The following is a 71573-nucleotide window of genomic DNA, read 5'->3' on the forward strand; positions in this document are numbered from 1 at the left end:
TAATTCATCCCCAACACGAAGGCATTGGAACGGTATCAAACATATTTTGCGATATCTGAAGGGTACTGTTGATATGTGTTTGTTTTATACTAACAAAGGTTGCGTAGACCTTATTGGTTATGCAGATGCAGATTATTTATCAGACCCACATAAAGCTCGATCTCAGACAGGCTATCTATTTACACACGGAGGAACTGTTATATCATGGCAATCTACAAAACAGTCTATTGTTGCTATTTTTTCAAATCATGCTCGCAATTTATGAAGCAAGTAGAGAATGTGTGTGGTTGAGATCGATGATACAATTCATTAAAGAAAGATGTGGTCTAGAAAATGATGTCAAAGTACCCACAATTATATTCGAAGACAATGTCGCGTGCATAGCTCAATTGAAAGGTGACTTCATAAAAGGAGACAGAATGATGATATTGATGTACAATAAAGTTTGTTCTAGTGATAATCTTGCATATTTATTCACAAAGGCATTACCAACATCAACTTTTGAGAAGCTAAGATATAAGATTGGAATGCGTCGTCTCCACAATATCGAATGAAGCTTTCATCAGGGGGAGTAAAATACGCGCTGCACTCTTTTTCCCTTAACCAATGTTTTGTCCCACTGGGTTTTCCTGGTAAGGTTTTTAATGAGGCAGCACTCAAGGCATATTACCAGATATGTGTATTTTTATTTTTTTAGGCTTTTCCCACTGGGTTTTTTCCTATTAAGATTTTTAATGAGGCAGCACTCAAAGCGTATTACCAGATATGTATATTATTTCTTATAAAGTTTTTATAGAGGCACATTATACATAGACATCCAAGGGGGAGTATTATGTATTGGATGTTGATTTTCAAGTGGACATGTTAGGTATTGAATGTGGATGTCCCTATCCTAGTAACACCCACCCACTTGGACAATTGTACAAATTGCCTACAAAATTTGAGTTTTGTGTGCCTATATAAGTTGCACTCATTTGTGCAACTTCAGTAAGAGAAGAACACAGATATTGAAAACATACAATTTCTCCTCTGTTTTTCTCCTTTCTTTACCTTACTTTCTCCGCCTTATTTTGCTAAATTTAGTTTATTTTTATAACATGTTCATTCTATTTCACGTGCCAAAATAATCTTTAGAGCATTTTATTATTAATAGTGGATAATCTTATATTTTGGCTGAATTACTTGATATTTTTTGAAAGGATGATCTAAAGTCTTTTTAACTTATTATCAAGATATTATTAATATTCTTGTTTATTCTATTTCACATGCCAAAATAATTTTTAGAGCGTTTTATTATTAATAGTGGATAATCTTATATTTTGGCTGAAGTACTTAATGTAAAAGTCAAAAAAGGGGGCAAAAGTTGCTGTGAATGTAAAAGTCAAAAAAAGGGGGCAAGGTTGGCAGCAACTTTGTTTGACAAAGTTGGCAGCAATTTTGTTTGACAAAGTTGGCAGCAATTTTGTTTGACATTTCTCTTATAAATAGAGGGTCTCTTGCCCTCATTTAAATCATCCCAAAAAGAGAGAGTAAGAATACAAAGAGAGTTATACACCAAGATAAATATTGTAGTCTTGAGTGTCCTTTTTAGTAGTTGTTCTTTTTACAAGAGAGAAGTGTTAATTGTTGTTTTCTCCTTGTATTTGAGAGCAGTGTACTCCATATTAAAATAGAGAGATCCTTCTACCCCATGGTTTTTCCCTTCTATCATTTAGAGGGGTTTCCACGTAAAATTCTCGTGTCTAATTTATTTTCATTATTTTCATCATATCAAACTTTAGTTGTGGTGCTTCCTCCCCCCAACAGTGGTATCAGAGCCCTCGGTTATTCTATCTATTTTATGCGAAGGTACTATTTGTAAATAGTAACTTTTCGTGAATAGTAAAATTTGGTGAACAGTACTATTCATGTGAATAGTAAATTTCGGTGATGGTACAGTTTGTCACGATTGTTCGCAAAAATATTCAGAAACGATCTAGAAGGGTGTGAAGCAAATAACAATGTCGAGTAAAACAAAGTTTGATGTTGAAAAATTCAATGAGACTAATTTCTCATTGTGGAAAATAAAAATAAAAGCGATATTGAGAAAAGACAATTGCTTAGCTGCAATTGAAGGCAGGCCCACAGACTTTGTTGATGACAGCAAGTGGAACGACATAGACAGCAATGCAGTTCCTGATCTACACTTGGCACTAGCTGATCAAGTGTTGTCTAGTGTGGCGGAAAAGCGGACGGCGAAAAAAATATGGGATACTCTTACAGGGTTGTATGAGGCCAAGTCTTTGCATAATAAAATCTTTTTAAAAAGAAGATTGTATACTCTTCGAATGGCAGAGTCCATGTAAGTTACTGAACACATCAATACTTTGAATACTCTATTTTCACAACTTACAACAATGGGTTGCAAAATAGAGGGGACTGAACGTGCGGAGCTTCTACTTCAAAGTCTGCCTGACTCGTTTGATCAACTCATCATCAACCTGACGAACAATACAGACAGTCTAGTTTTCGATGAAATTGCAGCCGCTATCTTGGAAGAAGAAAATCGGCGCAAAAATAAGGAAGACAGACAAGCAAGTTCGCAGCAAGCTGAAGCCTTGATGATGGTGAGAGGAAGACCAACAGAACGTGGCCCTAGTGGGAGTCACAATCATGGCAGATCTCAATCAAGAAGTAAGAAGAATATCAAGTGCTACAACTGTGGCAAGAAAGGGCACTTCAAGAAAGATTGTCGGTTCAAGAAGAAGAGTGAAAACCCTGAGCCATCAAATGCTCAAGGGAATGTTGCATGTACCTCGGATGATGGCGATATTTTATGTAGTGAGGCAATATCAAATAATGAAGGCAGAAAACGTTTCGCTGATGTCTGGATTATGGACACAAGAGCAACATGGCACATGACTTCTAAGAGAGAATGGTTCCATCAATATAATCCTATCTCAAGAGGGTCTGTGTTCATGGGAAATGATCATGCCTTGGATGTTATTGGTATTGGGTCCATCAAAATAAAGATGTATGATGGCACGGTTCGCACCATCCAGGAGGTACGACATGTAAAAGACTTGAAGAAGAATCTATTGTCTTTAGGACAACTAGATGATAATGGATGTTCATATAAGACTCATGGTGGAGTCATGAGAATATCCAAAGGAGCGCTTGTAGTGATGAAAGCGAAAAAACTTGCGGCAAACTTATATGTGCTTAAAGGTAAAACACACCAAGAAGGAGAAGCATCAACCACGTCAGAAGTTCATTTGAAGAATCAACGATGATGTGGCATCGTAAACTTGGTCATATGTCGGAACGAGGTTTGAAGATTCTTGCCGAGCAAAAACTTCTTCCAGGGCTCAAAAAGGTTTCACTACCCTTTTGTGAGCATTGTGTTACCAGTAAGCAAAATAGACTGAAGTTTAGCAGTTCCTTTGCTAAAAGCAAGGAAATACTAGATCTGGTTCACTCTGATGTCTGGCAAGCACCGGTGGAGTCTCTAGGAGGAGCGAAATATTTTGTGTCATTTATCGACAATTACTCCAGGAGAAGTTGGGTGTATCCAATCAAGAGGAAGGCAGATGTTTTTTCAGTTTTCAAAGAATTCAAAGCGCGGATGAAACTTGAATCCGAGAAAAAGATCAAGTGTTTGAGGACAAATAATGGAGGAGAATACACTGGTGATGAATTTAATAACTTTTGTAAGCAAGAAGGTATTAAACGGCAGTTCACGGTGGCATATACTCCACAACAAAATGGAGTAGCAGAGCGGATGAACAGAACCTTGTTGGAACGGACAAGAGCTATGTTGGCAACTACAGGATTGGAAAAACCATTCTGGGCAGAAGCAGTCAAAACCGCCTGTTATGTGATCAATCGGTCACCATCAACCGCAATTAATCTGAAAACACCAATGGAGATGTGGACAGGAAAATCAGCTGATTATTCTCGCTTACATATATTCGGAAGTCATGCTTATGTTATGTACAACACCCAAGAAAAATCGAAGTTAGATCTAAAATCCAGAGAATGCATTTTCTTAGGGTATGCTGATGGAGTCCAGGGGTATCGCTTGTGGGATCCCACAGCCCGCAAGGTGGTAATCAGCAGGGATGTTGTATTTGTTGAAAACAAGATACAAGCAAAAGAAGGTAGCACTTCAAAAGAAAAATCAGAGACTGCTACAGTTGAAGTTGAAGAAATAAAAGAAGTTCCAGTTTCTTCTGAAGTAGCACCAGAGCACGAAGAACAAGAGCAAGCTGAGATCGAAACTCCAGAAGTTCGATGGTCAACTAGGGAGAGAAGAGAACCAGCTTGGCACTCAGATTATTCTATGGAGAGTAATATTGCATACTATCTATTAACAGAAGATGGAGAGCCTTCAACCTTTCAAGAAGCTATGAAAGGCCAAGAATTATCTCTGTGGGTGGCAGCAATGCAAGAAGAAATTGAAGCTCTTCATAAAAATAAAACATGGGATCTTGTTCAATTACCACAAGGAAGGAAGGCCATTGGAAATAAATGGGTCTACAAGATCAAACGCAATGGTAATGATCAAGTGGAGAAGTATCGTGCAAGATTGGTGGTGAAAGGATTCGCTCAAAAAGAAGGTATAGACTTCAATGAGATATTTTCTCCGGTGGTTCGACTCACAACAATTCGAGTGGTCCTAGCGATGTGTGCTACATTTGACTTGTACTTGGAGCAGTTAGATGTTGAAACTGCATTTCTTCATGGAGAACTTGAAGAAGAAATTTATATGCTCCAACCAGAAGATTTTGAAGAACAGGGAAAAGAGAACTTGGTTTGCAGGTTGAACAAATCTCTATACGGTCTCAAACAGGCACCGAGATGTTGGTATAAGAGATTTGATTCCTTCATTATAAGCCTTGGATACAACAGACATAGTTCAGATCCTTGTGTTTATTACAAGAGATTTGGTGATGAAGATTTTGTTATTTTGCTGTTGTATGTTGACGACATATTGGTAGCAGGCCCCAACAAAGATCGACTCACAAATTTAAAGGCACAGTTGGCTAGGGAGTTTGAAATGAAGGACTTGGGACCAGCAAACAAGATTCTAGGGATGCAAATTCACCGAGACAGAGATAATAGGAAGATTTGGCTTTCTCAAAAGAACTACTTGAAGAAAATCTTGAGACGCTTCAAGATGCAAGACTGTAAGTCAATTTCTACCCCACTTCCTATTAATTTCAAGTTATCCTCAAGTATGTGTCCTAGCAATGAAGCAGAGAGGATGGAGATGTCTCGAGTACCGTATGCATCAGCAGTGGGAAGTTTAATGTTCGCTATGGTATGTACAAGACCTGACATTGCACAAGCAGTGGAAGTGGTTAGTCGGTACATGGCTAATCCTGGTAGAGAGCATTGGAATACTGTTAAGAGGATCCTGAGATACATCAAGGGTACCTTAGATGTTACAATGTGTTATGGAGGATCAGACTTTACTGTTAAAGGTTATGTTGATTCAGATTATGCAGGTGATCTTGATAAAAGCAAGTCCACCACAGGTTATGTGTTTACTCTTGCTGGAGGAGCTGTAAGCTGGGTTTCAAAACTGCAGTCTATCGTGGCTACATCTACGACGGAAGCAGAATATGTAGCAGCTACACAAGCTAGCAAAGAGGCAATATGGATACAGATGTTATTGGAGGAGCTCGGGCACAAACAAGAGAAGATTGCTCTATTTTGTGACAGTCAGAGCGCTTTGCATCTTGCAAAGAATTCGGCATTTCATTCAAGGACAAAGCACATACGAGTTCAGTATCACTTTGTCCGTGAGAAGGTGGAAGAAGGCAGTGTGGATATTCAGAAAATTCACACTAATGACAACCTAGCAGATATGTTTACGAAGCCGATCAACAGTGACAAGTTCATATGGTGTCGATCTTCTATTGGCCTAGCAGAAACGTAACATCGCAGTAATTGGGTAGAAAGGATGGTGTGAAGACTTAATTGATTCTCAATTAAATCTTCAAGTGGGAGAATGTAAAAGTCAAAAAAGGAGGCAAAAGTTGCTGTGAATGTAAAAGTCAAAAAAAGGGGGCAAGGTTGGCAGCAACTTTGTTTGACAAAGTTGGCAGCAATTTTGTTTGACACGGTATACGCGTTTTCTTTCTCCTATAAATAGAGGGCCTCTTGCCCTCATTTAAATCATCTCAAAAAGAGAGAGTAAGAATACAAAGAGAGTTATACACCAAGATAAATATTGTAGTCTTGAGTGTCCTCTTTAGTAGTTGTTCCTTTTACAAGAGAGAAGTGTTAATTGTTGTTTTCTCCTTGTATTTGAGAGTTGTGTACTCCATATTAAAATAGTGAGATCCTTCTACCCCGTGATTTTTCCCTTCTATCATTTAGAGGGGTTTCCACGTAAAATTCTCGTGTCCAATTTTTTTTCATTATTTTTATCATATCAAACTTTAGTTGTGGTGCTTCCTCCCCCAACACTTAATATTTTTTGAAAGGATGATATAAAGTCTTTTTAACTTATTATCAAGATATTTTTATTTGTTATATCTTCTTTTCCGATGTTTGATGCTGCTTGATCATTATCTGAGAACTAAAAATTCCAATTACATTCTGTTTGACCGGAATATGCTGTAAATTATGCAGGCCCAAGTACCATTGAACTGGATATAAAAAACTTGTTATTCCGAGTTATTGTATTTGTGAAACTTCCATCATGAATGGCAATTAACAAATCTCATTTAGTTTTCCACCCCTATCACTTAGCCTAGAAGGCAAAAGAAACAGAAAAATGAAGTATGGAACTATAATCTATATTTCCATGAACAATAGCTGCTATCATCTGCAAAATGAAGAGATTAGGAGTAACTCGGGTAAGCGTCCAAATCCTTGATAACAATTGAATTAGCAGTAAAACTTCAGATTAACAACCTATTCCATAAACAAATAAGAATATAACTAAAGATCATATTCGACAACTTATACAGCAGTACAATCAATTAGACACCATTTCACTTTACCTGACCAGTTTGTCAACCCTAGTTAGTGATGATTCAAAGTTATACAGACGCACCCAGTAGCAAAGGCTAAGGCTTTCTTGTTGATATCCAAGATTTTGATTGAGATAACCATCTTCTTAAAAAATGAGACAGCTTTGGTTTAGGAATTGCATCCTCGTATTGAAACTCACTAATCTTTTTGCCCTTCTCTTGGTGGTCAATGTTGGCATTAGCTTCAACGTTCACTTCATGAGCATTTGAACTGGAAGAAAAATGGTTAGGGGGGTGCCACTTAAGTTCTGTTCTGTGACAAATGAAAAGTGTATGCATACAAACATGCAGTGAATACATACTAAAATTCTGTTATGTAACAGATAAGCAAGTGTAAACTTAAGATATGCAGTGATACATGTATTAGCCCAACACATGTACTCTCAGCAATTGAGACATCGGTTATTTGCTGGTTATCTGGTTGCAACTTAGCTCTGACTATCGCGACATATCTATCTCTTATGTTTAGCAGTGAAGACAAAATATCAGCCTCTTTTTCATGGATTAGTCTTCCTAAAATTCAGGAATCATGTTACCCTTTTAGAGGATGGAATTTTGGGAGACTAAGTAGCAGAAGATGGTCCACTAGCATCCAAGCAAAAGAAAAAAAGGGAAAGAAACCGGACTTGTCTTGACTAATAGTTAACTTTATATTAAAATGTCTGATTATGGTGGAGTAGGGTGGCATTGGAGCATCAAAATAACATACATATGAACTATGAAGGGGTATCAACTATGTGTTGAAGTCCGTCAAATTTTCCATCAACATAAAAGAAAGGTCACAAATCTTAGGAATACCCTTACAACATAGAGCCATTGGTTTTTTGTTGATGAAGTAAATGAGATTTCATTAAAGCATCCAATAGATGCAAAGATACAAAAGGGGACATACATAGAGCATTGTTTGGACTGTTCATATTGGCTATCCAGTCTTTGTTTAGCTGGCCTGTACTCCAACGTGACATGCTGTGCAAATTGAAGCTGCAGACTCCAAGCAAAAAAGAAGATAAGGTAAGAAGCATAAAATGTTCAAGTGTATTAGGAAATCATTCTTGAAGTTCACAGGAGCATTATAATTAACAAGAGCTTGATTATGAAGCATTCAAATCATATGTGTGTATTTGACTGTTTATGTGTGTGACTATATGTGTGTGTGTGTGTGTGTGTATGTGTTAAACACAGAGGCAGATACTGGGTACAGAATGTTCACTGCTTGTTCTAGTAAACCGTAACTGGCAACATTTATCAATTCAGTGCACATCGAAAACAGATCTATATTGAAAAGTAGGGGTGAGGTTGCTATGCCTCAAGTCCACATATAATCTCACTAGGAAAATAGCCACCATTTCTCTCAATACTAGATGTCAGTACCTTATCTGAGATTCCACTCATATCAGTGTATCATTAAATTGTCTTTCACCCAACACTTGAGAATATTTAACTTTCTACCCTAATTCTACTTCGGATGGATAGTACACAACAATCTTAGTTAGGTTACATATTCTAGCTTAGTTTTGTCATATGAACCAACTAGAGATATGCACAGAACCTTAGTTGGTTGCTCATTAATTGGTTCTAGTTAGACAAATTCTTTGCTTTGGTCCAGAAAATGCATATGGTTCTTCAAGCACTGACTGCATTAGAGCCCCACATGGCTATCCATCTGCAGAACTCATCACATAGAATAGTTCCTTTTCCCCGTGTCAGTCAATTCAAATTGCAAAGACAAGTTGTTAGTCTACCACAAGCCACTAATATATTATGCATAGATTTGTTACCTGGTGAATTGTGATGATGGAAAAAAGAGGTATCAGAAGTTAGAAACGAGCTCTATTTAGATTCCCAATCAGTAACAATATAGACTACTGACCTGATCACCATCTTTCATGCCAAAACAGTTAATAAAAGCTTTGTCATTCACAAGTTTTTGACTTCCGTAGCACAAACAGAAGTGGCTCCATACTAGTGACCTGCATCAATAGGCAATACAATTTTAAGACCTACCATATTCACAGCAAGGCAGAAGATCAACAATATCCTCAAATTTCAATTTATTCCTTTTATTTTCTGTCATTCTGCGTTCAACATGATTACAATCACTGACATTGACACGGGAAACTTCAAACACCAATAATTGGCAAGCAGCTGAAGTGGCGAGAACTACTAAATAAGCAATTCTAGAACTTAACTATTGCAGCAACAAATTGTAGAATTTGAACTCATCCCCATAATCATATTATCACAGCACATCTAAGGAGTTCTTATTCACTTTTACTTGTTAACATAGTGCAACACAATATAGTGATTGATACCTTCTCGTCAAAGGCGGATCTTATATTTTAAAATCAATGGATTCACAATTTGCGAAGTCTATTACATAAGCATTTCCCCCCTTTTTCATGCATGTGTAACTGAATCAAATTAAAAGCAATAAGCTACAAGTTGCGATGGCTAGATACGCCTCTTTTTCACGTGGTGTCAACCATTGTAGAAATAATTAGCTTTCATTCATTACCATAGAATCTTGCCTTCATCCTCCCGCGAGAAATTAAAAGCTTCCTGAACTGCTTGTTTAAGGTCTGCTACTGTAGCATTCCTCCCTACATGGATAACTATTCAAAATTCCAGCCAAACAACCAGCATTAGCCATAATTATACCACAACAAAATGCAAGAAAAAATATACTACTACTCCAGCATTCATCTAAGTTTACCGAATGAAGAGCCATCCAATTTGAGGACGGAGAGATTGAGTAACTGTTTAGGAAGTTTACGGTAACCAAAACGTCTTTTGCTTAGCGGAAATGGAGTCCAAGCCTTAGAACTCCGATTTTGAAGCTGTAAGCACGCTATGATCTTCACCATTATCAGCTCGTGTTGGCAAACCCCTACAGTTTTGGGGGCTTAAACAGGGGAAACGAGTGATATTGAAAACAGAAACTGAGAGGCATTCGGTTTTGTAAAGAGATGACCGTTAGCAGGGTCACGTTTTTTAAGTAAGAGAACGAATTTACTTCCACACGCGCTGTCAGTTAATTCACTTCTATGAAACAGCGAGGCGGATATTAAGGAGTTTGGATTAATTTATAAGTTGCTTATAAGTCAAAAATAAATAAATTGGTCTGCATTTATTTTTTTCTTAACTTATAAATAGTTTTTAATTTATAAATTACTTAAAAATAAATCAATTCAAACAGACTAATTATTGATAAAAAATATACTACTGTTTTAATTATTCACCACTAATGTTACTTTTATTTCTAATGATTATGGTTAATTAATATACTATAGTCTTAATCTTTATTAACTACTATAATAAATCAATAGTGATTTGATGCAACACTGACAGTTGAAGCGTTGAAGGTGACAAAAAGAAATGATAGATCTATGGTTACAGAAAAAGTTAGTAGAGGGAAACGGGCATTTGGCTGTTTATGAAGTGTTTGGATGTGACTTGATAGAACATTTTGAGAAAATTACTACTAAAGCAAACGTTTTAAAAAAAATTGTTTTGCAATCATGCTCAATGAAATTTTATTGAATTTAAATTCCATGAAAAAATTGGATGATATTAAATTTATGATATAATAATTTATATAAATATGATGAATTAATATAATTTAATTAATTATTTAAATATAATCATAATTGAAATTCAATTTTATTGGATTAGTCCATCAATTTGGGTTACAAATAATGGACCCATTTGTTAAACTCAAAATTTCATCCTATTCTAAAAGTCTAGTTTGGCGTCACATATCAAATACAATAGAAGGAGCTAATAAAATCATGTTACATGTCAAGATGACATAGCATGTCAAGTCAAATCAAAGACAAATAAAAATGGGTCTTGTGAACAAGTGTCATGTTCTCACCTATCAAATATGATCATGTAGCTTTAATTTGATTCCTCTTCCTATGTTGCTCCATTGATCTCCTCACAAGATGAATGTCTTATGTGGTTGATTAGTGAACATGAATCCTATTTGATTGGTTCTACATTTTCATGTCGAGTCCTCAACCACAGAAGTCATTCATCTTGTGAGGAGATCAGTAGAGTAATAGAGAGAGAGGAAAAAGGACTTAAAGCCTATTTGGATTGACTTTTGCTTTTGACTTCTAAGCCAAAAGTCATAAGTTTAAAATTCTAATTTATGACTTTTGGCTTATTTTTAACATTTTCCCTTAAAATCAAGTACTTGTAAGCACTTTTATAATTTATCCAAACACTTCAAAAGTGCTTAAAAGTTATTTTGGCTTTAAAACACTTAAAATAAGCAAATTCAAACAGGCTATTATACATGGTGTTCAGTGAGAGGCTTATGACAAAGTCTAAAGAAAGGTTTTATACAGGGAAGTTCGAAGGTCGGAGGTGTATATGTGGCGTATACTAGGCGATCAAAAACATGTACAATAGAACCAAGACTTGATAAGGACAATGAGAGATGACTCGGAGCTTTACTTAGTTGCAATGGGTTTGTACTAGGGATCAACTCTTAAGTCATTTTTATTTGTCTTGGTAATAAATGCATTGGCTCGACAAGTCCAATGAGAGATGTCTTGGTGTATGTTATTTACGGATGACATAGTTCTGATTGAAGAGACTTGCAGTCATTCAAAATAGAGATAGTTTCAAGTATCTTTGATCAATTATTTAAGAAAATGAGGAGATTAATAATGATGTCACACATAGCATTGGTGCATGGTAAATGACATGGAGTCTCGCATCCGGAGTATTGTGTGATAAGAAGGTACCTCCAAAACTTAAATGCAAGTTCTACATGCTGGTGGTTACACTAACTATTTTGTATGATCTGGGGTATTGGATAGTCAAGAGCTCTCACATTCAAAATATGAAAATTGTAGAAATGAGGATATTGACATGAATGTGTTGTCATACTATGAGAGATAAGATTAGAAGTAAAGATATTGAGAATAATGTGTGTGTTGGTTCGGTGGAGGTAAGATGCGGGAATCAAGATTAAGATGGTTTAAGCATATGAAGAGGAGATGCATAAATGTCCCAATTCGAAGGTGTAAGAGGTTAACTGTAAATAATTTTATGGGAGGTAGAGGTAGGCCAAAAAATTATTAGGGAGGGGTGATTACATATGACATGACGTAATTTCGACTTACCTAGGAGCATGACCTTATATAGGAGGTTGTGGATGACACGAATTAAGGTGAGAAGTGGTGGAGTATGATCCCGCTTATCTTTCCCTACTAGTAATCATTAGGAGTGTTCACAGGTCGATTTGAATCGGTTATTGATTAAAACTAAAATCAAACTAATTTAATCAGTTTTAAAATTATTAATACCAAACCAAATAAAATAAAATAAAATATATATCAATCGATTTAGTTGTTATTGGTTTCAATTTGGTTTGGTTTGGTTCAATTATTCGGTTATTAATCATACACAAAAATAAAAGAAACGTTTCATTCCAAAGAGAAAAAAAGACATTCATTCAAAAAAAATTATCTTCATGTCATTTTAGATCTTATAATGCTTATACCAAAACTTTAATTATGCTTAATTTCTTGCTTATATTAGCTAATCCAATATACTAAACAATATAAACTTACTGAATATGCATAAGCTAATGATATGGTTGTACAAATAAAAGAGGCATCATATCTTACTATTTTTAAATTAGTGTGTTGTATTTTTTAATTAAAAAAATATTCATAAAATATAATATATTATGTATGTATATATATATAATTTATCGATTGAGTTCAGTTATTTCTTCTATTTTTTTTAACAAAATCAAAATCAAACCAAATATTATCGATTTTTAAATATGTAAAATCCAACCAAACTAAACCAAATAAAAATTGGTTTATGCGATCAATTTAATTTGATTTTTTTTGTTTGAATTCATTTTTACCCAAATCGTGAACACCCCTAATAATTATAGTATTACTCATGTAGTTTTTTCTTATTCCTCTATTTTCTGTTATTATTTATGATTTCGTATACTTCGATTATCATTTTTTTTTAGTTGTTATTGTTCAATATATTTTTTCATGCTTTCTATAATATCTTTTTATTTCTGTTATTTCCCGGCACAAACTATTTTGATTTCTTTTTCATCAAATCCAGAATCTATTGAAAACATCTTCATTTCTCCAATAGAAAAACTTTTAAAAAACAGATCCCACAGATCCTGATGTGTAACGTCCCCACCATGAATGTATTGGAAGATATTCAAAAGCGCGACATTAGGCGCGTGTTTGCTATCCCTCTTACCCGCCGTCCATCCCAATCTCTCTAAAAGAAAGGGGCCAAAAAGAAGGGATATACAAAGCAAAGTAGCGAAAAAGAAAAGCTTCGAATCTCAATAACCTATCCCCTTATCTCTTCGCATGGTATCTTTCAAAACCCTAATTCCTATATCTCGATCACAGAATCAGATGAATTTATTTGATTGAATAATTGAAGGTCTTGCTGTAAAAGTTTATTTTGATTGGGAGATTATACAATGTCTGCGATTGTTTGCGGCAAGAGATCATTCTTCGAAGATGTACAATCGTCGTCGCCGACTTCACCATCGACGCCTGTTTCAAAGAAGCTCCGGTGTTCCTCCACCTCTCCGACACGATTCTCTCCGCCGCCGCTAGTGGAAGCTCCTATCGATCAGCTGAGAGCCTTGTTTCCCGATATAGACAGTCAGGTGTGATCCTCTTCCTTTATCCGGCACTAGAATTTTGTTGCTGCAAAATGTTCGTTAATTGCAGAAGTTGTGTATAGTGTGTTAATACTCTTCTTTTTTTTAAATGTCATTTGGTTATTGTAACTAAATTACTCTCTGGTGTCGGAATAAATTGCTACGAATAGAGTGGGATGAATGTAGATGCCTTTGTAAGTGTTTATCTGCAATAGTAAAGGAGCTCCGAATAGAGTGGGACGAATGTAGATGATTTGTATGTGTTTAACTGCAACAGTAAAGGATACCCGTCTGGAGGGGATGGGGGTTGGTTAAGCCTAAAGAACGGGTTCAAGCTCCATCAATTTATAAGACATTATTTTCATCACGGAACATTTCATTTCTAAACTACTTTCACAACTCTTAGCAATTCAAATATATTAAAGGCTATTCAACTTTTAAACTCGAGGGGATGCTTCTTTGTCAGACTGACTTTTCAACGTTTATTCTAATATTTTTCTCCGCTGTCACTTATACATATTTAAAGCAAAGTAGCTTCTTAAACTTTGTGCCTAGACAAATGTTGTGGTGTACAATGAAACAGAGAGTGTTGGTTAGTTCTTTCACATGATCTGATTGCAACTTTAATATTCTTTTCCTATAATATCAAGCAACCCTCAATGATTTCAATTAAATTTCTTGGTGGACTTTTCTACAATAAGAATCTCAAAAGATGCAATCAATTATCACTTTAAAAGGTGCAAAGATTCGATTGTTTATGTATTCTGTATTTCTGTTGAGAACTCTGTTGTTGCTTTTGTTTAACGAGTTTCTGGGTACTAAGTGTTTTATTAAATACTTTTCAGTTTCTTGAGAAAGCCTTGGAGGAATGTGGCAATGATTTGGATGTTGCTATTAAGAGACTGCATGAACTTCATCTTAGTCATGCACAAGGAAAGTCAGTTACTGCCTCAGAAGCTGATGGAAAGATGGACGGTGGTATGTATAAATGTTATGTTCGATATTTGAGTGCTGATTAAGGAGTTGCTAGTTTTTTCTCATTTTTATTACTCCATATGTGTCAAAAATGATTCCTAAATCTGTGAGGTTGGAGTGTATACATATCCACAAAAATGTATTGACTATCTCACTAATTGCATGGTATTGCAAAATTGCTCCAGGAAAAGGTCAACCATATCCCGTCCATCAGAAAAAAAGTGACTGGTTGATCAACCTAAGTACTCCTAAATAGGGTTTAGTTGTCAGTGATATGACAGTGGTTTCTATGGTTTTTACTGGTCACTGACATGGACATTTTTTCTGGAAATTTCTGGTCCCTATCTGTTCCTCATAATTGGTACTCGTTTTAATTTATTGCTACTTCTCCAACATGATTTTTTAGGGTATAGGACCCTGCTGATATGAACAGAATTGTAAATAGATTAACTAAAAACACAATATGGAGTTATAAAGTAGAATATGAATTAGATTGTTATTTATTGCTTACCATCGATAAATAAGAAGTTGTACCGGATTGTGCATGACATTTCAGTCTTGAACACTGTCAGATACTTTGATACTTGTAAACATAGGAGAAAAAGAATTTTACACGTCAAATATATACAATTATGCAAATGTGTAGTTGATATCATTAGAGATACACTGGCTTCTTTTTTTGGCTCCTTTTCTTAGCTTAGTAATTACTCCCTCTGTATTAATTTGTTTGTCTTACTTTTCTTTTTAGTCTGTTTCAAAAAGAATGCCGCTTTCCTTTTTTGACACTCTTTAATTCTAACTTTACACATGACATGTTTAAGACCACAAAATTATAAGACATTTTGGTACATTCCACATATTTTTAGTTTTAGACCAAAAGATTCAAAAGTCTTTTTTACTTTGTTAAACTCCGTGCCAGGGCAAAATCTGACAAACAAATTGAAACAGAGAGAGTATAAAGAAGGAAAAGCTTAGTAATTAACTATATGACTATATGTATTGCTGATATATCACAGTTAGAGGAACATGTATGTGATATATGAAAATGTCTAATGTTAAAAGATAAGCATCCAATTGTGCAAAGAAGTTTCAAAATGTTTGTGTGACAAGTTCTTTCAGTGGAACTTATAGATGTGCCCACTTAGCAGCTCATTCGCATCTTTATCTGAATCTGTAATCTGTAGGAATCATTAGTGGGAATAAGAAAATGATTTTGTTGATACATTTGAATGATTAAACGTTTGATGTAGAATGTTATGAGACTATTTAGTATTCAGGTGCATTCCTTTTAATTTAATATTTAGCCTTCTCTCTGATAAATACAGGTTCTTGTTGATATACAGATACCATGCCATTTCTCTTATTTACGATGGATATTCATTGGATTAACTGAATGATGGTTCCATTTTGAAACTTCATTCACCAAAAACTTAGTTAACCAAGTCTAGATTTTCATCAATTGTGGAGGGAAGGAATCTTATTTGCATGCAAAATTTGCAGGTATAGAGAACACTGCTTTTGTCCGAAATAATCTTCCAGCTGATGGCACAGAATGGGTGGAGTTGTTTGTGAGGGAAATGATGAGTGCTACAAGCACAGATGATGCTAGGGCTCGTGCAACAAGAGTGTTGGAGAGCTTGGAGAAATCCATTAGTGCTAGTGCAAGTGCAGAAGCAGCTCAAAATTTTCAGAAGGTTGGTATTGTACATTTATGTATATTGTAGTCTATAGATTTACCAGACAACAAATTCCCTGCTAAGGAGTTGTGGGTGATATTTGACTTTTATCGAACATACTTTTCTGGTGCATTTACTATTTTACTGAGAGGAGTTAAGCTAGAAAACTATTTTGGTGATGCCTATATTTTCAGCTCTTCAATGCATTCTAAGATTTCTTTGCTTTGCTTTATGAACAAATTGCTGGCTACTGTAGTGCTTCACTGGTAAGAGAACAGCAACTTTAGTCGTGTTTGCAAAATTTACCTTTTCGACATTCTAGTTTATTGACCTTTGCCTATCATTTTTCGATATTCACCCTTTTTTCCCAGGAAAATATGATGCTGAAGGAGCAAATAGAAATGATTCTTCGAGACAATGCCATTCTGAAACGTTTAGTGGCCTTCCAACATGAACGACAAAAGGAGCACAATGATAGGATCCAGGAAGTGCAGCAGCTGAAGCAGCTGATTAGTCAATATCAAGAACAATTGAGAACTCTCGAGGTAAAAGCTGCAGCTTCATATATAATTTTTATTGCTTCAACGCACTATAAGTGGAGATGTGTTCTAACTACAACAATAACAAGACATCAGAATTATTTTTATTTACTGATAGTAGTGCCATTAATGCAAGTCTTATTCAGATCTTGCATCTGAGGACAAGCTTTTAAAGGATATCGTGGTAAAACTAAAGATTTAGAAAAATAAAGAAATATTTCATTGTGAGATGGGAGATGTAATTTTTGAAAGGTAAAGACTCCTACAGAAGATATATAGCACCTTGAGAAATGCTAGCATACACTTCACATGGGCTAAGAAGAAAGATGGAAGCTAATCAGAATGCTCTTAACAGAAAATTTAGAAGAGAGAGAGAGATGAAGGTTCTTGCAACTAATGTTTAAATTCTAAACCTCTCTACTGAATGCCATTTGATCCTTCATGAAGACACTTCAACATTTGCAAAATCAAATTCCAAAAAAATGCTAAACCTTTGAACTACTGAAGCTGAGTGTGGACTCTCTCTTAGAAAACACTGGAGATTATTTTTTTTCGGTTGAAAATACTACTTTATCACAAGGTATTGCTTTAAGATTTTAGTTAATATAATAGTGTTATTACTCGTTACTCACAATGGATAAAAGGTATCGAGATAAACTTTGGGTAATGCACTCTAGTATTGTTTGGTGAAACATGCTTACACCAATTCAAACTAGTAGCCATATAGTTTCCAGTAAAAAAATTGTGACACAACAAACTCAACTATTTGCATTAGTGTTACTGCTGCTTGCATGCGTACAGCCTAGTATAATACATAGCAACTGTTCTCCCCATCATAAGTATTCATCTTCAGTTTCTAAGTGAGCGAGATACAAGTTTCTCCAGTCTTTAACTTTATTGATTTCATGGTCATCTTTGCAGGTCAACAATTATTCTTTGAAAATGCATTTGCAACAGGCTCAGCAATGGAACTCTATCCCTGGACACTTCCATCCAGACGTCTTCTAATATTGAAATGTTTTCAAATAAGGAAAAGGAACCTAGAAAGAGATCAAGCCGGCTGGCGTCATGTTAGTGGTGATATAGGATGTCCAAGTGAGTTTGTATTATATCTGTTGGTCTCTGAATTATAGGTTATGTTGAGTTGAGCCCACTGGCGTTGATAGTCAACAAAGTATCATGGGGCGTTGATAATATGGCCTAAAACGAAGTTGTTTGAGTTGTGTTTCAAAGCTGTTTTTCATTTTCAGATGCGTCACCTTTTCCCTGTGCAAAATCAATCAGTTCATAGCCTCTTCTTTATTAATAGCCTGAGTCCTTTTACTCTGATTTTGCGCAATATTATGAGTTACATTCTATGTCTGTAAATTGTTCAACCAAATTTCAGAGATTTGTTTCTTGGTGCGACCTCAGGGGGTGCTAAGGAGTCGTGCTATTAGTCTGTTACACCTGCCAAGGTTTGCATTACAACAGGTTTTTGGTCACCCAAAGTCGAAAGATCGGTTTTGTTCGTTCATAGGGTACAAATTTTACCTCTACATGGTACCCATTAATTGTTCCCTCTCCAATTACGGGTTAAGTTACAATGTTCTTTGAAAGATCATACGATTCGGAACTGTTTTATATGTTGGAGGTTCAAATATTTCCCTAATTTTGTCATTCCTACTATTTTTATGCCAATGTTGGTGACCTGAGATAACTCTCTTCAATTATTCCTGGGATGGGAGGGAGTAATTGCTTTCTCTAAAAGGAAGGCCTTGGTTTGGCTTGTTTAATTGATTCGTACGAAATTCGAGAGCTTCATATGTGGGATTTTTTTGGCAAAGGAAAGTCGAGAAAAGGTGGTAGCTAATGTCAACAAACAATTTGAAAAAACTCAGTTTTTTGAAGAGGTCCGAATCAAAATAGCAATAATTCAAGGAAAATTTCCTAGAACAGGTCCAGGTTAAATAGCAATAAGCACTCTTTTTACACTACTTCAGAAATCCAACCCAACTCTAGGGAAACGAATACTTTAAATGTGAGGAAACGAATACTTCAAATGTGAGTAAACAGAATTCCATCAATCTCCTCGCCTAGATTTAAGTAAAAAAGAAGAATCTCCATAGCGACGTCATCTTCTCGCCTAGATTCTAACCTTAAGAGGGCAAATCTGTGAAGGTCAGTGTAAAACAGAATTAATAGTCGATCTCCATTGATGCGTAACTAATGTAGAGTATAAATGTTCTCAAATAGCAAATGACCAAACAAGATTTGTACGACATTGCACACCAGAGTATTGGGCCAAAGCATGGATGGGCTCATACAGCAAAAACCTAAAAGAATGAACTTGATTTGGAGGGGTGCGCCAGGCCCATGCAGTAGTGCAACGCATGGGCGACGGTTGACAGCCCAGGTAGCAAGCTACTTTAGTGGGCTTTCCCCCTTGATAATTTGAGTTATATCGTGAACTTATTGAGTTATTGTCCACATATCAAATATTAAACTAATAAGAGCAGATTCTACACTTGATCTTAGCCAAAAGTCCGAGAAAAGTTTGATATGCTTTGTAGGCCTCGGGTTTTATACCAGTTCTCCGTTGTCTTCTTATTAGCTTCTTCCGATGTGGGACAATTTGGAAACTACAAAACCGACGTTTTTTTGGCTCTTTCAAGTGTTAAACGTAAACAAGTCTAAATTTAGTTTTATCTTTCCTCTATACCTTTTCCATAAATCATTTTCATATCCAAGTCCGAAGACATGAAAGTTACTCGTACCCAAGAGCTTAATCTATAATTAAGGTCAAGGAAAAAAGGATCCTAAAAGAAGTGGAAGAGAATCAAAATATCACCAGTGAGTGTGTTTTTCGTTCAGTTTTACTACTATGTTCCAATTTTTAAAGAAAATCATATACTTGATATCTTTACATTTTATAAGTTGCACACTCCTCGTTCAGATGAAGCTTTATCTGCAATATACTCTCTGCAAATAAGTGAGCAGAAAATAAAGATAGATCGTTTGTACATATCTACTTTACAAGTGTACATTCAGTGTGCCTACATCCATAAACATGGGAAACCATGCCTACATTCACATATTATCCTATTTTACATATTTCACAGCTCTTCTTAAGAAGCTAAAGAGTGTTATGATCTTGCAAACTAACTCTGTTCAATATCTCCCCCAACGCTTCTAAGGTGAACTTGTATCGTTCATGTGATTTTCTCCCCTCTTCCACCAACTTCACAGCACATTTGTACAAATTATCATACCTGTGGACTGGATTCTTGGTGTCGATAAAATTGCAACCATAGTCAAGAACATAGCTACGGTGAATATCCTTTCTCCAGCGTGAAAGAATGTACTGAGCTGGGATCTCTTCGAAACCATCCTGACTTAGAACACATAATGCGTGCCTGCACAGGAATCCCTCCAGGTTGAATAAACCACAGGCACAGAGAACCTCGGCAACAGTTGTATTAAACGCAACCTCATAATCTCTTGCTTCATTCACATTCTCAACTTCACGTTCCTTAACGAGGTATGTTATGATCTCCCCATCAATACCTACTTGTCTTGTGCTTAAACATGAAAATATTCCCTCTATTTCGATTTGAAATTTATCAAATATGTGATTGGTGTAGATTTTAGACAGCTGCATTTCAAAATAAAATCTTGATTTCAACATACAACTTGGATTACTCGATTCTGAATCAGCCAGTGCTTCTCTTTGATAGATTTCCTTCACACATTGGTCATAGCCGTCAAGGAACTCTTTCAGGGGAGTACGATTAGACAAATACTCATCAAAAGGAGAAGAAGCCTCTCTCTCCCTGAGTGTCACAGAAAACATCCCCGCTAGAAATGTATCCTTTAAATAGACAGGGACCCAGTGTTTACGATCTTCGTGGAGTGTCTGGAGCCATTTATGGTCCCTAATTCCATAGCATAGCATCATGTTCTCCCAAGCTGCTTCAAACTCATCTGTTCTTGATGATTGGTAAATTGATTTAGTAAATGTTTTTTTGATAACTTCATATTCATCCAACCCACCCAATTCCTCCGGAACTTTTTTCATGATATGCGACAAAGAAATACAATGAGATGCCCACGGAAGAACATCAGCGATAGCAGTTTGCATAGCTCTAGATTGGTCAATAATGATGGTCTGCGGAGGGCGGCCAACCATGTATGTCAGCCATGCCCTCAACAACCATATAAATGACTCTACAGTCTCTCCTGCAACCAAACCACAGCCTAGTGGCACAGATTGTCCATGGTGGTTGACTCCAGCAAATATCACAAGTGGAACCTCATATTTTGAGATCAAACAAGCAGTGTCAATTCTAACCACGTCACCAAAATAACCATATGTGGCCTTAAATCTTGCTTCTGCCCAAAACACATTCCGCAGACATCCTTTCTCATTTAGGTCCAGTACATAAAAGAAGTCAGGATTTACCAACTGCAGATCAGTGAAGAAACTGAGAATTGCTTGAGCATCTCCAGGTTTAAGAATCAAATGGTTGTTGGACTGGTCAATTGTGTTCCTGAGTTCACCTTCATCTATGTTTAATTTTCTATCATCATCTGGATCAATAATGACAGTTCTGAATAACCTAATTTTCTGAGCTTCTTGATTGCCATTCATCTTCAAGGGCCTTTTACTCCCAGAACTGTTGTTTCTGTGAGATTTATAGAACTTTTCAGTTGACGGATGAATGAGGTGGTTGTGTTCAAGTTCAACTTCAATTATTCTCCACCTTCTGTTCTCCATCAATCTGAATTTGATCATTGCTGGACAGCCAGTTCTTGTCTCAGGTCTGGGCCGATTTGCTTCACTTTTCTTTTTAAATCCTGCACTACTGCAGCTTAGTTTTCCTCTATACCTTTCCCTACTCTTCCTATACCATGTATTACTCACTCTAACCCCGAATCCATGCACTTTAGCATAACAGTTGTAAAAGTAGTACACATCCTCATATGTCTCAAACTCCATTCCAACATCCGGAGGAACAGGATTTTTGCCTTCAAGAACACCAGATTGACCAACATATTCCGACATCCCACACTCTCCATCAATATCGAATTCCTCAGTTTCATCATCAAAGATGGTGGCATTGAGTGAAAGACCATCCATTTGGAGTGTTGCAGAAGCATCAACGTCCAGCTCTGTAATATATTAAGAAGAGGATTCGTCAAAAGGTGGTCAGAAACAACCCTAGAGTGGAGGGTGGGAAAAAGAAAGTGAAAATATAGGGCCAAAACACCTATTTCAGATATTGATGTCAATACAGAAAAACTCCAAATGTATTTCTCCCCCAACTGTGGATCTAACGACAAGTCCAGGGTTATTGGGAGAATAGTTACTGTATAATATTGGCATATTGCAGTGCGTCTTTCAATCCAGGAAATAAGTATGTTTTTCCATGGGAGTTCTCCTACACAAGAGTTTGAATTCTGCTTATACTGGTCTAGGTTTCAACTTCAATGATGGCCTGAAGTATGAGAAAGCCATACAGTTGTAAAAGAAGAGTATATAGCTCCTATTTATCCATTTGAACATTATATTTACTTCTTAGTGTATCCGCAGGAAAATTTCCCTTGTTTCTACTTTTTGGTACAGAGGCAAACACCCGAAGAAAGAAATATATCTAATTTTGTGAAATACTGAACAAGACTTAAAAAAAAAAAAGGGCAGCCCGGTGCACTAAAACTCCCGCTATGCGCGGGGTCCGGGGAAGGGCCTGACCACAAGGGTCTATTGTACGTAGGGCTGTTCACAGTTTTGGTTAAAACCAAAACCAAATCGAAAATTTAACCAAACCGAATAAAAAAACCGACATTTGATTTGGTTTTAAATTTGAATAATCGATAATATTTGGTTTGGTTATGGTTATAGGAAAAAATAACCGAATAAATAACCGAACCAAACCAATAATTATATACATAAAATTTATAATTATTTATATGTACTGGTAAAGTTGCTGCCATGTGACCAGGAGGTCACGGGTTCAAGCCTTGGAAACAGCCTCTGGCAGAAATGCAAGGTAAGGCTGCGTACAACAGACCCTTGTGGTTGGGCCCTTCCCCGGACCCTGCGCATAGCGGGAGCTTAAGTGCACCGGGCTGCCCTTTTTTATATGTATAATATTAGTTTTTCATAAATAATTAAAGATATTTTATACCTTTTAATTATTAATTTAATATTAATCTACTTATTTTTAAGGTCCAACAATCCAAGCCCAACTCTCAAGCCCAATTCTAAATCCTAAATTTCTAATAAGCACTAAGCACTTAAGCAGCAGGCAGCAACATAAGGTAAAAGTTAAAACTTTAAAACCCTAGTATCTATTTTTCTTTTACATTTCTGTTCCTCTCACGTTGGTTTCTCACAAAGTCACAGACCCACAGTCATAGACTAACTGTGAAGGCTCAAAAGCAACCTCAACTTCTCAACTCTAAGTACAAGATTGTCAAATTTTGAGAAGGTTTATAAGAAGTTTTTCAAATTTTAAATTGATTTTAAGTTGTTTTCTTTTTTGTTTAGAATGTTTAAGTTGTTTTCTTTTCTGTTTCGAATCTCTGTGGGCCGTGAGGAAAAAAGAGCTTCGTAAGAATTTGAAGAATGTAGAGAGAGAATATTTGAATTGTCTCGGCTAGTCATAAACCGAATAACCGAACCAAACCGACAATAACCAAACCCGTGGTTATTATTTTACTTGATTTGGTTATGGTTTTAGACATTTAATAACCGATTAAATTGGTTTGGTTATGGTTTTAATCAATAACCGACCCAAACCGAACCATGAACACCCCTAATTGTACGTAGCCTTACCTTGCATTTCTGCCAGAGGCTGTTTCCAAGGCTTGAACCCGTGACCTCCTGGTCACATGGCAGCAACTTTACCAGTTACTCCAAGGCTCCCCTTCTGATTTTCCCATACTGAACAAGACTGATTAACAATTATTATTGCTATTGTGTAGGCTAAATTTTCTCCTTATAAGTGATAATTTTCACTCAAGAAAAACAAACTTCTACGGGAAAAGGTATCAATGTGACGTTTCTTTACTTTGACAGTTAGAAGAACAGCTCCACAACGAGAGACTATAGAAGATAGAACCAGTCATTCGGCCTACAGGAAAATGAGATAGTCCACCGCATTCTATCATTAAGTCATCCATGTTGCTTGACATACATAAACGTAAAACTCGTCTGCCGGCATGTCTTCTTAATCTCACATCCATTAGAGCATTGTTTTTATTATCCCTGTGGCCCTAATATTATTAGTTAAACTTTGAAAATGAACTGTGTCGTTCCATGGAAAGTCCACTGGATGGGACTCCGACTCACTATTACTAAAGTAATTTGATCTCTATGTTTATTCCTTTGCATGCTTACTTTATCTTCTTCCACACTGGGATATACGAACATAAATCTTTTTTTATATATAACAAGGGAAACCCGCAGCTGCTACCCTTTAGGTGCACACAGGGTAAAAACCCCGCTCCTATTCAATAGCTTGCAAACCATCCATGTATAAGATGCCTTGCTTTTGGTTCTTTGTTTTTTGCCTTGTGTACATTCCTTTGGGGGAACGGGGTGAGGGTTGGAAGGTGGGGAGTTTAATCTTTACGTGAATGGTTATCTCAATGACAATATGGTAGCTTAGAATAACACTTCCAAATATTTCAATTGTAAACTTTTATCAGTCAGTAATGAGAGTGAAAAAGGAAATAGGCAAGCAACTATGGCAATACATGTTTATTAAAGTGCTTCTTTCTCATCCTGTTACTATATGCAAGAAGCATCAGGGTATTTACTACTGCAGATACAAGCACTTGCATTACCCATAGTTAAATCTCCCAATAACTCACATACTATTCGAAATCTAATTTATCTCCAGCCCAACCCAAAAGATAAAAACAGTTGTTAGAATCCGTCTCAGTATAAAAAGTACTTGATAACCTTTAAGTTGATTCTGCCCATTAAAGGAAATCAATAGGCTAATTTATCATCTGCTGATAAAGAAACTATGCTGATTTTGAACAATTGGTCTAAATAGATATGAATTGAACAGAACTACAAGACCATATTCCTACTCCTATTCCAGAATTAAAAAGAGGATATCAAAATCCCCGGGCACAAAAAAAGGTTCAAATTTGAAGAATGAACTTCAGGTCATAACAGAAAAAAGCATCGTCTTCTCAAAATTAACTATGACTACAACAACAACATATCCAGTGCAATCCCACAAAGTGAAGTCTGTGAAGGTAGTGTGTACACAAATCTGACCTCTACTTCAGAGATAGAGCTGTTATTTTCGATACACCCTCCGCTCAAAATTAACTATGACTATAAGATAAAACTTCCCACCTGAGCTACTGTTGGACGTTATCTCCGACTCTCTGGTGATCGGCTGGGCTTCCTGTTGTCTTTCAGCAAGGAATGGAGATCGTCGTTTTAAGCTTCTAAGCTGCCGCCAGGAAACAACAACTGAATTGAAAAATAGTCTTTGCTGCTGATACTTAACAATATTTATATATTCAAAAAGAATTAAAGTACTAATTTTAAGTGCGTGAATTTTTTTTTATTAGTTCTCTTTTAATTTTGTAAATTACTAACAAATAATTTAAAATAACTATTTTTAATAACTTGGACAACTAATATAATCCGGAGGGATGAGTACTCATTTTAACTGGTTTAGCGTTTGGTGATTTGTCCAAAAAAAAAGGAAAATAATTTTAGAAAAAGGTCCATATTGAAGTACTTATTGGTAATCAATTGATGGTGTTTGAACTCATTAATTATTATTTTCAAATAGAAATTCAACGATGTTTCCTTGCAGAGTTAAAAATCTATCCTATTGTGAGGGTCATTTGTTGCAACCTATGTTTTACAAGACAGAAAAGGGAAAGATCTTTGCAAAGTGGATAAGGGTTTTGGATAACATTTATATTATTTTTTTGTTAAAACTTGAGTTTATTTTGGAAGCCTGAAATAAAAAAAAACTAACTTTCTCTTTAAGCAAGACTGTTTGATTTGACTTTAAGAAGGCTTTTAAATTCAGTAATGCACTCACTATACATAATGATGTGTTGAAGACTGTTAATAAATTATAGTACAAAAAAGTTCAGAAGCTACAACATGATAAACCTCAAATCAGTTTTATGATACATGTTTGCCCGCTGCAAGACGAACCTTATTCAAGGACTCCTTAAATGCCTGCCAAGCAACCATATAGTGATCTTGAGATATCATCCCTTCGTCAACTACTTGCATGGCACGTCTGTGCAAATGATCAAACAGTTGAACAGGGTTACTTACATCGATGTTGCTCGAGCCAAGTTCTGGTGCATACAAGCGTTTAAAGTCCTTTCTCCAGCGGGTCAATATATAATGATTTGGGATTTCCTCTATACCATTGTAGTTGAGCACAGATAAAGCATGTCTGCATAGATAGCCTTTGAAGTTGAAACAACTACACATGCATCGAACTTCTACACCTATTTTATCATAAGTAACTTCAAAATCTCTTGCATTACTCGTGTCTCCCTGAACCCCTTGTTCTTTAACAATATATGTGATGACAGGTCCATTGGCATGAATTTGTGCTATACCTGAACAATTAGACATCAACGCCATCTCATCTTGGAACTTCAAAAATATTCCTTTAGTATACAATTTAGAGAGCTGTAACTCATAATTGCACCTTGTTCTCAAGACAGGGCTAAATTCTCTTGAATCAAGATCACAAAGAACTTCCTTCTGATGATTTTTTTGCAGTACAAAATCATATATTTCAAAAAATTCTCTCAAATTTGTTTGTTTATGTACAAATCCATCAAAGAAGGGGCACATGAACTCACCACGCTGATCAATAGATATTCCAGCCAGAAATGTATCTTTCATATAAATGGGAGCCCATCGTTCTCGATCCTCATACAAACTTTGAAGACATCCATTGCCCCTACATCCAAATTGCTGAGCCATCTCCTCCCACGCAACTTCAAATTCATCAATTCTACGAGAGTTATACACCGTATTATACAGTACCTCATGGAATACTTCTGATTCCCCCACTTCCCCTACTGAATCGACAATGCTGTCCAAAATAATTGACAAATTAAGCCTATGTTGAGCCCGAGGAAATACCTCAGATATTGCATTTTGCAAGGCTTTGCAATGATCTGTGATGATAGTTTGTGGAGGGCGTCCTGACATACACGATAGCCATGCTCTCAGTAACCAAATATATGTCTCAAAACTTTCATCAGCAAGCAAGCTACAGCCCAACAAAAGAGTCTCCTTATGGTGGTTTAGTCCAAAGAATGCTAGAAGCGGGATGTCATATTTTTTTGACAAGCATGTTGTGTCGACCACAACCACATCACCAAAATAAGCATATGCCGCTCTGGATCTGGAATCAATCCAAAACACATTCTTTAGATACCCTCCATCATTTAAATCCATAATGTAGAAAAAGTTTGGCTTCGTAAGCTGAACCCGACAGAAGAAGTTGTATATGACTTGGGTATGACCTTCTTTGAGTTTTAAATGTGTGGAGCCATCAATCTGGCTGCTGACTGCTCTTTCATCTGAGCTTCCATCGCCTGGTGTCTCAACAGCAGGAGTTCTGTACAACTTAATCGTTCGCACTTCCACATCAACTGCTGGCTCTAACTTCCTTTTAACCCCTGCATCCATCTTTTTGTGTGACTTGGAGTTTTGCACTCTTTCAGGATCAAAGAGATGGTTATGTTCAAGCTTAACCTCATCCACCCTCCATCTATTGGACTCCACCAATCTCAACCTTATCATCGCTAAGCAACCTGTCCTTGTTTCTTTTCTTCGGCTATTTGCTTCTTTCATTGTCTTGAAACCCTCACAATTGCAACAGAGAATAGCACCGCGCTTTTCTTTACTGTTGCGTTTTGTCCATGAAGACTTCACCCTGATGGCAAAACCAAGCTCCTTCGCATAGCAGTTGTAATAATTATAAGCATCCTCGTAAGATTCAAATTCCATGCCGACAACCGGAGGGGGATAAGACTTTCCCAGGGATGAACCAGTGTGACCATCAATAATTGTTGCATCCCCACGTCTTGGATCCTCAAGGCCATTGCTATTAAACTCAGGTAATTGGTGACTGTTGTCCCTTGGGTCACTGCTTTCAAAATTAAGCACATGCTCACATTTTCTCTCAGCTTCATGGCTTTCAAACTCAAGAATTTGCCCAGCAGTAGTTTCAAGCTCATTAGCCTCAACGTTTAGCACTTGGTCACCATCGCTCTCAATGCCATTGCATGTAATATTGAAGACTTCCTCACTGGCAGCCTCATTATCACTTCCCTCGTCCTCAGGAAGTTGTTCACTGGTTCCCAAACCTTCCTCCATCTGAAGCCTTCCAGTAGAGCAAGATGAATGGGAAAAGGTCAGCAACAATTAGATACATGTATCAAGAACTCTAGCCAGCTTTTCACGTGGAACAGATCTGTTCCTTTGACTTGAAATCTAGACCTTTGCATTTCAATGAGTCTCAATTCTTTCTTTATAACATCTAGATGTCATGGGAGAAGCTAAGAATTTACACTTATCATAGTATCCTTCTTTCTGGTGAAGCATAATCTAGCTAGGAAAGTCACTGTTGTGTCTCCTGCTTTCCCAAACCACCATACTTATTCTATCCCTAAGCAGGAATTACCTGTCGAGAAATTGAAAAATAAATAAATAAAGACGAGTATTCCTGATCAGATCAGTTTGACAAATCCAGCTTACAAAACAAAGGTGCCCATCCAACTCAGAGTACATGTGGAAAGAAAAACTGTCAAAAGTCAGAAAGTAATAAAGTGAGAAGAAGAAGATAAGATGTTCAAGTGTCAAGTATATTTCACCATTTGGTTTAAGCAAACAAAAATCCATGTAAGGCACCCTACTATTTTCGTAACTGTATATTACCTATTGAAAATAGATATATTAAATTAGCCAATTCCAAAATTGTTTGTCATCTTAGATAGTAAATGCAAATAATACTATGAACACCAAATCAGCAGAAAAGAGATTACAATGTTGTAAATTTAGAAGTACATACATAGTAAACCTTGAAACTCGGGATTTTATTCAACAAATGATATTTTACTGTGGCTTGACAGGTATATGCTATTAGCTCATATATTCTTCCTTATTTATAACAACACAAAATAGTAAAGCAACAGGAGTTAATTTACTAGCTCTATTAGTCGCTGCTAAGTAAATCATTTACGCAATATAGACCACCTTAATGGTCTATTCTTTTGTAGAACCTGATTAAGCGTGTTTCAACTTCCTCCCTAAGTGCTCAATAAGGCAACTGCAGGTCAAGTGACAGTTGAGAAGACAAATGGTGGGATCATAAGTCCTGTAAACCTACACACATGCTCAATTCCCGGTGAGGATGAGATTTTTTATTGACACGATTACGCTCTGATTATCCATGAATCAATATGAGAAAAGCCACTCATCCAACTCATACACTCGATTCAAAATAAATAAAGAGCTTCAATATTCCAATGAGTAATGCTAAACTAAGCAAAATAAAAATAAAAATCTTTTCCTGATCGAAATTTTACCCAGAAGATTTAATGAGTCCTGTCTAGTTTCTATAAAAGCTGATTCTTTATTAATAGGTTTCATCTCAGAAATACAGTCAACCAAAATCGTAGAGACTACGACTACCAAATTTTCTTATTCAATAACGACAATAACCAGAAAAATCCAAATAAAACTAAAAGCGTTACGAAAAAATTGAACAAAAGAAAAAAGAGAAACAAATAAAATGAACTGATTGACATTGGTGTACCGAAAATTGGAGAAGGAAGACTGTGGACAAGATATTCTACTACCTTTAGACTCACCTTTCCCCTAGAGAAATGAAGAACTCGCCGGAGAAAAAGACAAATAACGCCGGTGAAGAACCCAATTGGCAGCGGCGATAGACTGATGCAGGCTTTCAAACGCCTGGAATGATTAAAGGGAGGGTAGTGTTTTCCTTCTTTTTTTTATTGGCAAAATTAAAGCTAGAGCTAGAGGTAAAATTGTCACTTCAATCGTATTTAAGTTTGAGAAAAATGGAGAAAATGAAAATTACAAATTAATATATTTGGATTGTTGCTAGATAATATGGATGTTATTTATATTCTTTCTATTTTTGAATTATCAATGGAAAATTTTTCTAAAAAAATCTTCCTTTCTTGATTTTCTTTTCCCCTACATCTATCTTATCCCCTCACCTCTTTAGTCAATATTTGCATACTTCAAATTGGCTATAATTATAAATAGCCAACTAATTTATAAAGATTAATACACAAAAATCTCTCAATTTTCTTTCTTTCTTTTACTATCTCTTTTTTTTATTAATTTGTTAAGTTAATTTATTTTATAACACGTTATCAGCACAAACCTCCATCACTTTGAGCTATTTTAAAAAGGTAACAAAAGGATAAGAATTTTATTTTCTTAAAATGTCGAATATCTCTAAACTTGAATTTGTTGCTCTTGATATATCTGAAAAAGGCTGCTTATCATGACACTATATGTCGAAATACACCTAGAATCGATGGATCTGGCAGACACCATCAAAGATGTCAATATGACATCTAGTCAAGACCGTCTCAAAGCAATGATATTTCTCCGCCACCATCTTGACAAGGGGTTAAAATTACTGTATTTCACATTAAAAGACCCCTTAAACTGTGGAAGAATCTAAAAGAAAGATATGACCACCTGAAGTTAGTCATCCTTTCACAAACACGTTATGATTGACACAATTTGAGATTAATAGATTTTAAAATATAACTGAATATAATTTTGCCTTGTTTAGAATTATAACACAATTAAAATTATGTGGAGAAGAAATCACTGAGTAAGACAAACTTGAAAAAATATATTATGAATTACTTTCTCACCTTCTTATTGCTGAACGCCACAACGAACTATTAATGAAAAATCATGATAGTCGGTCCGTTGGTTTTTTGCCACTCCCTGGAGTGAATCAGGCAAACTATAACCAACGAAAAAGAGGTCACAATCCCAGTCGTCATCGTGATCGTGGCCGAAAAAAGAAATTATAATCATGATACTCGGCTAGCACCGAAAAATGATCAGCAATATAAAAAGAAGAGTGAGAAGCAGGAAGCTATACCAAAGAAAAATTCAGAAAGTATATGTTATTGATGTGGAGGTATGGGGCACTGGTCACGGACCTATCGGTCATCAAAATGTCTGATTCAGCTATATCAGGCATTGTTGAAGAGAACAGAAAGTAATCCAGAGACAAACTTTATCTCTGAAGATAATATTGAGCCTATGCATCTGGATGTAGCTGATTTCTTCAATTTTTCAGAATGAAATATGAATATTGATAAGCCCAATAATATTTAAATAATTTTCTTTTCATTTGTTTGTACTAAATAATATGTTTTTATTTTTCTAATTAGTGTAAATAAATAAAATTTATATAATGAGTCATGTTTTAATTATAATATTTACTTTATTTCTTTTTGAAGAAAAATATGAATATGCCTCAAATTTTATTTGGATCAATGATCAATTACGAAGATATTTGTGTAATTGATAGTGGAACAACTCATGTCATTTTTAAAGACGGGAAATATTTTTCCTACGTGCTTAGAAGAAAAACAAATGTCACTACAATTTCTATTAATTGAAAAATTATTGAAGGCTCTGGAAAAGCTACTATATTTCTGCCTAAGGGGACAGAGATTGTTATAGAATATGCACTATTCTCTTCTAATTCTCCAAAAAACTTGTTAAGCTTTAAAGATATCCGCATAAATGGATATCATGTTGAGACACTAAATGAAATGAATACTAAATACCTTGGTATAACCAAGAGTGTTTCAGGCCAGAAATATATTTTAAAAAAATTACCAACTTTGTCGTCTGGCTTATATTATGCAGAAATTAGTGAAATTGAAGCTCATTTGATTGTAAATCAGAAATTTGCTGATCTAAATGAATATGTGCTATGACATGATCGAATAGGTCATTCTGGATCAATAATGATGAGACGAATTCTTGAAAATTCAACTGGACATCTGTTAAAGAACCTGAAGATTCTTATGAATGATGAATTTTCATGTGTTTCTTGTTATCAAGGCAAATTAATTGTCAGACCATCAACCCTGAAGTTTGGCATCGAATCTCCTGACTTTTTAGAGCGTATACATAGGGATATATGTGGACTTATTAATCCACCTAGTGGATTATTTAGATATTTTATTATCCTAATAGATGCATCATCAAGATGGTCTCATGTGTGTCTCTTATCATCTCGTAGCCTGGCATTTGTGAAGTTAAAAGAACAAATAATAAGATTAAGGGCGTGATTCTCAAATTATCCAATTAAAGCTATTCGTCTTGATAATACTAGAGAATTTACATCCCAAGCTTTTAATGATTATTGCTTATTAATTGGGATAAAAATTGAACATCATTTTGCTCATGTTCATACTCAAAAATGGGCTTGCAGAGTCATTTATTAAGCGCCTACAATTAATAGTAAGACTTCTACTTATGAAAATAAAATTGTCGATTACTGTTTGGGGTCATGCTATCTTACATGCAACAGCACTTGTACGTCTCAGATCGATAAATTATAATAAATACTCTTCGTCACAATTAGTATTTGGTCATGATCCAAATATAGCACATCTACGAATTTTTGGTTGTGCGATATACATGCATGTAGCACCACCACAACGTACAAAGATGGGCCATCAACGAAGGTTGGGCATATATGTTGGGTTTGACTCACCCTCCATAATTCGCTATCTTAAATCGTTGGCAGGAGACTTATTTATTGCTCGATTTGCAGATTATCGATTTGATGAAATAACTTTCTTGCAATTAGGGGGAGAGAAAAAGAAATCTGAAAGAGAAATTGAATGGAAAGTTTCATCACTATCTTATTTTGATCCACCCGCGCATGTGAGCAGGAAGTCCAGAAGATCATTAACTTACAGAAAATAGCAAATCAAATTCCAGATGCATTTACTAATTTGAAACGAATAACTAAGTCACATATCCCTGCAGTGAATGTGCCTATCTGGATTGATATTCCAAAAGAACCATCTACTAGTATCATAGTTTCTGAATCCCAAATATGTCTGAAGCGTGGTAGACCATTAAGTTCAAAGGATAAAAATTCTAAAAAGAGAAGCGTGAGAAATAATAAAGATGATACTACAAAAGAACCTCCTGAAGAAGGTCAAGATTTGAGTAATCCTGATATTTCTGAAGAAATCAGTGAACTCGAGACTCAAGTGAATGAAGAACTTTCAATAAGTTCTACCGGTAATGAGATAAATTTAGATCGATCAAAAATTATGATGGATAAAGTTTTGCATATAATATTGCGCTTAACCTCATACAAGATAGTGAAAGTCTTGAGCCTAAATTCGTTAAAGAATGTCGATGTAGATGTGGTTGGCCAGAATGGCAAAGGCAATTCAATTAGAATTAGACTCACTTGCTAAACGTGAGGTATTTGGACCTGTAGTCCAATCCCCTGAAGGTGTAAAACCAGTTGGCTATAAATGAATTTTTGTGCGAAAACAAAATGAGAGAAATGAAATTGTAAGATATAAGGCACGCCTTATTGCACAAGAATTTTGTCAAAGACCCGGGGTCAATTATGAAGAAACATTCACCTATTATGGATGGAATAACTTCTCGATATCTCATCAGTTTAGCTGTACATAAAAATTTTGAAATACATCTAATGGATGTAGTTACAGCTTACCTTTATGGTTCACTTGATAATGAAATTTACATGAAAATCCAGAAGGATTAAAATTGCCTGAAACATGTACTAAGACTCGGGAGATATACTCAATCAAATTGCAAAGATCATTATATGGTCTAAAACAATCAGGGCGTATGTGGTATAATCGTCTTAGTGAGTACTTGATAAATAAAGGTTATATAAATTATGTCATTTGTCCATGTATTGTTATTAAGAAAATGGAATCAGAGTTTGTTATACTCGTTGTTTGTGTTGATGACATAAATCTCATTGAACCCCTGAAGAGGTCCAAAAGACGATTAAATATCTAAAGAAAGAATTTGAAATGAAAGATCTTGGAAAGACAAAATTTTGTCTAGGTTTGTAAATTGAATATTTAGCAGACGGGGTCATTGTCCACTAATCTGTCTATACTGAGAAAATCTTAAAATGATTTTACATGGACAAAGCACATTCATTAAGTCCTAAAATGATTGTTCGATCACTTGAAGTGGAAAAAGAATCATTTTGAACTCCAGAAGAGAATGAAGAATTTCTTGATCCTGAAGTACCATATTTCAGTATTGTTGGTGCACTTATGTATCTTGTTAACGCAATCAAATCTGATATAACATTTTTTATTAATTTGTCGGTAAGGTATAGTTCATCCCCAATGCGAAGACATTGGAACGTTATCAAGCATATTTTGCGATATCTAAAGAGTACCATTGATATAGGTTTATTTTATACTAACAAAGGTTGTGCACACCTTATTGGTTATGCAGATGCAGGTTATTTATAAGAACCACATAAAGCTCTATCTTAAACAGGCTATTTAATTACATATGGAGGAATTGCTATAGCATGGAGATCTATAAAGCAGTCTATTATTGCTACTTCTTCAAATCATGCTGAAATAATAGCAATTAATGAAGTAAATAGAGAATGTGTGTGGTTGAGATTGATCATAAAGTTCATTAAAGAAAGATGCAGCTCGAAAAATGATATCAAAGTATCCATAGATATATTTGAAGACAATGTCGCGTGCATAGCTTAATTGAAAGGTAGCTTCATAAAAGGAGACAGAACCAAATATATTTCACCAAAATTATTCTTCACACATAATCTCCTGAAGAATGGTAATATTGATGTACAACAAGTTCATTCGAGTGATAATCTTGCAGATTTATTCACAAATGCATTATCAACATCAACTTTTAAGAAACTAAAATATAAGATTGAAATACGTCATCTCCAAAATATCAAATGAAGTTTTTATCAGGAGAGTAAAATACGCATTGTACTTTTTTTCTCTTAACCAAGGTATTGTTCCACTGGGTTTTTCTGGTAAGATTTTTAATGAGGCAATATTCAAGGTGTATTATCAGATGTGTATACTCTTTTTCCTTCATTAGGTTTTTTCTCACTGAATTTTTTTTAATAAAATTTTAATGAGGCACATTATCTTTTAATGAACTCCAATCAAGAAGGCAACTTGCAAGTAATTCAAGCAGAGATGATGAAATTATGATCTTCATCATGAAAGTAATGAGGGAGCGAACAATGTGTATTACAAATAATTATGTACATATTTTTCTTTTGTATATGGACATCCAATGGGGAGTGTTGCAAGATAATATGGATGTCCCTTTCTTGATTTCCTTCTCCCCTACCTTCATCTTATGCCCTAACCCCTTTAGTCAACATTTGCATACTTCAAATTGGCTATAAATAGTCAACTAATTTGCAAAGATCAATACACAAAAATCTCTCAACACTCTTTCTTAGGGCTGGGCGTTCGGTATTTTTAAAGTTTGGGTTCGATAATTTAATAATCGGTAATTTAAAGTATATATCAAATACCAAACTTTCAAACTTCGGTTCGATAATTCGGTAATCGGTAAATCAAACTTCGGTTAGGTACGGTATTCGATAATACCATATTGAAGTCGAAGTCTAATTACTGTATTAGAATGCAAGTATACTATGCAAGGGGTCAATGTAATTAGTAATAATAGCAACATATAAAGCCCGGGGACTTCAAATATTGGAGATGCTTTATCATTTTGGACTTCTATGTACAATGTAAAGGAAAAGGAATATTATAGAATTACAGGTATAGGAAAGGAAAAACTAAAAAATGACTGACCGGGCAAAGAGTAATTGACTGAACATAGAACATTGTAAGCATCACCCCTTCTCCATTAAGTAACTATTCAATATAGACAGAAAAATCAGAGGCTGGCCACTGGGAAAATTGGCACTCAAAAATTTGAAAATTTGAAATCATTTCAAAAGTCATAATCTAATGTTTATAAATGTCAAGTTCTTGTATGCTATGTGTCGTACATATCCTCCTCTGCCAGCTGTTGTTTTGATGCGAACAACACGCCTTGAGTTCCATACATGTACATTTTCTATGGTGACATTTGACACCCCACCAGACATCTCACTAGTCACTTTCTATCGATATGCCTGCACTGCATATTGTTCAACCAAAGTGAGCAGCATGTAATGTAAATGGTGTTGCTCTTTTTGATGCTCAAAATAAAAATAAAAGTTACATTTCTTCAAACCAGAGTTACTAATTATCAGCAGGTTAAATATCAATAGTAATGAACATTTTCTCAAATATATTGAATCAAGAAAAACAAAGAGTTATGGGGTGAAATGGGGTGAAATCAAGAAAAAAAAGTTTGTTCAAGCATTGATAAAAATATTTGTACCAGTGAAAGCTAACAGATATTCATAAGATTTCACTTAAAAGTAAACAAGAGATGCACACTTTGAAATCCAAATTTGATGCTATCATTTTGTCTTTTTAAATGATCATTTAATGAGTCTAGAAAAAATTCTTTGGCCCAACCGTAGCATCCAAAATTCGGAGATGATGGACTAGCTTCCTTACTTCACTCCATTCACACATTGAACTTAACTCGCATGGCATATGACTAAAATTTGAGCGGAGCTCTACCAACTGAGCCATGTTCCCGAGCCAAGTAAAGCATGCGTGAAGTAGTCAAATATTGTTCTATTCTTTTAACTGGGCTATCTTGAACTTGAATTAGAGACCTTGCCGGTCAAGTAAACCATTGCAACCACAGTCCAACCAATTAGGAGAGAACCAATAGATTCCTTTTCGGAAGCAATTCAAAATACAAGTCCCTCAACTTTTTACGAATTAAGCTAGACTAGATACCAATAGGATCAGAATAAATATAGAGCACTAAAAATAAAGTACTAAATTTCAAATGAATAATGATATGCAACAACTTCTCATTGATCTGCAGAAGCCATTTCTCATATGCAAACCGAAGTCCTGCTAGGTTAAGCAGGAAATGTTCTCAGCAAACATATGGATTGAAAATGATACAGATACAACACAGCAAATAAGTCAAACAAAAGACAGTAATTATTCTACCAAAAGAAGCCACTGGAGAAGAGACTAATCAATACAAGAAATTACTTCCAGACATCTCACTAGTCACTTCCTATCAATATGCCCGCACTGCATATTGTTCAACCAAAGTGAGCGGCATGTAATGTAAATAGTGTTGCTCTTTTTGATGCTCAAAATGAAAACAAAAGTTACATTTCTTCAAACCGGAGTTACTAATTATCAGCAGGTTAACAATATCAACAGCAATGAACATTTTCCCAAATATACTGAATCAAGAAAAATTTACAATAGTAAAAAGAGAATAAGTTCGAAACTTAACAGAGAGACACATAGCCTTATACCTGAGGCATCTTGCAATTACTGTTGTTGCTACAATTACACACGTAAGTGTACTTAGTCTCTCAAGTAGTAAAGCAGCTCTTTCAAGCCAGATATCGAACCCACAGGGACCTTAATAAGGCAAACAGTTTCTTTTAGATAACTACACTAATTGTAATTGTGTAACAGTTTGAAGATTGTTTGTTAATGACTTTTGAAAATATAACAACTTTCTATAAGTGAGAACAATGCAATAGTTATGTATATTAATCAGGTTTCAAGAAATTCCAGGGCTATAGCATAACGTGAAATCAAGTTTACTATTATTCAATCTTAGTTTTCGATGGACTATTTAATTACTGATCAAAAAGGGTTAATAATCCAATTATGGTTTTCCAACCTATAATTGCCTATCTTCATTGTCAACCTAACTACATCATTGAGTGGTGATAGGTATAAAACAATAAAAACTCATTTAACTATCATTTTTTTATCTTAACCAAATGTGGTAAATAGGTATGTGTTATAGGCATCCTATCTACTAATCATCCTAACACAAATTAGCATGAACACATTCCCTCCATTCTTTGTTCTATCTACTTGTCCTCTTCCAAATTTAAGATAGACAACATATATATCTTAATGTTGGCCAAACATCAAAATAATAACCACGAAAATGGAAGAGTACTTAAAATCAATAACCCATCTTCAACCAAGCTTAAATGTTATTAAACCATGTTTCTAGCTATAGCCCCAAAATTTGGGTGTTTAGCTACTCATATTCGAATAACAAAACCAAGTAATTGAATTCATACAATTTTAGAAATACAACAAGAAGAAGAAGAAAAAGAAACCTAAAATGTTTTGTTCTCTTCTCTTACTTCCTCTTCCTTTTCTCCTGTTTTCCCGCCTCCAAAACGCGTCCCCTCTTTTGCCCTAGCACACCACCTTTTAAAGTGTTTTTTCCCCTCTCAATTATTGATGGACAGAATAATAAACTACTGAAAAGTTAATGGCGCTGCAGTGGCGCATCGCGCCACTATCGCGCCCATAGTGTGCCTGCACTTGTTGTGCTTAGCGCGGCAGTGGGGCATCGCACCATTATAGCGCCCAAAACATGCCTCAGTAGTTTTGCTCCTGGCGCGTCGCGCCACTATAACCTGTGCAGGTTTTGGCGCTGCAGTGGGGCGTCGCGCCACTATAGCGCCAGGACTATTTTTCCTGTCTTTTGCTTTGCAAATTTCTGCATATGTTGGAACTCATACCTTATTGCACACTTGCTTGATATTCCATCCAAAATACACCATTTGACTCCAATATCTTCTCAGAATGCCACACAAAAGATAGCCAAACATAGTGCATGGGCTTATAAATACGCCCAAGATCAATTACAAATCAAGAACGAGAGAATCTTTTGAGCTATCATCCATATCTAAAAAGAATTTAAAATATGTCAACAATTAAACTAAGTAAAAAAAATATAAAAATAAAATACAAAAACTGAAAAACATACCAAGTTCAAGTTTCATAAGATCATTAAAATTTTCTTCAATATTTATGGAATAAGGCTCATTTCGACGCCAATCTTGAAGACAAATAACAGCTTGCACCAATTTCAGAGTCAAAGAAATCCTAAATGAATCAAGAATATGGCCCCCGGTGCTAAAGGCACATTCCGATGCCACACTAGCAATTGAAATTGCCAACACATTATGAGCTATCTCGGAAAGAATTTTATATCTAGGAGAATGAGCTTTCCACCACGACAAGATATCAAAATTGTCCTCATCATCATTCGGCTCTAGTTCTTCACTAAGATACTTTTCCAATTCTGACTTACCACCAAATCTGTACCATCTTGTTTGTTCCTCTTCATTTAGATCTTATTTCTCACTTTTGTTGATTTTGTGCTAGTGTTAGAGATAGATGAATCCAATGTCTAACCCGATAAATTAGAGAGAGAAGATGAGCGTCGAGATGCATTAGAAAATTTTGCTACATACTCTTCAAACATAGATTTTATGTAAGTCACAATTTCATCTTTTATTTCACTCCCCTTTTCATCTCCAAACATATCCTCAAGTGCGTCTCCAACATACTCAAGTTGGTTACGATGATCTAAGATAGAGGCAATAAAAAGCACTTTATTCATTTTTTCAGGAGCACCCTAATACTTGATAAACTTTTCTTTTATTTGTTCTCCCATTTTTGCCAAAGAAGGATCATTGTCTTCCATACACTCTCTTAAATGATTGTGAAGCTCAACTATATCTTCAAAGTGACCATTAGAAGTGACGTAGAGCGAACCTGAAACCTTCTTAGTTAGATCATAAAATCTTTTAAGAAATATTACCATATTTCTCACCTTTTGCCAATCATCACTTTCAAGTACACCTGCAACACTTCCATCTTCACAAACATGATTAGCAAGATAAGTTGACAATCCACCATATTCAAGATCAAACCTATCAAATGCACTCTCAAAATATTGTGCGGCATCCAACATCAAGTAGGCCGAATTCCACCGGGTTGAAACATATAAACATAATGACTTCTTACTGCTTATATTTTTTAGTTCACAATATTCCACAAATTTTCTAATCCTTGCGGCAGATTGTCTAACATATTTCATCATTTTCCTAACACGTTTGATAGATGGACCAACTTCTCTCATGCCATCTTGCACAATAAGATTCAAAATGTGAGTCATACATCTCACGTGAAGATGATTACCACATTTCATGTTAGATCCCCAATTAACCATTTGTTTGTATAACTCTTTCACCATGACATCATTAGAAGAAGCATTATCTACAGTTATAGTGATTATTTTCTCCAATTTCCAATCAAGTAAACACTTACTAATACAACAGGTCATTTCGTCACCCTTATGACTAGTAACAACCTAAAATTTTAGAATTCGTTTATGCAAGAGCCAATCACTATCAATAAAGTGTACTGTCAAACACATATAATTTATTCTCTGTATAGAAGTCCATGTGTCTGTGGTTAAACAAACTCTCGATGATGTTTCTTTCAAATACTTCATAAACTTTTATCTCTCTTCACCAAAAACTACATAACAATCCCTAGTCACTGTTCTACAGGAGGAAACTCGGAATAAAGGTTGGGTTTTTTTCATAAACTTCTTAAAACCTTCCTTTTCAACAAAATGAAAAGGAAACTCATTAAAGATTAACATCTCAACTAAAGCTCTCCGAGATACCTCTTGATCAAAAATTCAAATTGCTCATCACGCATTTCACCTTCTAATGGAAAGTTTAAATTTGATTATTTGTACTTAGAATTGAAAGTGTGAACCTTATTTGGATTTTTAGGACAAGTTTCAAATGTTTATTCAGTCCACTTGTTCCATTTTTAGTTGAATCAGCTAAGAGAACTTTACCACAATGTTTGCACTTTGTTTTATTAATTCCATTTTCTATGAGCTTATCATAATGCGGCCAAGCAGCAGATCTTGATTCTATAGCTTTCCTCTTCATAGTCATTGAATGTTGTTCAACTTCCGATGTTGAATCAAGAGACTCAGTAAGAGCTAGAGGTGCGCTTCCACTGACATTGGTTGTTCGACTTGTTTCATCTTTCATCTAAACATAAAAGAGAGTACAAATGTTATAAGACATAAATTGGAAGTGTAAAACAAAATCAAAAAAGAACAAATCTTGCTCATCTCCGATAGAAGAATTTGCGCTAAACCTGTGTAATAATTTTAGAAAAAGATTAGAAAACAAGAAACAAACAAAGGGCGAGCAGAGAAATAGAGCTTACACAGATGAATAACCTATTCGTCAACAATAACAGCCCCCTTTGCCGCTACTAAACACACTATCTCACAACAAAAGATTGCCCAATATTCCCTTCCTTTCCCCTTTGTTGTCCCAGTGTTATCAAAAGTGCTTGCTTCAGCGCTTTAGCGAGAAGCAGAAGCAAAGTGCACATAGGGCTTTTCTTCCATGAAGCATGACTATGGAGAAAAAGTGTGCGTTTCTGAGAAAGGTGAGAAAAACGAGAAGCATGCGCTTTAGTGAGATCTCGTTCTTTAAAAAACAAGTTGTAAAAATATACTTACGACAACTGCGACTTCTTTTTCGCTGCTCTTCAACTACTGGGACTTCTCTTCAAGGTAAGTTCTCTTCTCTAATTGTTTTCTTCTTCTCTAATCCTCTTTTTAATTTTTTTTCTCCTCTTCTTTTTTTCTTTGTTTTCTTTGCTGCTACTCGATTGCACTGTTGAGGTTGTGATCTGTGAAGGACTGAAGGGCGAGCGCCGAGCAGAGAAATAGAGCTATGATTGTGAAGGAGTGAAGCACTGAAGCTGTGAAGGACTGAAGGTCTTAACTCTCAAGAGTGAAGTTGTGAACTGATTTGTGAAGGTCTTAAGAGTTAAGACTTAGGTTTAGGGATTTCAGATTTGGGCTGGACAAATATTTTGACAATGGGCCTTTTCTTTACTCCTTTAGGCCCTACACTCCTTTAGGCCTAACAGAATACAATGGGCTGCAGAATTGGACTATTGGTCATTTACTCATTTAATTTCGATATTCGGAAAATACCGAATACCGAATGGTATAATTGTAAATATCGAATACCAAAATTGAAATATGAATTTTGGTATCGAATACCGAACCGAATTACCGAACACCAAAATAATAAAATAGCCGGTTTGGTTCGATAATTCGATTTTTGATATTTTATGCCCAACCCTACTCTTTCTTTCTCTTACTATCTCTCCTTATTATTAATTTTCTAAGATAGTTTGTTTTATAACATAGATAGCATTTTAGTACTACTACTAATAACAATTTCAGAAAAGGATCAACAACAGACTTTAAAATAAATACTTTTAAACAAACATATTTAATAAATTATAACCACTCATATTGTATATATCATATACTAACAAAGAAACATTAAAAATTGAGGAGCGTTTTTTTTTTTTTAGGGAATGAAATATCCTTGATAATACCTTATTCCGTTTACATAGGCATTTTTTTCTTTCTATTTAAATCTGGTAACAATTAAATTCAACCCACAATTAAATCCGATTTAGTTTATAAGATAAACTCATCCCAAGAAGTAAACAATAGGCAAAAGTAATTAATTTGATTTTTGCGAATAGTTAGTATATTTCCTAAAACACTAAGGGGTCGTTTGGTACAAAAATACATAACGCATGGATTAATAATGCATGAATTAGTAAATAGGAATTAACAATGTAGGAGTTATTTTTTATCAAGTGTTTGGTTCATTGCTTCCCATCTAATTTTGTGTTTGGATTAATACTTTACAAAACGCTTCTTTCCAATTATACCCTTAAATTATTATGAATTTTTCTATTTTATATAATTGAGCCAGGATAGATAAATGTCGGATTAGATTGATTTTTTTTGTGGTCTTCTAGCTAGCTAGGAGAAGAACAAATTTGTTGTCACGTTTGCTATTTTCTCACTTGAATTATTTGAGGATAAATAATAGTCATCTTAATAAATTGATCACTCACAAAATATCAATTTTCAATTTTAAAAAGATAGACATCTACTTTTAAAACCAAAAAAATAGTAAACGGTTGTAAAAATGAATAAACAATCTACGTTTACACCTAAAAATTGCAAGTTGTAGTTTTAATATGTATGCAATTTTATAAATTATTCAAAAAATATATAATTAGAAATCACATATATATTAACAAATAATACATTCAATTAAAATCACAAACGTCACGTGGTGATATGTTTGTCTTTTCAATTAGTAGATATTAAACAACTCACATTTCAAATATTGTATTAATTTGTATTTGATTTATTTAGCAACAAACAACTCTCTCTAAATAATAAATTTGTAAGCTAATTTATTTAAATAAATTTACTAGTACATATATATATATATAAACATAAAATCAAGAAAATAAATAAAATGATTAAAAGAATTTGAGGGGTATTTAAGTCTTTACATATTTTAACCCCATGGTATTAAACATATGTATTAGTAATATCACCAAATAGGAGGTATTAGTGCATAACTAATCCATGAATTAGTTATACATAAGCACAAAATTCGTATCAAATATAGTACTAACTACTAAATAATCTCATACATAATACATGAACTATTTTTCCTAATACTTTGGATTCCTACCAAACGATTTTTTTTATAAAATCCGACGAAAATACACATCATATCATGTTTTAACTTATTTAGTACATGAAAAAATATGGAAAATTCAACGAATTATACCTATGCCAAAGAGAAATCATAACAATTGAGAGACCATGTTGAAAAAATTACTAGTAACAGATGAAAGGGACTATTTTGACAAAAGAACATTTGCTTGGAATTTGCATTTATTTATCCAATTATTTTTAATAATACGTATTCAGAATCAATAAAAAGCTAGTGGTGTTCGTTGGATTCAACCTCCCTCCACTCATCACGCAAGACACGGGAGAGATGGCACTCCGACTCCCTCTTCTCTCTCCTTCTCCATCTGCTTTATGCTTTCTCCGTTCCACTTCGTCGTCGTCGGCTGAATTTACCGGCCAATTTTCAAGGCTATGGACAAGCAGAAGCAGAACCGGACCGGCACTTCCGGTTCTCACGAGAGCTTCTTCGAAGAAAGACGACGATAAACCCGCATTTAACCCGTTCGGTTTTGTCACTGACAATCCGTCGAGCCGAAGCGCAATTCAGATGCCGGAGAGCCCAGCGGAGGACGGAAACGTCGGCCAAATGCTTTACGTAACTCAATTTCTATCTCTTTACTAATTTCTTTTACTTTAATTTGCTCTGATGAGTTTGGTTTTTTTCAATTTGAATTCTGAAGCACGTGAAATTTTTGACGGTGAGAAATGAACTCAGGCTTAGAATTATGTGAGCTGTCTTCTCTAAAACAGTTTAAAATTGTTGGAGATAGAATACTTTTATTTGCTTAATTGTATCTTTTATGTACTTAAAGCGTAACATTTATGAGGTTTTGTAATAAGGACATTGATAATATGATAACTACCTGAAGCCTTTCAGTTTTGCCTTCGTGTTAGATTACTAGTTACAGCCTGAAATTATTAGCATATTCTCAAATTATTATTGTGACTTAGTGATTATTTGTTGTAGAGAATTGAAGACAAAGGAAAGGAATACGGATCATATGTCAAATCAGGAAAATTTAGGTGGTTTGTGAGAGAAACGGGTAAGTTTTTAATTTGCATTCTGGTTGAATTGATCTTGTTTGTACTTTAACGACTTCAAAAAGCTAGAGTTCGGTCCTTGCAGGATCACCTGAAAGCAGACGCGGTACAATTGTCTTTCTCCATGGAGCTCCAACACAATCATACAGCTATCGAGTTGTTATGTCTCAGGTTTAAATGCTAATTTTTAGATTTTACTACCTTCAGACTTGGAAATTTTTGGAATGTGTAGGAAGTCAAAATTCATTACCTTGGCTCTATTACTGCCGTGACTATTTCTATTTACATTTTTGTCGAAGTGTTAACTTGCTGTTATATTTCACTTACTTAGCACTTCGTGCATCTCTACTAATATGACATTCTTTCTACTCTGGCATGTTTTAAATTGTCTGATAATTTTGGTAAAATTTTCACAACTTTCAAGAAAATTTAAATTTATTAAATTATTCAAATGTTGAACTTTTACGTGATGTTTTCTTTATCACATTAACGTTTCAGTCATTCCTTTAATATTTTCTATTTTGAGACAATCTTTCCGTAATTCATTGACATATTCAATATTAAATTTCTATACTCAAACTAGCTATTACAGTAATATTTTCTTCTTCCATGATTTATACTCATATGTAAGTCAACTGAACTTCATGAATCCATCTCCTATAATGTCTTATGAAATGGAGCGAATGTAGTTGAGTAGTTTTCAATTATTATTTTGAGTTTCAGAGGTGCCTCTCTGCAAGATCAAGAAATTTATAGGGCTACTCTTAAAATAGATAGTTGACAAACTGACTATGTTCAAAAGGCAGGTGGTATGATATTTGAAAAGAATCTCTTCTTGAAAAGAATGTACAAAAGATGACTTGGTAATGTTATTGATTTTTTCACTGTCTTAATGTGTGATCCTGGTTAGAAGCAGGAGGAATTCGTCTAGTCACCATATAACTCGCTCTTCTTTTTTATCTGTTCCAAAAATCTCCCAATCTTTTTACTTCTTGATACTATTGATGTTTATCATTCAACAAGAGGCGTTTTCTCTCTGGCTAGCTGTCAGATGCTGGGTTCCACTGCTTTGCTCCTGACTGGATCGGATTTGGATTCAGTGACAAGCCACAACCTGGTTATGGTTTTGACTACACTGGTATCGAGACCTTCTCACTGTAAACTTCAGTATACTTTATCTGAATATTGTTTTTTAAACTAGGCAATATTATGAAGTTCTGAACAATTTTACTGGCAGAGAAAGAGTTCCATGAAGAGTTCGATAAGTTACTTGAAGTTCTGGGGGTGACGTCTCCATTTTTCCTTGTAGTTCAGGTCTGAATGACGTTAACCAAGCTGGGATTAATATTTTATGTTACATATCTATTTTCAGTCTACCGGATTAAAGTATATGATTTCTGGCTACAGGAAAGAATACTATTGGCACTGGAACGATAGTGGATGTAGTAGATTTTGGTTGAACTAGAAAGAAATTTTTTCTTTTTTCTCATAGATTTTTCTCTTTGTAATTTTTCATTCTATGTAGCATGCATGATCAGCTACAGGCCTCTATTATGGGAGGTTACAAAGAATCAGGTTACCTACATATTACAGTTGAAATTGGCCAAGAAACTTTTTTTTTTGTTATTAAGGAAATTCGGTCTGATTTTTTTTTTTAACAGAAGGAGATATAAAATTGAAATGAAGTGTGAATTAATTATTTTTGCATCGATGAATTGAAGTGATTATACGCAAGTGCTAATACTGAAATATGTATGGTCAGACAGGGAAATGACCATGTTCAAAATAAAGGACATGTGGCAGATAGGAAAATTTTGTTGAAGTGTTGTGTTAGAGAAGTTTTTGGTGTGGGTATGACAACCTTAAGAACAGCCCTTCTATGTAGACAGCCAATCATTGCTCTAGTGAAGCACCAAGTAGTTAGTTCATAATCTTGAATATAATCATCTTTCTTGCACTTTACAAGCTATTTTAATACAGATCTTCCTTGTTAATTTTAGGCTTATCGCATTTGTAGATAGTTTTATAAATTAATGATTTCTTATAATAGAAGCATGTTTTTGGGACTTTTGCTCAGGTATCTTTATTGTGATAATCTATTTGTAGGGATTTCTTGTGGGTTCATACGGATTGACTTGGACCTTGAAAAATCCAAGCAAAATATTGAAGCTTGCAATTCTTAACACTCCATTGACAGTTTCTTCGCCTATTCCTGGACTTTTTCAGCAACTCAGGTTTCATTTTCTGTGTAGTTAACCAACTGCTTGCATCTCATAGTAAATTGACTGCTCTTAATTAATGCAAGAAGAACATTAACTGCTCTTTTCACATATTATGGTATTCAAATTGTAACTGAAAGCCTTCTGTGCCTTTTTGTGTCTTAGCATTTTTTGTCTTCCATCAGATTGCAATATTGCTGGGGAAGTTAGCCTCCTAATTGTATTTACTTTTAATATACCATTTATTTAGAAATCCAAAAACTACAGGAAACCAAGCTGATAACTTAGGTGCTTCACTTTGCTTAAGGGGCATGTATTATGTGCCTCCAAATTAGTAAAGAATGAAGTCAGCTTATTGAAATAGCTACGAAACGTCTACCCTTATCCTTATTATTGGATTCTCATTTTCTTCAGATTGTTGTTGAGCCACAATTTCCTGAATGAATTTGTTGCGACTGCTAATCAACATATATAGAGCAATTATTTTTCTTGTTATTTGTTCTTCTGTTTATGAACAAAAGTTTGCTTCATTGCTTTTGAGATGTTCAGTATTCATTCAACTCCTTGCTTTTTAAACTGAACTGTCAGTTAACTATTTTCTAATTGAACTTCTCTTCTTTGTTTATGTATTAGAATTCCCTTCTTCGGTGAATTTACTTGCCAGAATGCAGTAATGGCAGAGCGCTTTATTGAAGCAGGTAGCGCGTAGGTATCCAAAATGTATCTTTAAATTTGGGAATTTTTTGAACTAGAACTATATGATTCTTATCAGTGTGATTGATTTTAAATTAGTTTCTATACTCTCTCATGCATTTAGAACAGAAATTATTAAGATTTAGTTAAGAGTTATCTTAAACCAAGAGTAATCTGAGTCCTCAATATTCTCTTTCTTAACTTGCGATAATATTTCTATCTGATGTTCATTGACATCATCTTAGTGGCCCTGCTAAATAAAAAGATTGGCGATGCACTCCCCAATTCCTAGGAGTGACTACATTCTGCAAAACTATTTCATGTGGTTTTCCTTTAGCATAAGAAAACAAAAACCTGGTACCTTATTCTGTTGTGGCTATTCTCAACTGTCATCTCCCCCATCCTTCCATGTTACTCTTTTGTACTTTTGGCTGATGTGGACAGCTATGCAAAAGAAAATCCTCCATCATGTTCATATCATATATTAATGGCATTTATCTTCAAACAGCTAATCTCTTTTCAGAACCGAGCATAGCCGCCCACATTATTCTCGTATGTTTGATCACTTGTATCTATGGATTATGGCTTTTGAGAATTCACATAAGTTGATTATCTTGGAAGTTAAAGAATGCACTAGTACCCTTAATATTAGCACCAATTTATGTCCTAGAAAAGGAACTACGAAGAAGTTTGAATATGTTAACATTGATTATACCAAATCCCCATGCAAATACAATTAGCTGAAAAAAATACTCTGTAAATTTATGACATGAAAAGTTGCCATATTTTAATGCACTAGAAATTTACTTCCCTCCACTTAATATTACTCATTTCCTACAACTTCCTTATATAACAAAATGTTACCATGACAGCTACGTCTTAAAGCTGGAGAAGGCTGATGTGTACCGGCTACCATATCTGGCAAGCAGTGGACCTGGATTTGGTTTGTAACCTGCATTATTCTACAACTCTGCATAAAAAAAGATAGAGCTGTATATATTCTTATTCTCTTTCATTCAAATTGTATTTATTTGTCTTAAGGTGCTTAATCATCTAGCAATACACATGGTCTATCTTCAATTGTGAAGGAAGTGCTTACCAAATTCTCGGACACCATTCTTTGACGGCTATCAAAAAGACTAGAAACCCTTTGTTTGTCTGTTAACTTAATGCTTTTGAGCAACGATATAAAAGAAGAAGAATTCATACAAGAAGGTTTCTGGAGGATCTAGTGTACATGCAGATCCAGCTGGGTTCTGTGCTTTCAAGGTTTATTTAGCCTTGGAATGTTGAATGAGGTATAAAGTCATGAACCAAAGAACTCAAGTGAAGAGTGAAACAAAGTGATTATGTACTACTCCTTAGAGAACACCAAGTCTTAGTTTTTAAAAGTCTTGAGATTATTGAAGCAAAGCTTATTGTTTATGCACTTGGGATTAGAAAAAAAGCATATTTAAAGAAACATGACAATCAGCAAAAGGCAATCATGTTTTACTGACTAATGCCGAATCTAAAAACTGTGCACTTTAAATTTCCAGCTTTGTTGGAAGCTGCAAAGAAAGCTAACTTCAATGAGACTGCACGTCAAATAGCATCTGGTTTTGCATCTGGAAGGTATTTAATCTACTTTCATTTTCCTTAGTTGTGCCTGTTGCATAAAGTTTGTGTTAGAGCAGTTCTGTATCTTAGGTCTATTCCACATAGCAAACAACGAAGCTTAATCCTTGTATCGGATCAAATTGTGCAGCGATACAGTTTGATTCTCTTTCTCTAATTTTTTCCCTAGCTCTGTTGTTGCTTTCGCTACATTTAGGCATACTAGATGCCATAAACTATGTTAGCTACGTGGCTTCACTTTCAATGTCACTAAATCTCTTCATATGAAGAAGTGCAGAAGCTCACCCTTCAAGAGCTAATGGATGTTGCACAGTTGCTTGTTGCAAATACTATTACACATATTAGATGTAATTCAACTATTAATTCCATTTGTATGTTCCTGTACTTGATCATATTCCAGCATACGACTCTGATCAGAATTCTTTTCTATTTCAAATATAACAAAGTTCTAACTGCTACTGACGCTGATTTTTCTTCCTTCTGGGGAATATGGAAACTCGATTGGTTACTTTCAGTTGGGATAAACCAATTTTAGTTGCTTGGGGAATATCAGATAAGTATCTCCCACAATCAATTGCGGAGGAATTTCAGAAGGGAAATCCTCGATCTGTCGAACTTAAGCTGATTGAAGGCGCTGGCCATATGCCTCAAGAGGACTGGTAATAGATTTATCCTTTCACTTGTATGGATATTAACATCACCTAACTAAAAGAATTTTCACGAGTCAGAGCTGCATTCTTTTGGCAGGCCTGAGAAAGTAGTCGATGCTCTTAGAATGTTTTTCCGAGTTTGATGCACGACCTTCAACTGTGGATTCTCAACTATTCCTGATATTATTCCACTTGCAGCAGTGCTTTCATATGATAATGCTTTCTAAGGTGCCCTCCTTTTTCTATCTTGAAAAGCATAGTGGAATTATTATGATTCTGTCAAAACTCAAAAACAATAGTTGAAATGTAAATGCAATCGTATATAACGGCAACAAGTAATGGATGAACTTGTGCTCCCCTCCCCGCACCCCACAACCTTCCTCTCCTCTTCCTCTTTTCAAGTACATTAGTGTTAAGTCAGGTCCAAAAAGTTTCTGTACTAGTGTAATTATAGTTGATATTTTAAGTAATGTAATACTGTTAAATGTTATTAAATCTAAGGAAGACAACTAATTCTGGCTTATGGAAACTCTTCCAATATCCACAGTGCAATTATTTGCGGCAGAACTTGATTTTCATTTATATTGTCACAAAAATTGCAATGTCTTACAATATAAACTCCAAAACCGTACCCATGATTTTCATCTACATTGTCACAGTAAAATCTCAGGTGTTTTCTATTTGAGGTTGATGTGTATAATTAAAAAAGATAGACATCTTTTATTTGGTTTACATAAACTCCATTCGTACCCAGGGAGATTACATCAGGAAACTCCCTAGCTTACCCAGCCGATTCTCAAGGACAAAAGGTATAACTTTACATTTTAATAGACAAATGAAAGCTATGTCTATAATCCTTCGTCAGGAAGAAGGCCTTGTTATCATTTAGATCAACATAAGGTGCGTAGCGGTGTAGAGTCTAACTGACTTTCATGAAAGGGCTCATTCATCTTGATTGAGGAGTTTCTTTCTGCACATTCACCTCAAAAAGCTTTTTCAATTGGGGCCTCCATCTTTTTCATCTCTGCTTGCTTTCTATGGTAGAGCTTGTGATCTCCATCACTTTCATTGTCGCCAGTAGTCAAAAATAATAATAATGCGTCTTACATGACTGACATTAATTGTATGAGTTTTTTTTTTTTTTTGATCTCATAAGTGGATGAATGAACAAGAAATCTCACACAACTGATCACATAATAAACGTCACCATCGTTACCAATTCAACATCGCCCCCCCCCCCCTCCCCCTCCCCCTTTGTTTTCTTCTTCTAGTCACCATCTTTGAAGACTAATCAGTACAATTTAGTTCGACGTAAAATGCTACTAGCCTAATTTTCCTTTCACTTATTAATTATAATGAATAGTAATATTTAATAACGTACGTTTAAGATGACTTGATTGAATATTGATAGTGTAATTTTTTCAATATTGTCAAGGTATAAAAGTTAATTTCATTGTATCTGTCATGCCAAATTCTGTTTTGTACTTAAACAAAAGATACAAAAAAAATAATTAAGAATCTCTTCCTGGCTTGACTGGCGCATATTCTTTGAATTGAGAATTTGATTCTTGTAAGCATATGAGGGTTGACTCCAACCACTATTATTAAACTCCCAATCACCAAAAAGGAAAATAATAAGAGGAAAAAAACGAATGAAAGAAAAAGTATAGTCATATTAGTTAGTTCAAAAGAATTCTTCCTTTAGTAGAAAACAAAATAGTTAGAACTTAGATGGATCTTTCTTTAAGCTTTTAATTCCAATAAAATATAATATTTTTTTCATATTTTCAGTGTATCTCAATGAACATATTGTAGTAACTTCTGAACTACCATCTTCTTCACACTCTGCTTTTTCTGTTTTCAAATCTTTTTAAACCAAACAAGAAAGGATACTCAACAAAAAAAAAACATTAACAAAGAGGGTCATTTGACTAAATCACCCTAATCTACTCATAAAAAATAATTATAAAAGTATTGAAAGATTTTTGGAAAATGTGTTCAGATCATTTTTTAGGCAATGATAAAGTTAATATCTTCTCGATTTTTTTCTTTCAATAAATCTCTTATTTTAGACTTAATAGGAAAATTTTGGTCTTATTGGAAGGGAACTTTTCGAGACAATACAAGTGTTATGTTATGTAGTGCAAAATTATTTAATTATGATCACACAATGAATCATTACATCATTTTCATGATTACGGTGGAAGTTATTCATATTTATTGAATTCAGAAGTTTCCAAAACTTGGTCATTCATCGAATCTAGAAGTATGCATGTCAGAATTATTCTATGTACTTCTACTAATTAACCAACAAGTTCGAGTAATTAATTATTTCATAGTTTAAATTTTGAGAGTGAAATCGTCTTTAATAGAAATTGCTTTATCTTTTAAAGTGAATATTTTCAAAGATTAGTCAACAAAATGAATATCAAACATCGAGTGAGAAAACAAAAACAAAAACAAATAAATAAATAAGTAGGAAGATGATAATTACAATAAAAAATCCTTTCCCTAGCTCTCTCAATGGTGTTGTTTTTCTGTGTTGAGCCCTATCGTAAAATAAATTTTAGAAAAAAAATATCAAAAATAGTTTTTTCATTGTTGTTGTTTGAGTTGTTGTCCGAACTTTGAAACTCCAATTTCGAAGTGTGTTGAAGTTTGTTTGAGGTTATAGCTGTGTGTTGAAGGATCGAGTTCATTATTTGGGTTTTGGGGTGATAGATTCACAAAATTCATTTTTCGGGTTTGATTTTTACTTATTCACTTTAGCATATTAAGAGAAAAATAATAGTTTTTTCTTGTTTTACCTTAGATATTAATTACTACTCATTCCGTTTATTTTTACTTGTCCAATATGTTAAAAATAGATGTTCACTTTTACTTATTCAGTTTAGAAAATCAAGATAAAATTTATTATTTAGTTCCTAATTTTCTCTTATAAAATACTATAGTCCTTTTTAATGTGCTTTTCAAAATATTAAAAAGAGTTATATTCAAACGGTGATATAGTAAAATTATCATTCTATTTTTTATTTATTAAAAGTTGTGTCAAGTTAATATTGAATAAGTAAAAATGGATGAAATAAGTAATTCCTCAAAACCATTGTTTGAGATCTTTCGAAATGCTAATAATCCTGGATACTATTAAAAAAATATTTTATTTATTATTTATTTTAAAGGAAAATATAAAATTCATTATGGACAAATAATCGTGAACAATACTCATACTAAAAAAAAATTAGAGGGGAGAGGGACATTTAAAGAGAAATATTTATTGGCTTCTAAAAAATTGACAGCCACACAATCAATTAATCTACCCAACACAGTTCATATATGTTTTTTTTTTAATTTAAAGAGAGGTAAGATCTTTTTAAAAATAAGATAATAAAATTATTTCTTGCAATTTAAATTATTTCCTCCGAATTACTGTACTTGTCGTTTTTATTAAACACAGTTGGTCTAAAATAGTGATTATATTAGAAAATTAAGATATAATTAAGCATATTTTTCTCATTTTGTCCTTACTAATAAATATTCTTCAAAATATTCAGTACTCTCTCCGTCCCATTTTAGTTGTCATGATAAAGTTTTGCACGTTCCTTAAGAAAATATTAATTAAGAATGTTATTTGATTGATATACCGCTTATTAATTCTTTAATTTTTATCTATTTATGTCTCTTAATTCTAGAATAATTAATGTCAAGGGTAAAGTTGAAAAAATATAATTAATTTTCTCTTGATTGTTTAAATTGACAACTATTTTGGAACAATTATTTTTAGTATAACTAATATGGACGAAGAGAGTATTTGACTAATTAACATTAGAAATTAAAGTGAAAAGCACACACATACTTCAATATTATGATCGCTTTATTGAAGAGAGATAAAAAAAAAAAGTTAAATCAATATTTTAGTAAATAATTAAAAATAATTAACAGTTAAAACACAGTTAAACACGTCATTTTTAAGAAGCATGTAAATAAAAAATATGATAAATAAAATAGTCCCCCCAAAAAACATATTAACCATATTCTATAGTCGTTGTTTATCACATGGTCTATTTACTAGTAATTAAATACAGTAATGAAAAGTTACGCCTACATCTAATAAAGTGAAACATTCAATTGGCGGTTATGTTATGCTATTCTTTAGACTATATAATATATATATTATCAGATTATATAAAGGTCAATTACAGATAATTTTCTTCAGAAAATATAGGTTGGGGACGTATAAGAAACATAATACTTCCTCCGTCTTATTTTACGTAAAAAAGTACTACTATTTGAAAAGTTAAATAACTTTCTCAATCATACTTTTAATATAATTTTTAAATATGTAAAATTTATGTTAAAAAATTTATATGCAAATTCATAATCAAATTAAGCGTGTTAACTTTTGTACTCCTAATGCCTTCACAAAAATTAAAATAGGAGGAGTAAATAACTTGTTGGAGTTTGTAAAACTATATTAATAGTATAAACAATTTTTTTTTGACAATGTAAAAAGTGTGGGCTTTACACATTTAATATATAATTAAATAGGAAACTTATATAAATATACAATATTAAAAAAATATTTACCATTTATAGCAATAAAAAAATAATTTCACTGAACACTTATAATACATTTATAATACAGTTTTAATACATATTGCAGAGAACTATTTATAAAACATATATAATACAAGTTTTATAGATGGATAATACATTTATCACATATTTTAATAGACTTATAATACATTATGTTAGTTTCTTACTACACAAACATAATATATATTTTAAAACACTTATAATATATTTATATTGTATGCATAATTCACTTTTAATACAAGTGTAGATTTATCATAATATTGCTATATATTGCTATAAATGGTAATAAATAAAAAATATCGCTAAAATCCATAATTAATTTTTAAAAAGCACTCAATCAAATAATTTTTCCTAATTAAATCTTGGAATATATGGTAGAAATAAATCTTGTAATTTTTTCATCTATTTTCTTTCTTTGTTTGAACCATATAATTAGTTTCGTGTAAAAATATAAAATAAGATGGCATAAAATAATTTTTTTATGATCCAACACTTTCTTAAATTATGTTAGCAAAAATTTAGTGCATCAAACTATTCTTTCTTTTTGTTTCTTTAATTAATTGAATTTGCCTTGTTCCATTTCCCAAATATTTTCACGAGCAGTCAAAGCTATATGCATCAATCCATCTCGCCAACGAAGAATCTCTCTCTTTAAACAAAAAAATATTTCATCTTTATTTCTTTCATAAAAATGGCTACTTTTCAAGAAAAAACAAACATCTCCAATCCAGTGACGGGAGAAATTTTTATTTTTTATTTTGTGGGGTTAACAACAACAACAACAAACTCAGTATAATCTCATCATGTGGGTCTGGAGAGGGTAGAGTGTACGCAGACCTAACCCCACCTTGAAAGGTAGGGCGGCTGTTTCCGAAAGACACTCGGCTCAAGATAGGAAAACAAGATAAAAAGTCAAATAGGGACAAGCATATCGAAAACAAGATGAAAACAAAGAATAATAAAAGTGAGAAAGTCATGGTAGAATAGTACGAAAAGAAAAAGACATTAATTACTATAAATAAATAAGATAATCAAAGTACAACGGCCCCACACCTATAAACAACAATACAATGCATAAATCAAATGACAATAAACAATGAGCAGAACTATAACTACTATGATGTAATAATAAGTCACCTAGCCTTTTATCCTAATCTGATATTAGGTTTTCAGTTATACATTTTTAACCTTTAGGGGACGTTTGATTTTGGCAACAAGTTGTTAAGATTATTATGCTAGAATTATATGGAATTAAATTAATAACAGGATTGCTTCAATTTTAATCACTCAAAAAAAATTAAAATCAACTCGAGTTTCTATTCATATCTAAACACAACTCCAATTCATAAATACTACTTTTTCCTTCTCTTTTTTTTTTCTTTCAAATTTCTTAATTTTTATGTCCAAACGTCTAATGTGAAAAAAGTCACAAAATTACCGATATATATAGGTCATAGATGAACATGGATCTTAAAAGGTTTTACATATCAAATTTACACTAGTACTTCCAACGAAACAAATAATTTAAGTAAGCTAGATATGTATGTATACAGAAAGAGATTATTCAATGTTGGAAACAAATATTGAATTGCACGTACTGTTCTTGGTTGGTCAGTCATAAACTATCAAATCATGCGGATTCAAAATTCGAAATTTATATATTTCCAACAAATTAGCTTAAACAAGTTTCATTTTTAATATCGTTGGAGAAGAAGACTACTTTATCATTGGGTTCCCAACAAATATTATTATGTATTTAATAGATTTCTCATATACAGAATCTACGCGAAAGCTCTTGAATAGAACCTGCTCTCACCACCCTAAATCCGCCCCCGATTATTCTTTAGCGCTGCTTGACGAGGCTGAAAATGTGTTGTGTTGTGATAGGCTGATAGCTAGAGCCATCAACTCACATCCCATAAGAGAATTTTGTACAATTCAAATAGTAGTAAATCAAATCAAATCAATCGTAGAAGTTTGAAGTTTCACATTTAACCATGAAGAAAATTTCCTGGCATTGAATTCTTAATAGCTGCAATTTACCAATTTCAACACCTCAAACATATATATAGAGCCCGCAGCAAGGCCGATTCAATTCAGATTTCGTATTAGGAAGTCTCACATTAAAGGATAAAACGTTCCCTAATAAAGACAACTCCATATTCAGGAGACTCAAACTCGAGACCTTTTGTTAACACTAAAAGAGTATTTATCAATTCACCAACAAAAGACAACTCTTATTGGTGTCATATATCAGATTTTAACATATGCTCTGATGTAATTTTTGAACTCTTTCCTTATATATCAAAGAAATAATCAACATATATATCATATGTTACAAAAAAAGTTTAATTTTTTTGGCCCCATCTCTGCTCCCCATTGGACATAACTCACTTTTTCCCCCTTTTTCTTTTTATTATTTAACTGTTAAATGTTAATTTAAAGTTGTTTTCTCATGAAAATGGGATGAAAGAATTTTTATAACATAATAATTCATAAATATTATTGTATGCTTCAGTTAGCTTTCACTATCAATTAGAACCTACCTAGATTGTGCACACCCCTTGCCCAAAAATGGGCAGTTTTGTTTGTAAATGGAGTGCGTTAGTTATTCATTTAATGAGTTCCTTTTCCGATGATAAGTCAACATATTTTTAACATCTAAATTCTTTCTTTTTCCATTTTTCCTATTCTTCATCTTACATGTTTTAAATTCTCAGTACAGAATTTAATTTGAATTAGGTTTCATTTATTATAATTGGCCTCAAACTAACAAAAATTGAAAAAGATGAAATCAATTATTTATTAGTTACGTACGAGTTGAATGATTTTAATAATGGGTTTCAACTTTCACCTCATACTTTTCCAGCCAAATCATAAGTTGCTCAGATGTTGAGGTAGTTCGTCCGAATCTTGTAGCTTTCCTTCATAACGTATAGTTAAACTACCACTTGAAATTCTCATTCTAAAATTCATAATTCATAAAATTATAATCTTGATTTGTCTCTTATTGTCTACAAAGTTAAAGCCTTAGAACTATATAGCACCACAAAGCTGTTATTTTCACGTTTATCAAGAAAATTAATAAATACAAGATATCATTTACTAAAGTATCCTCATTTTTTAGATGTTTTTTGAGAATTGAGCATTGTTTGAAGTAGTTCTTTAATACTCCATTTAGTCCATATTAACTGAATTGTTGAGAGTTTTTTCATAGTTCAAATTTCAAAATAAGTAATTTTTTCAAAATTCAAAAGAATTGTTGAGACTTCTTTTTATATTTATCCTTCATTTTAATGAGGTTCTTAAGAGCCCGTTTGGATTGCTTATAGGTTGCTTATAAGTTGTTTTCAGTTTTTTTTAGTGTTTGACTGATCAACTTAAAGTCATTTTATGCTTAACTGAGTCTGTTTGTCTTAACTTATCGAAAACAGCTTATATACTGAAAATAACTTATAAGCCAAAAAAATAAGTTGGGCTACCCTAGCTTATTTTTTTATAGCTTATAAGCTGTTTTCAGAAATAATTTATAAACTGCTTAAAATAAGTTAAGTCAAACAGACACTAACTATGTTACATCTTATAGAAGAATAGTTTGAGAATAATCAAAAGGGTAACAATGGAAAGCAGCCTTTCATTTATGTCCTATATCATTTTTCTTAGGCCTAACCCATCGGTGGCCCCTTAAAGTTGGCACCAATTTTCACTTAGACACCTAAAGTAGGAGATGTTCATTTTAGACACATAATGTAAGGGTCTGATGTGTCATTTTGACACTTTTTACACAGCTGGCACCTCGCGTGTTTGTCACTTACCTGAGGCGCATAGAAGCTGTTTTTTTTTTAAAAAAAAAATTGTTCTTCTTCTTCATTTAGCTTTGGCTGCAACTTTATTATAGTTGTAAAGGTAAATTCAAGCCAAGGTGTAAACAATATCACCCTTAGCTCTGATTTTTCGGCGACTTCTCTGCGATTGTTGCCGCCTGATCGGATCTCCTCGCAGATCCGTTTCAACTCTATATTTCTAGTTTCTTATTCTTGTTCTTCTTTTCCGGCGACTTCTCTGCGATTCCGACGACTTCTCCGGCATATTTGTTTGGAGAAGATAGGTTGTTTCTGACGGTTAATATTCTTATAATTGAAAGATTCTTATATGGGACTTTGAAGATATATTTTTTGATTTTTGATTACCATGGCGATGTATTTACTTTAATACTATGGCATTTAAGAAATGAAGGTTCTTAGGCTACTCCAATTGTTAACACTGAAGGTGTGTATATATTTAAAAAAAAATGTTTGTGGCTCTCTAAATATCGCCAGTAAATCATATATGACGACTTTAGCTTGATTTATTATTGGTTGCAGTTAGGTGGGGTGGGGGAGTGGTTGGGTTGGGGTGGGTGGGATTGGAGAAGATGACGACAGGGTGGGTGAAGGGTTGGGGTTGGGGTGGGTGGGGTTGAAGAAGATGACGGCGGGGTGGGTGGGGGTTAATAATTGTTAATTTTTATTTTTAAAAAAATTATTATTTGGATTTTTAAAATGCCACGTGTCATCAAATTATTGGTCATAAAAGTTATTATTTGATAATTATTTTTGATATATATATATATATATGTCACGTGTCTTTATTTAATTTGTTGTTTTTGACACGTCAGGCGAGTGCATTACACACACTTAATATATTTTGGTGATTGTCAAAAAAGTGTCAAAATGACACATTCGACCCTTACTTGAGGTGTCTAAAATGAACATCTTCTGATTTAGGTGTCTAAGTGAAAGTTGGTGTCAACTTTAGGGGGCCACCGATGAATTTCGCCTTTTTCTTATGGGTGTGTCATACTCCATCAAATCACTCAATATGACCTAGAGGGAGTTTAAGGGCATAATTAAAACAATTACTAATTATTATCTTAAATTTTTAAAGCGACAATTATTTTGAATATTTTTTCTAGACTAAAACGATACTTATTTTGAAACAGAGGAAATGTAACACTTGGTGAGACAACACAAAAGCAGGAGATCCTAACAGAATTCTGTACACATTCTACATAAATAGGAGTGCTAGCAGAGACGAATCAAGAATTTTGAATCTCTGGGTGCCATGCCGCTTTAAACAGTAATATATGGCAAAAACTTCAGTGTAGAGTGAGATAATACTTAATATTTATTAATAAATTTGCATACAAAATTTAGACTTATTTTGTTGGTCTAGTTAAGATTTTTACTAACAAGAGGTCTAGAGTTCTAATCTACTTATTCACGATTCTTTCTTCAATAAAATCGTTACCTATATCTTACATGGTAAAAAAGTTTTAAAAAAATACACCCTATAGCAAGGCTCAAACTTGCATTCTTACAGTAGTAAACCTAAGCTTTAACCATTGGCACCACAAGACTCATTATTCCTAAAGGTGCTACATTTAATATTTATACTTTCATTATAAATATATATATGAATATACATGTATATACGTATTTTCAATCGAGATCGGGGGGTGGAGTGACACCCAGGGGCGTATCTAGAGGGGGTTCTGTGGGTTTACGTGAACCCATGCACCCCTCCCTAGATCATATATAGTAGTGTTATATTTTTTAAAAAATATTTAAATATAGATGTGTGAACCCACATTCAAAGTATTATATAACGTGATGATGCTAATTGGTGCACCTAGGGCTGTTCAAAACCGTCCGCTATCGATAACCCAACCGCAAAATTGGCTTATTGGCTTATTGGTATTGAGTTATCGGATTAACGGGTGGGGAATGGATTTAAATTTTATAATTAACGGCTTATCGGTGTGGGGAACGGATTACTCAATTTTGTTATTGGGTAAACCGTTAACCCGTTAAGAATTTATTATATTTTACTATATTTTTATCCCTAAACATATAAAATATGTATGATAATTATAATTTATAAATCTAAAATAAGCCTCAATAGACCAAACTCATTTAATTAAACAGGCCAAGCCCATTTAAAGTATACTCAGCAACTAATTACTAAACATAATTTTCCCTAAACCTAAATAAGAGTATAAGAGATTCAGAGTGCCACTTTGCCAGTTGCCCTCTGTCTCATCTCTATTCTCTCATTCTCTCTCAAAGCTCAGTGTAGTGTTAAGTTGTGTATACTGTGTACTCTTCTTGACTGCCATGGTGGCTTGAAATAATTTAAACTAGTTTGATGTTGCTTGAGCATTGATTGGTCTCCAAGATGTCAACAGAAACGTTGTGGCTCCAAACTCCGGCGAACAACAGGCTATGCGCCGTTTCTGCCCACCCGTGCCTGTTACACCACAAAACAACCAGATGGGTCAGGTATCTTCTTTCTAAATTCTTTTTTTTTCGTTTGGTAGATATTATAAATATGTATTTATTTTCTAAGATTTGTGTTTATCTAGATATTCTGGATTATATTTGTTATAGTTTAATTTTATTATTTTTGTCCAAGTCTATTTTCAGTGACTAGTTTACTAATTTTTTTTAATCTTCAAATAAGTTATGCATTGTTAAATTGTCTTTATTCTTTTATTATTGGTTTCTCACTGATCTTATCCTCCATTATTTCATGATATTATTTTCTATCATTTCATCTTCTAAAAATCACGTGTTGGTGATCTATTTAGATTAGCTTTTGTTTCTGCATTTAAGATATATGAATATATGTGATATTTTTTTTTAACAACGTTGGATTTGTATTGCTGCTCCACTTGGTTCACAGTTAATTTTCCTTAATTTATTTGAATTGATTTCATTCACTGTTTAAGAATTTGTTGGCAATCCTTGTGTATGTCATTTTCATTTGACTACTTTTTGTTGTTTGTCTTTCCTTTACATGTTACCATACCACCAATACACCGCCCGATAACCGTCCGATAATTACTAATCCGATACCGAACCAACCGATATCTTATAGGTTGGCTAGTGGATTAGTACTTTTAAAAGCCGATAACCGTTAAATCAAACCGTTAAGCATAATAATCCGTCCGATCCGCCCGATAAGCACCCCTAGGTGCACCTCTCTAAGTGAGGTTAGAAATTTAAATTTTATATCTACTTATTTTTTCTCTTTTAAAGTTTAGTAACACTTCTTCAAGTGGTTATTGGCAACACTTTTGGCGTTTCAATTAATTTTTCTTTTGTTCTTTTGTTTTAATCTTTCAAAAACTTTAAGTATGTCACATTGAATATTACTAATATTTTTTAGCACTGTAACAGGTTTAGTGTTAAGAACCTAAAAGTCAAATGGATCAAATTTTTTATCTTAGATTCATCTGTTTTTAATAGTGCATGTTAAAAACCCAAAAATCGAATGGATCAAATTTATATCTTAGATCCATCTTTTCGCAATAGTGCACCATACTCTCGAAATTCTGAATACGCGTCTGGGCACCTCCTGGGACAACATAGATCTGCCCCTGTGCACTAGTGTGTTTTTTTAAATCTAAAATAATGATGATGTCCGAATTCATTTTTGCACCTCATTTATTTCACAACAAATCACATATAGAATTGTTAATGCTAGTTAAATTTTTGTTTTTGTTTTCAAAATTTAAATCTGAAAATATTAGGCTTTGGAAAAATTGAATTACTGTTGGGAGTGTTTGTATTCAGCAATAAGTACAAACAAGTTAGGCTTTTTAACATGAATTTGTGTGTTTTGGAAAAAACAATGAAAACAAGTAGAATCCCCCCGCCCTAAACTGTAAATACCAACAGCCTCCCTGTTCTGTCCTGCTTCGATTATAATGGCGTTGTTGTCTATAGTAAAGCTGGTTAAATAATCCTTCCAGCCTTTAAATTGGTTACAAAAACCTCGTTTTTTTCGTTCACTTTTATTTGTTCAGTATTTCAAAATAAATTTTCATTTTTATTTGTTATTTTTAATATATTAAAAAAAGATAATTTTGTTTTTTTATGTTTTATCCTCAACATTAATTACTTATGTCCGAAATCTAAAATTATATATCAATTAATATGAGTATTATTACAAAATATTTATATTACTATTGATTTTTTAACTGATAAAGTTGCTGCCATGTGACCAGGAGGTCACGGGTTCAAGCCTGGAAACAGCCTCTGGCAGAAATGCAAGGTAAGGCTGCGTACAATAGACCCTTGTGGTCGGGCCCTTCCCCGGACCCTGCGCATAGCGAGAGCTTTAGTGCACCGGACTGCCCTTTTTTATTCATTTAAATTCTTTTGAATTGACATGTCATGGACACTAGATCTTTTTTGCTTCTTCTTGCAAGAACTCTTTTAGACTTAGATGTATGAAGTATGGACAACATATTATAGGTCACCCTATAAGAACACATAATATATGAATATGTTCTTTAATTTGGTTTCAATTGAGATTTATGTCCTTCAATTTTAGATGTGCACAAGTAGACACGTAAACTTATACAAAGATAAATAAGTAAACACGTACATCTTATGTAATATAATACACGTAGGACGTATGTGTGTACTTGTTCATTTTATATAAGTTTAAATTTTTACTAAAACACACTCAAAATTAAAGAACATATACCAAGTAAAATCAAGTTAAAAGACACATTTATTAATTATGCTCGATAAGAAAGTAATCAGTGTAAGATCAATCTCAAAAGCTATTTCATACCGTGAGAATCATAAAAGTTATCATATGCTGAGATAAAACCACATTGTTTCTTCAACTAATTAGAGACAATCTAACAACATATTCTAAAAACATTTTTAATTATTTTCTCACACAACTATATGTTGCACTTTTAAAGAGGGAATCAACCACAAGAAAGGTCAAGAGAGAGTAACTAAAGCCACAAAACAAATATACATCAAAAATATCATCTATAAAGAGATATTAGATCAGATAAAACATAACATACATTATTTTTCTGCAATGATTATCTGTACTTACAAATACTATGTATAAATAACTCACCTAAGGTCTGTCATCTTTACAGATTAAGAGATATCTAATTACTTCAAATTAAACTATTGTATCGATGTACTTACATTTTTTTTCATTTAATTAATCAATATTACATTTATCTCGATGCCAATTGCTATTACACATAATTTATTCTCATTCTATGTATACCATTTTAATATGAGACACAAATACATTTGCAAAAAGAATCTTAGAAACAATGGAGAAGACAGTGAGAAAATTTCGATAACAGAAAACTAGAAATAGTGAGTAGTCCCTATGTTTTATATTACTTGACTCTTAAATCAAAAATATATGTTTTATTTTACTTATTCAAATTATAAAATTAAGAGAAGTTTATTTGATTTCACACCCTTTCTCCTAGGCTTATAAATTTTAGGTATTTGCATATCTTTTTCGTGAGTTCCCTTCTGATTATTTTTTTTCATAAAATGAACTGAAAAATACAGTTTGATGACTACTTCAAAACAAGGACTAATAATTAAATATGAAACGTGAAAATTGTGGAGATACTGCTGGAGTCTTTGTTTGAAAATGATTACTCTGCTAAGTGTGTATTCGGTGCCACTCTTAATCACTTCCAGCAAATATCCACATCTATTACAACCTCGAAATTAACGATAGAATTAAGGCTGAATTTTTATTAAAGAAATTTAAAATATAAAAAAGTAAATATATAAATAAATAAATAAAATAATATATATTAAATATACATAAAAATATTTTAAAAATTTGTATATATATACAATTTGATTTTTTAATGAAGGAATTCGAATAAATCTTCTTTCGCGCCTAGCTCTGTCCATACAAAGGTAATGAGTAAATTAGTGAAGAATTTGAAGATGACGAGACACTACTTGTTAGTCGAAGCGATGTCATGCGATACCGCTTCGTCAATAAACAAATATTAAACACACATGGAATTAATAGACTAACGAATAAAAATGAATTTGTTTGATGATCATGAACTCCATTTTACACCTATTGAGGACGCAAGTTCAAAATTCACTACCTATGCATTTTATACACATTTTAAATAAATATTCCAAGCAAACGGAAAATCAAATACAAGTCGTCACATCGAAGGGACAGCGAGTTCGACTTAGTGTAGGCGCCTAACAAAATATATGATCATTTTCTATATATATGTATATATATTTTTATTGATATTGAAAGAACTTTTTTTCAAGAAAAAATATTGATTGCAGCATTTAAAATCTAAATTGATTAAGAAAAAGGAATTAGTGAAATAACATAGCAGTGAAAGAATGACAAAATTGTGGTCTTAGAAATTGCTCCTAATAGGTTGGTGAAAATAATTAAAAGCTGCCAACACATGAAAAAACAAGAAAAACGGCAATAGAGGGAACAACCCCATCAAGAGGATGCCACGTTTCATGAAACCAACGGTGAGCTGGTCCACCAATTTTGTATGCATCTTAAATTCATGGTTAAATTTTGGACTGCCCCTCTTCACCACAACCCCACACATTACATAACCTCTCATTAAAACCAAGAAAATCCTCTAATATTACTATCACAATAATTCATGTCCATTTAAGGAGCCAAAAGGTGAAAGTCACTATTGATTTGAAATAGAAACAAGGCCAAAAAAAATTCATCGAAAAAGTAAGTATCCTTTTATTTTTAATTAAAAATTTTGAATTTAAGTTCTGAACGCTTTATCCTAATTTTTCAATAGAAAAATCAAAAGAAAGAAAGTAGTATAGTGTAATTTGTGTAAACCCAAAAAAACCCCACACCTTATCCTATCATCTTTGTTTCAAAACCTTTCACTAGATTTCCTTTCACTACTTTATCTATCTTCTAAAGCTATCTCAAACTTTCTCACTACTATTTAGTCTACCTCTTCCTCTTTCATTCTCTCCTCCACTTTTTCAATCCCTCTGTTTCTCTCTATTTATTGCATGGTCATTTCTCACTTACGACAAACAACCATTTCTTGATATGTATCAAATAAATTGAAGTTTTTTAGACTTCTTTTTGTTCATTCAATTTTACTACTTTTGGGCAATTTGGTCAGCTCTTTTCTTGAAGGTTCATGGCACCAAGATCAGGCAGAGGAAAGGGAAACAGAGCTAAAACAGACAAAAAGAAGAAAGAAGAGAAAGGTTCAATACATGTTTCAATTTTGTTTTTTCAATTCATTTGACTTTTCTCTTTACATTTTTGTTTTGGTTTCTTTACAGTGATTCCAAGTGTTCTTGACATAACTGTCATCACTCCCTATGAAACTCAAGTTGTTCTCAAGGTATTTGAAGAATTCAATTCAATTGAAAATGAAAAATTACAAAAAAAACACTGGCATTTGTCACTTGTATGCAGCAATAGATAACTAATTTTGTTTTGTTAATCGTCTGTTTGACCATGAATTGTTACAATTTTTCCTAAAATTGTTTGGACATAAAACTGTTACAATTTTTCAGAATTCAACTTCTTCTTTTTTTGCTTCAAATTTCACAATTTTTATGTCTAAATGACGACTAAATTTGAATCAAATATAATTTGTTGAAGGGCATATCGACGGACAAGATACTTGATGTGAGGAAGCTACTATCTGCCAATGTTGAAACATGTCATTTTACCAACTTTTCTTTGTCTCACGAGGTTTGTTCAAAATTGATGATTTTTTCCTCTCTCTCTTTGTATATTTTTGGAAGTTAGCTAGTTGTTTAATCTTTGGTTTTGTTGTTATTTATTATGTTTGAATTTTAATTATTCAAAATAAGAAGTTTGTTAATATGGAAAAGTGATGGTGGTTTGAACAGGTGAAGGGACCAAAACTAAATGACAAGTTAGATATTGCGACTCTGAAGCCATGTTTGCTGAGAATGGTTGAAGGTAGGTTTTCATTAAAATCTCATCTATGTTTATAAAGGCCTATAGGGTCACATGTTTTTAGTGACGGAGCTATTACGTCACATAATTCAAAAGATTTTACTTATATTTTATATTTATATTAAAGGTTTATTAAATATAAATATTTAATTATAAATTTAATAATTAAAACGATCTATATCATAAATTTAAAACTCACAAACGTCAAATTTTGATTCTGCCGTCCTTTTAGTGAAAAGGAGTATAAAAAGGGGTTTAACTGTAATTGTGCCCTAGAGTGGAAAAAGCTCAAATTTGACGCAACATTTCCATCCTCCGGGCATGTTTAGTTAGTTCCAATGTTGCATATCTTCTGCTTTTGTGTATATAAAACAAAATTAAATTAATAAAGTAAATTATTCCATGATTTGTTGTAACTATCATTTCTCTTAATTATTATACTCACCAACCCAATTTGCCAAAGGCAAGAAGTGTATATAGGTTTTGTTTAAACCAATGGCATGCATTTCCATGGAAGTGCATCGGTGTTAACAAGCCACTAATTAGAATAATTAATTAAACCTCACAATCACCGTCAAACTTAAAAGCTTCACCTACTCCCAACTAATATTTCATTCGGCTTACTAAATCAAGAAAATATTAATTTAATTTATTTTATATTATCTTTAATAATTATTTGTAAAGTTTCGAAGAATTTTTTTAAAGGATGAATAAGTAAAATTATTTTTTATTTATAATTTTTTAGTTATCGTACAAAATAAAAAATAATCAATTAATATGAGACGGAAAAAATATTAACAAAAAACGAAAAAAAGAAAAGACCGTGTGGTATCTGTTTCATGAGCCAGCAGAGAGCATCTTCCCTGCTTAATGTTGTTGTACCTACTTGTGATTTTTTTCAGACGATCAATATGTACCTGTCTGAAAATTCATTCACAATTAGCAGTACGATACATTTAATCGACAATTCTGTATGTGTGCGCGCCGAAAAATTAGTTTATGTAGTCTGCTTATAATATAAGAAAATTTTATTTTTACATGTAAAAATAGCAATAATAAAAATAACTTTTTAATTTTTATTTTATAATAAGTGGTCAATTTTTTTTAATTCCTCGTCAAGAACGGACACAATCCCGCAATTTATTGAGCTTATTATAGGCAATTACTCCTAAAGAGTTTCGATCTTTTGCGCATTGCCCGAAATTCCTACGTTATTAACAAAAATGCCACTAACTTCTCAGAGGACTACACGGAAGAGTCTCAGGTGGGGGATCATGTCCGGAGGTTACTCGACATCGTCGCCTGCACTACCCGCTTCGCCAAGTCCAAGGCCGGAAAATCCACCACTGCCTCCGCCGCTGCCGGCGGTGACGGTTCGGAATCTCGGACCAAGAAGCCCAAGGCTCAGCGAAATGCTTCAAGCCGGCCAGCCTCACCGTCAGATGGAGTGGCGCCTTCATCGGAGCCTTCAGCTCCGGCGGCGCAGGAAGAGAATGAAATGGTGGCGATTCATCCAATTCCTAAGCTCTCTGATTTCTACGAATTCTTTTCTTTCTCTCACCTCTCCCCGCCTATACTGAGTGCGTTTTCTTCTCCCTTTCGATTTTTCCAATTTCAATCTGGAATATTGTAGAATCTATCGTGCATTTCTTCTAACTCAGCTGTTTCAGGTTTGAAAAGAGTGGATTGTGGCAATGCTAAAACAAGGCGAGATGGGGACTATTTCGAATTACAGGTAGTTTTTGGTTTCTCTTCTTCTGGTTTTGCATTTGTTGTTCTATATTGTTGAGGATTTTGATGATGCAAAAAATTCTCTGCAGATTAAGATATGCAATGGAAAGACATTGCAAGTGGTAGCAGCAGCAAAAGGTTTCTACACTTTGGGGAAGCCACTTATGCGAAGCCATTGCTTGGTTGATCTTCTGCAACAGCTCAGCCAAGCTTTTGCTAATGTAAGTATCTTCATAGACTCAATGTGTGGCCATTCTTGCTAGCATCATTCGTATATATTGAAATATTTGTTGTGCATCAAGTTCTTAATTCACTTATGAAACTTAATCACCCTAATTATCGATCACATTTGTCCTATATGCGTCATTATTTTCTTTATGACAGCAATTACTTTGTAAAAGACTGCAAGTATGAACATGAAAGTTGATTCATCAATGGTATCTTATGGAAAGACACCACTCTATTCGATTGATAATGATAACATGCACGGACATGTATAAAAGAGGTGGAGGATATATACAAGAAAAATCACGCTCATTCTTTTTTTCTTCTTCTTGATTTATCAGTACCAACTCAAACAATTGATATCAATTGCTTCAAATTTGCGATGTCTATTCTATTTAAATTTATCTTTTGTTAATTAAAAGCTTCATTTTACTTTGCAGGCATATGAATCCTTGATGAAGGCCTTTACAGAACATAACAAGGTGACATCTTGTTTATTGCAAATAAGCATCAAGGGAAAATGAAGTTGTATTTAACTGTGTGTATATTTTTCTGCTCTGTTGGTTGTTTTCAGTTCGGTAATCTTCCATATGGTTTCCGTGCCAACACATGGCTTGTCCCTCCATCCATCGTTGATTTTGCATCAAACTTCATTCCCCTTCCTGTGGAGGATGAGAGTTGGGGTGGCAATGGCGGAGGTCAGGGAAGGAATGGAGAGCATGACCAGAGATCATGGGCCACAGATTTTGCAGTACTGGCAAAACTTCCTTGCAAAACCGAGGAGGAGAGGGTGGTTCGAGACCGAAAGGCTTTTTTGCTTCATAATCTTTTCCTTGACGTCTCTATTTTTAAAGCTGTCTCAGCCATATACCAAGTCATGGATTCTACTTTGAGGGATACCTCAAATTGTGCTCTGGGTTCAGTACTCTCTGAGGATCGCATTGGTGACTTGTCTATTATAGTTAAAAGAGATTTCGGGGATGCTAGCCTGAAAGAAGATAAAGTTATTGGCAGTAGAGATTCTAATGCATCTGCTGAGGATGTTGCTCAAAGAAATTTAATTAAAGGAGTAACTGCTGATGAAAGTGTTGTCATACATGTAAGTTACACGCTTCCTTATGAAATATTTGAACTTGGAAAACCCTTATATAGTTGTTGTATGATTTGCCTTTCCTTCTTTATTTACAAGCCATGGCCCACCCAGGGGGAAGGGGGTGGAGGGTTTAAGTAGGCATTGCATCATTTGTTTCAGTGAGGACATACTCCTTTCACCTTCTGGAAACATACTCCCTCCCCCTTCTTCTGCTGCTGTTTCCGTGGCGTGCATTATTTATGACTTGGGTAACATCTTTAACGTCCATGATGTCAATTGGTTCTGTAGTTACTTTTCCAACTCTTCTCTTTCAAGCACCCTCTTATTTTACTTTTTGGTTTCATATAACATGCATAGGAATTGATGTAGAAGTTGTTTGTAAGTTCTCCTATACTTGAACTTCCACCTTGTTGGCGGGGGTCAATTCCCCACCATATAATCCCCTCATTTCTCCTTCTCCTCCCCTTTATGTATAATTTTTTAAAAATAAAATACTCTCCTATCTTTTCTCTGTCACCAATTATTTCAATTCAGGAAGTTGAAAGATTTTGATTGGACAGGACACATCCTCATTGGGCGTGGTGGTTGTGAAACATTGTGGTTACACGGCAATTGTGAAGGTTGTTGGTGACATTCAGGTGGATAGGATTCTGCCTCAGGATATCAACATCGTTGACCAACCAGATGGGGGAGCCAATGCACTCAACATCAACAGGTTTGACAAAATGCATTAAACCTAGATCAACTTTTATATGGCTGGTTATTGGACGACTAAGAATTTTATCAGTAAGAGTGTACTTAAGTAGAGGATCTTTTGTGGAACATGTTACCACAATCAAGCAATTATGCATGTTCCCTTTTACTTTTTCTTTCTTTGATAACTTTTGTTGCATGTATGAAGATGACACTTCATGTAAGTTGGGAAGCAACAGCATGTTAAGAGTTTGTTTGGGAATGACAAGTCACATAGGGCAAGTGATGTCAGTGTTTAGATCTAAGGGCTCTTTTTGTTGAGGATGCACTCTTCCTTAGGACTAAATTGATGGATTTCTTTCTTTTTGTCTCACAAGATGCTTCCTTCTAATTCTGAGTTTTAACCTTTTCCAGCTTACGACTTCTGCTCCACAAGACAATGACTGCTGGTTTTTCTGGAAGTGGTCAATTGCGCCCTTTTGATTTGAAAGACTCTGCAAATTCAATGTCTTTGGTCCATAAAATCATTAAGGATGGTTTGAGTAAGTTAAAGGGGATGGATGATAGATCCAAAGGGTCCATAAGATGGGAACTTGGTTCTTGTTGGGTTCAGTATCTACAAAAGCAGGAAACACCATCAGAAGACACGGTTGGGAATGATGGTAAGGCTGAACCCATAGTTAAGGGACTTGGAAAGCAGTTTAAAATGCTCAAAAATAGGGACAAAAGACCAGGTAATGTTAGTTCCATGGATGACAATGAAGCAGATGATGTGACAGCCAGCACTCTGAACACAGAAAGTGGTTCGACAGAACTAAGCAATGTCAACCCAAAGTGTGAAGTTGAATGGAGGAGATTTATCTCTCGAGAAGCTTACCTTCGTTTGAAAGAAAGTGGGATGGATCTCCATCTGAAGGTCAATAACACAGTTTTTGTTTTTATTTGGAACGTATTTATGCTATTATTTTGATGAAAAATTGATGTCCAAAGAGAGGAGAAAGAAGAAAGAAAAGAGAAATAGTGAATTAACAAGGCTTTTTTTCTAAGCACATATTTATGCTAAATATGCTCCTATATTTCTTTTTCGGATGCTTTTTTATTTGCTACAGAAGTGTTTAGTCATCTCTCCTCCAAAAAATAGCCTCTGTTATATGACCTCCACATATCTTGTATTTTTTTCTTCAAATCTTTCATGGTGTTACTTGAGAAGTTCTGACTTGGCGACGATAAATCAAGATGTTGTTGAATTCTCAAGCTAAGCTGTTTCATTTTCCATCTTTTGAGTGAAAGGGAGAAAGAGTGGTAGGAAAAATTGTTGAGGAAATAGATATATTTTGTTTAATCAGTCTTTAATATTATAGCTCATGGTTGACTGATAACTATGCTTCTTGTTGCAGTCAGTAGATGAACTTGTCGAAATGGCACACAAGTATTATGATGAAGTTGCTCTCCCAAAGCTGGTAAGTCAAAGTTCCTGATCTATTTCGGTAATGAAATGAAATTTTGAAATATATGAAGAGAAAAACTAATCTCTAATTCTATTTAGGTTACAGACTTTGCATCGTTGGAACTTTCTCCAGTTGATGGACGCACCCTTACTGACTTCATGCATCTAAGAGGATTACAAATGCGTTCTCTGGGTCATCTGGTAAGATTTATTTACTTTATCTGTCTCAGCTTTCTTTGTTTGTCAGGA

General features: G+C 34.0%; 6 protein-coding genes and 1 non-coding gene across 8 annotated transcripts in view; 3 read left to right on the top strand and 4 right to left on the bottom strand.

The window, feature by feature from the left end:
• Positions 1 to 6655: 6655 nt before the first annotated feature.
• On the bottom strand, positions 6656 to 9963 carry LOC129900571 (uncharacterized). Of its 2 annotated transcripts, XR_008769647.1 has the most exons (6): positions 9739 to 9963; positions 9541 to 9637; positions 8896 to 8995; positions 7918 to 8006; positions 6996 to 7236; positions 6656 to 6817 (listed from the first exon to the last, which is right to left on the bottom strand). XR_008769647.1 is itself a non-coding variant. In XM_055975573.1 (5 exons), exons 1-5 carry the CDS (start codon positions 9887 to 9889, stop codon positions 7062 to 7064), a joined length of 612 nt encoding a protein of 203 aa, XP_055831548.1. In that variant the 5' UTR covers positions 9890 to 9963; the 3' UTR covers positions 6838 to 7061. The 2 variants fall into 2 exon arrangements, 1 of the variants encoding a protein (XP_055831548.1); XM_055975573.1 differs by lacking the exon at positions 6656 to 6817 and having other exon boundaries at positions 6838 to 7236.
• A 3219-nt stretch (positions 9964 to 13182) lies between these two features.
• LOC129901298 (uncharacterized) lies at positions 13183 to 18214 on the top strand. Its single transcript, XM_055976442.1, has 5 exons — positions 13183 to 13701; positions 14541 to 14673; positions 16171 to 16364; positions 16718 to 16891; positions 17807 to 18214. The coding sequence occupies exons 1-5, from the start codon at positions 13510 to 13512 to the stop codon at positions 17891 to 17893; spliced, it is 780 nt and encodes a 259-aa protein (XP_055832417.1). The 5' UTR covers positions 13183 to 13509; the 3' UTR covers positions 17894 to 18214.
• Positions 18215 to 19222: 1008 nt separating this feature from the next.
• Positions 19223 to 19422, bottom strand: LOC129901888 (U2 spliceosomal RNA). The gene has a single exon (XR_008769981.1). It is a non-coding gene; the product is annotated as a U2 spliceosomal RNA (small nuclear RNA).
• Positions 19423 to 19857: 435 nt separating this feature from the next.
• Positions 19858 to 25399, bottom strand: LOC129901000 (protein FAR1-RELATED SEQUENCE 6-like). The gene is made up of 2 exons (XM_055976100.1): positions 25242 to 25399; positions 19858 to 22036 (listed from the first exon to the last, which is right to left on the bottom strand). Exon 2 carries the CDS (start codon positions 22002 to 22004, stop codon positions 20001 to 20003), a length of 2004 nt encoding a protein of 667 aa, XP_055832075.1. The 5' UTR covers positions 22005 to 22036; positions 25242 to 25399; the 3' UTR covers positions 19858 to 20000.
• Positions 25400 to 25961: 562 nt separating this feature from the next.
• Positions 25962 to 29941, bottom strand: LOC129900574 (protein FAR1-RELATED SEQUENCE 8-like). The gene is made up of 2 exons (XM_055975575.1): positions 29759 to 29941; positions 25962 to 28569 (listed from the first exon to the last, which is right to left on the bottom strand). Exon 2 carries the CDS (start codon positions 28260 to 28262, stop codon positions 26034 to 26036), a length of 2229 nt encoding a protein of 742 aa, XP_055831550.1. The 5' UTR covers positions 28263 to 28569; positions 29759 to 29941; the 3' UTR covers positions 25962 to 26033.
• Positions 29942 to 43773: 13832 nt separating this feature from the next.
• On the top strand, positions 43774 to 50295 carry LOC129899097 (uncharacterized). The gene is made up of 11 exons (XM_055973904.1): positions 43774 to 44121; positions 44494 to 44569; positions 44653 to 44738; positions 45612 to 45705; positions 45805 to 45881; positions 46674 to 46801; positions 47420 to 47491; positions 48352 to 48422; positions 49018 to 49093; positions 49612 to 49755; positions 49844 to 50295. The coding sequence occupies exons 1-11, from the start codon at positions 43834 to 43836 to the stop codon at positions 49887 to 49889; spliced, it is 1158 nt and encodes a 385-aa protein (XP_055829879.1). The 5' UTR covers positions 43774 to 43833; the 3' UTR covers positions 49890 to 50295.
• A 14804-nt stretch (positions 50296 to 65099) lies between these two features.
• The window catches only part of LOC129898669 (protein REDUCED CHLOROPLAST COVERAGE 3), an 11853-nt gene continuing 5379 nt past the window's right edge, over positions 65100 to 71573 (top strand). Inside the window, exons 1-13 of the mRNA XM_055973299.1 lie at positions 65100 to 65408; positions 65487 to 65548; positions 65812 to 65904; positions 66066 to 66138; positions 67377 to 67715; positions 67806 to 67870; positions 67956 to 68087; positions 68532 to 68573; positions 68666 to 69190; positions 69745 to 69899; positions 70292 to 70793; positions 71275 to 71337; positions 71424 to 71525. Of these exons, the coding sequence (XP_055829274.1) occupies positions 65339 to 65408; positions 65487 to 65548; positions 65812 to 65904; positions 66066 to 66138; positions 67377 to 67715; positions 67806 to 67870; positions 67956 to 68087; positions 68532 to 68573; positions 68666 to 69190; positions 69745 to 69899; positions 70292 to 70793; positions 71275 to 71337; positions 71424 to 71525 (2223 nt within the window). The 5' untranslated portion in view covers positions 65100 to 65338. The remainder of the gene's footprint in view (positions 65409 to 65486; positions 65549 to 65811; positions 65905 to 66065; positions 66139 to 67376; positions 67716 to 67805; positions 67871 to 67955; positions 68088 to 68531; positions 68574 to 68665; positions 69191 to 69744; positions 69900 to 70291; positions 70794 to 71274; positions 71338 to 71423; positions 71526 to 71573) is intronic.

The sequence above is a fragment of the Solanum dulcamara genome, chromosome 8 (assembly GCF_947179165.1).
Source record: "Solanum dulcamara chromosome 8, daSolDulc1.2, whole genome shotgun sequence".
NCBI classification, from domain to species: domain Eukaryota; kingdom Viridiplantae; phylum Streptophyta; class Magnoliopsida; order Solanales; family Solanaceae; genus Solanum; species Solanum dulcamara.

Bases quoted from the DNA above. Each gene is read 5' to 3' on its own strand.
- LOC129901000 (XM_055976100.1), bottom strand. From the start codon at position 22,004: ATGGATGGTCTTTCACTCAATGCCACCATCTTTGATGATGAAACTGAG.
- LOC129900574 (XM_055975575.1), bottom strand. From the start codon at position 28,262: ATGGAGGAAGGTTTGGGAACCAGTGAACAACTTCCTGAGGACGAGGGA.
- LOC129899097 (XM_055973904.1), top strand. From the start codon at position 43,834: ATGGCACTCCGACTCCCTCTTCTCTCTCCTTCTCCATCTGCTTTATGC. The intron at 47,492-48,351 runs GTAGGTATCCAA...TTACCATGACAG, and splicing joins TTTATTGAAGCAGGTAGCGC to CTACGTCTTAAAGCTGGAGA. The intron at 48,423-49,017 runs GTTTGTAACCTG...TTAAATTTCCAG, and splicing joins AAGCAGTGGACCTGGATTTG to CTTTGTTGGAAGCTGCAAAG.
- LOC129901298 (XM_055976442.1), top strand. From the start codon at position 13,510: ATGTCTGCGATTGTTTGCGGCAAGAGATCATTCTTCGAAGATGTACAA. The intron at 14,674-16,170 runs GTATGTATAAAT...CAAAATTTGCAG, and splicing joins TGATGGAAAGATGGACGGTG to GTATAGAGAACACTGCTTTT. The intron at 16,892-17,806 runs GTAAAAGCTGCA...TCATCTTTGCAG, and splicing joins AACAATTGAGAACTCTCGAG to GTCAACAATTATTCTTTGAA.
- LOC129900571 (XM_055975573.1), bottom strand. From the start codon at position 9,889: ATGGTGAAGATCATAGCGTGCTTACAGCTTCAAAATCGGAGTTCTAAG. The intron at 8,996-9,540 runs GTAATGAATGAA...CTATTGATGCAG, and splicing joins GATGAAGGCAAGATTCTATG to GTCACTAGTATGGAGCCACT. The intron at 7,237-7,917 runs GTATGTCCCCTT...TTTTTCTTCCAG, and splicing joins CAGTCCAAACAATGCTCTAT to TTCAAATGCTCATGAAGTGA.